The following is a 59,483-nucleotide window of genomic DNA, read 5'->3' as shown; positions in this document are numbered from 1 at the left end:
TCACTCAAGAACATCTAAATTTATGTGCAGCTCCGGTCGACCAGATTTTTGAGTGGTGTGAACATCATGGTGTGATTCATGTAATAAAGGAATTAGATGTTACACACATACCACATGGACTCCACCATTCTAGACTTTACCACCTTTTAAAGAAAAAACAATTAAATGAGAGTATTTTGGTACTTTCAAGCTTGAAAAGCATCTCTGCAGAATTTTTAAGATAAAAATCCCAATAATCAAAGCCTTTAAATACTTATATCATAGGACTTTTTCTAGTATTCCCATTCATAATAAAGCCCATCATATGATCCACAGCTGAATCATGAATGTCCTATCTCAATAAGTTGGGATCCTTTGGGACATTTGACTGGCCCTCCTACATGAAGTTCACCTTATTCAAAATTAAGGAGTTCTATCAATCAAGTGTCAGCCAGTCAGGCCAGCCGTTGCCCCTTGATTTCGATGGCCTGATGAAGGGGCATGCTATTGGTGGGGCAGACTCGCACGTTATTTTTGAACATTGTGGCACTAACTGCAGCTATTTGGACTGTCCAAATTGTGGGTTGTTTAATTTCTGTGGGTGAACATATCTCTAAAATGGCATTGACTAAGAAATCATAAACATCCAACTAATGGCTATCAAGTGGATTATAAAGAGAAAAATAAGTGGTTCAAATTAGAAGAGAAAAATCAGATAAATAAATTTTTTAGTATAAAATTTAGGTCACGCTCTATCCATGGTTAGTTTAGCAACTTGGGTGGTCCAAATCGCCATGCGACTATACCACGCGCACAGTTGAAAAGTCTCCACTATTTATTATTATTTTTCAGAAGTTGTGCAAGCTAGCCTGGATGTTCTGACGGAGGGTGTTAGAAAAATAAAGGATTTAAACAATAGGAAAAACTTATTTTATTCTTTATTTTTAAGTACGGGTTTCTCGCTTTGTTTTTAAACCAATGGTAAATAGGCGGGAAATGGGTAATAATGATTGCCCCAGGTAACTGCAGCAGCAGTACCGGTGCTTGATTTCACGCTGGCTTTTTTCGGCACAAAAACCGATGATGCTATGAAATATACGTGGGCCACAGTGATATATGTGGCTTATCCACACCGTCCATCCATTATCCCAACTGAAATTAGGATATTATTCAAAAAGGTGAGGAAGATCCAAAGCTCAAGTGGGCCACACCACAGGATTTAGGAAATTAAATACCTACCTTTAAAAACTTTTTTGGGCTACTGTTTCCTTTGGTGTGGGTCACTTGAGTGTTGGATCGGCCTCATTTTTTGGCTCATGCCTCTAAATGTTATGCTAGAATGGATAAATGGGACAGATACATCACAATAGGGTCTACAAATTTAAACCAGTCCATTTTGACCGGTTTTCCAAGCCAAAATACACGTGAATTTTCAAACATATGTAAAGAGTAATCATTTCATTTACCGTGTATTTATATTATATTTGAAAAATCAAATATGCCCTAAGATTATGATAGAAAGAGAAAGCATTTATAACCCGGTGGTCCATCACATGGCTGTACGTACGAGTTCATATGAATTTTGGATGAAAAAAAAAAAACAGAGGACTGACGTGCCCATTCCATAGTGGATATGGATTGCATACTGACACTCTGAGCTATGTGGGCTCTACCACCGTGTATGTGTTTTATCACGCTATCATTCTATTTTTTCACTTGTTTCAGTGCATGAGCTAAGACAAGTGGTGGACCATGTCTTAAGTGCACCACACCACAGGAAACAATGGTGATTGGAAACTTACAATAAAAAAATCTCTCTAAAGTCTACTAATGTTTACTTGTCATCTAATTTGTTGATTAGGTCACCAGTACCATGAAGGAAAAACACAAATATCAGCCTGATCTAAAATTTATGTGGCCCTCAAAGAAGTTTTTAATGGTGAGTTCCACGTGAGATTTGGATCTGACTCATTTTGGGCTCATGCCTTATAAGGGTGTCAACGACTGGGTCAGGGACGTGCTGAGTTCTGTCCAAAACTAGCCCGCATTGTCCAACTAAGTCCCAAGCCTAGCCTGGTTCCACGACAAGCCAAAAGAGTCTAGCCTAAGCTCGGCCTAACATGGTTATGCAGGCCTGGCCAGAGTCCAGCTTGAGCTCAAGCCAGAGAGATGTAGTTTTAGGTTGGTCTTCTTCTTCCTATATTTCAATTTCAAAAAATTCAGAAACCTTTTGAGAGAGAGTCTCTTCTTCTTCCTGTATTTCAATTTCAAAAATTTCAGAAACCCTTTGAGAGAGAGTGCGGCAGTTTCAGGTTATCTTCTTTCTACATTTCATATTTCAAAATATCTATAAACCCTTCAATAGGGAGTGTGCTAGAGTCAAGTTCATCTTCTTCCTACGTTTCAGATTTAAAAAAGTTCAGAAACCTTCCTACAGATAATGCGGCAAAAAGTCAGTTCATATTTTTTCTACATTTTATATTTTAGAAATTAAAAAAACCCTCAACTTCAGAAAAACCTCATATTATCAGTGCCATGCTAACAGACCACCAGTTAGAATCCATCCAAAGAAACAAAAACCCTAGCTATCTATGATGATCTAAATCACGTCACAGCAATGAGGTTCGATGATATATTCCTAAATGATACTCATCGAAAGATTTGTGGGTGGGCCCACTATTGGGGTGGGCAGACGTGCTTATGGACATCTAAGTCCAAGTGCAGCCCAATTATCATATAAGCTTGAATGCTAAGCCCGAGCCCAGCCCTTTAGCTCAATACTTTAACCAAGCCTAACCTGTGGCGTGACAAGCCTAAAAGCCAATGGGCCTGCCGCTCCATTGATACCCCTACGGAAAATGATCTCACAAAATAAATAAACCACATAGATAAGACACATATATCACAATGAGGCTCACAAAGCATGGACCAGCAGCGAGGTGGTTACTAGAAGGGTTGTTTTTTTTTTTTTTTTAAACACATGCACACACACCACCACACACTCACGCTGTAGTGGGCTTTCACCACCTATGGATACTTGAACCCTTGATCGGGTGTTGAAACTCCTGAGAGTCTACCACCCGAGCAAGAGCAAGGACCCTACTAGAAGGGTTAGTATGCAATCTGCATTCCATCTCCAGGACCTGACAATTGGCAAACTAGGGGGAGACGATTAGGTGAGGCCTGCTTAACAACTTAGCTGTGAGGTCCTATATGTGCCGCTCGCCTTGCTGTATGTGTTGTATGTGCACGCCACCCATCAGTTTTTCGAGCTTATTTTTCAAGCATAGCAGATCCAAATCAAGTGGACCATATAATAAAGATTAAATGTCTACTGTTGAAAACTTATTGGGGGTTATAAGATTTTTGGATCAAGTTAAAATTTGATTTTCCCATCATCTACTCCGGTGTGAAGTTATCAACATGTTGGATGGCAAATGAAAAGAAATTAAAGGCCGGTTCAATGACCATTATTTCCTGTGGTGTAGTCAACTAGAGATTTGAATTTGATTATTTTTTAGACTATGTTGTAAGATGAGCTAAAAAGGGGCACGGACGAACAGCATAAGTATACAACACATTACATCAAGCTAGGCCCCATGGTCAGATACATTACCCGGGCCTCACCTGATCAGCTCCCCAAACCAGACCAGGATAGGAAGAACGTGCAGTGCTCGGTCACGAACTCACCAGGCTTACTAGACGTTTCCATGGTCTAGCGGACTACCCATCCGACAATTAGGGAAAAAATAAAAAAAAACTAGCAAGTAGCGGCAAGTAGCTGCATGTGGTAGCTTATTTTTTACCCTCCGTGACGTCAGCACGTTCGGTGGGCTCCATCGCGATGTATGTATTGTAGAGATCATTGTAGAGATCCACACTGTCCATTCATTTGGAGAGATCATTTTAGGGCATCATCTAAAGAATAAGTCAGATCCAAAGCTCAAAGTGGACCCCACTATAGAAAACAGTGGGGACAGTGACAGGTAACGTTGAAAGCTTCCTCGGCCACCATGGTGTCTATTTGAGATCCAGTCTGTTTATAAGTTATAAAATAGACCATGGAATATGGGAAACCAAAAATATCCGCTTGATTGAAAATTTCTATGGTCCAAGAGGTTTTTAATGGTACGAGTTCAATCCCCACTGTTTTGGATCCGCCTCATTAGTTGGCTCATGCTATAAAATGATTTTTTCAAATGGATGGACGGTGTGGATACAATACATACATTATAATGGTCCCAAGGAATATGGTGACATCACTTCAATGGCGACGCCTGCTACCGGCGTATCTGGTGAAGAAGGAAGCGCATCAACCCTGAAACTATGTGTAATTATTCCCATTTCACCTGTATGAAAATTCATCTCACTTTTACTTTGAAAATCGGTTCAAAAAGCTAATTTAAGCTCGTGGACCTCTAGGTAATGTATATAATATATTCATTCTGTCCATTTTACTATAATATTTTCAGGCATGAGCTAAAAAATGAGGTAGATGTAGCACTCAAATGACCCGCACCAAAAGAAACAGTGGTCTTAAACGGTTTTTAGTGGTAAGTGTTAAATTCGCTTTTCCTGGTAGCGTAGTCCATTTAGCTTTTAGATATGCTTCATTTTTTCACTCATTTTATAAATTCATTAGGCATAATAAATGAACGGGTGGATAAGCAATCTGTATCATGCTGGGACCCACAAATATTTCATGGCGTACTCATTTTTTAGTAAAAAAAGCAAATTGTCGTATCAAACACGGGAAACAGTGAGGTAAATACGGGGAAAATAATCCTTATATATTTACACAGTATGTACCGGTAAATTGAAAAATCAAACAAACCCTAGAAAAAAAAGAAAAAAGAAAAAAGAGCTGCAGCTAGGTATGTATTCCTCTCAATTCTTTATTCATGTTGCCCCTGTCGATTACGGGAATTGAAGTCGCACAAAAGTGTACTATTTCAATTCCTAAAATGGAAAATTGTTGTTTTCAAGTCAGCTTTGAGGGGTGCAGATATCAATCCTCTGTTTATCCTTTCTTTCCTTGTGGAGAGGCTAATGGAGGCTTTCTATAAAAGACGGGGTTCTTTTCTGTCATGAATTTCCTCTCTCTCTCTCTCTCTCTCTCTCTCTCTCTCTCTCTCTCTCAATCTGCGTTTTCTTCATGTCGTAGGAAGGGAGGAGAGAAATGGCTGTAGCAGCTCCGGGGCAGCTGAATCTCGACGAATCGCCCTCGTGGGGATCTCGAAGCGTCGATTGTTTTGAGAAATTGGAGCAGATTGGGGAAGGAACTTACGGGTACGCAGAAGGGGGAAAAGGACGGAAAACCCCCTTTTCTTTTTTGTTGTGCTAGTCTTTTTTTTTTTTTTTGGCATTTTGAATTTGATTGTGAGGTCCTGTAGTGTTTGGGAAATTGACATTTGGACCCCTCTTTTTTCTTATGTCTACAGTCTACAGCCTCAATGTAGACGCATTGGGACAGCAGGGTGTAAAAGAGTCACTTTTTTGTTAGTTTGATAATGGAACCATATTTTCTTTTCTTGTTTTTCCTTTTTTCTTGTTTTAATTTTAAGACTGCTCAGTGAAGATTGTTTTGTGCATTCCTCAATGACAGAACCTAATGCAAGTCCATTCTGACTGGGGTGGTGCATTTTATTTGGTCATGCCAGCATTCCACAACACTGGGGACCACTGATAAGTCATCCACACCATCCATTTGGTGGGCCCCACCATGAGTAATGCTTCAGAGATCGCCCCATCTGGACAGTCATGCGGCCTGTAAATGGATGGTTTAAAGTAAGACATGTCCAGTGGTCCATATATAATGGTAAAATGTACACTCATCAGATGGCTGGTTTGTTTGATGGAGGTGACCTTTTTTCATGATCCATTCATAGCTGGTCGCACCAGAAGTATGATCTGGATCACTGGAAGGTGGGTGCACCAATGTGAATTCTGCCTGAACAAAAATTGCTTGAAGTTCAGACCTACATTGTATGTTACTTACATACTGTGTTGCTGCTGTCGTTTGAGAACAAACTGGCAATCAGTGGAGCCTAGGTTGCCCAGGGAGCTACCATCAAAATTCAACTTAAACCACCTGCTGGGAGGGCTGCACCAATCCCAGCCAGCTTCACAACGGTACCCCCACACCACAACAATTCGTCCCACTTGGAATAGAAAAGGATAGAATCATAGGACAGCCACGTAGCAACTTGTTCTAGTTTCCCTAATCAATGATTATGCTGAAAATCGTCTCGAGTATGGTGCCCAAGCCTGCCAATTTGTCTTAAAAAAATCCATCTGTTTCTTTCAAGTAAAAAACACCAAAGAACATCCATTTTTTTTTTTCCCTGAAAGACAACAGCTTTTTATTTAAGAAAAACGAGCACAAGGCTTCATTTACAAAAATTACATCCTTAAAATACTGATCCATCACTTGGATCAAAATTCTTTAAGCCCAAAATCCCCCCCTATCGCATACATTTTTCACCTTTTATATACAACTATTTTTTATTTTCTTGTTTTGAAAACGTCGATTGTTCCTCTTCCTCCAGATTGCCCACATAACCGCCATGACAACCAAACATCACCGTTTGACCTTGCTTTTCAAGTTCCCTTCCCCCAGCCATTTTGCTAGAACGTTAACAACTGTCCTTGACATTGCCCATTTTGTGTGGAAAAAAGGCTATAGACCTCTCCCACACCTTTCAAGCAAACAAGCAATGGATGAATAGGTGATCCACTGTCTCTGCCCTTTTGAAGCATAATGCGCAACAATCGGGGATCATCGATGATATTTTTTGAAGGTTATCTATGGTCAGAATCCTATTCCTACTTGCCAATCATGCGAATACCGACACTTTAGGGGGCGCCCGCTAGACCATACACAAGCTAGGCTCCCATTTCCTTCTTCGGTCATGAGTGGTGGCCATAACAGCCGTTACGGGCCCCGTAAAGGCCATTATGTAAAGGTAACGGTGGCAAGTGGCAACCACTATACGTTACAGGGTCGTAACGGCTGTAACAAAATAAAAAGCCCTGTAACGGCCGTTACAAGTTACAACCTCGTAACAGCCCGTTACAACCCCCTGTAGCGGCCCTATAATGGTTCATTATGGAGCTGATACATGTTTTTCATTTTTTTTTTCAATAAAAAAAAGAGACCGTAATGACCGTTATAACCTGTATCATAAAGGTAATGATGATAGCTGTTACGGCCACTGTTACTGTTACGGAATACCTTTCTTGAGTCACACAATGACATGATCGTGAATTAGTCATTTGTAAAATTCTCGATGCTTGTTAATGGATTTCCAAATAGGATTCTTTGGGAGCTCTAGAGAGCTTAGGCATGGGATCAATTCTCTCCATTTTTGAAGATTGTAGTGGCTGAGGCTTTGAAGCAAGATACTGAATAAGGTTGACATGGGGCCTTATGAGGGGTTTCATTGTGAATTAGTCATAATTCCAAGATTCCCATTTTGTAATTTGTGGATGACACTTTTGATCCTTTTCGGCGCGAGTAGCCAGTAGTGGGCTAATCTTAAATGCATCTTGTAATGTTTTGAGGCAACTTCTAGGCTGAAAGTAAGATTTCAAAAAGCGAGTTGTTGGGAGTGAGAGTAGGTGATGGATACTTGAGAACATGCTTGGGTCCTTATCTTGGGCTCTCGCTATGTGTTGGGAAGCCAACAAAAGCCTTTGGGGCCTGGTTATCGAAAGAGTGCGACATGGATTGTCGGCTTGGAAAGGAAAATACCTCTCGCAAGGTGATTGAATCATATGCTAATCAAAGCCCTTTGTCTATGCCTGTTTATTTTGTTTGATGGTGCAATTCTCAACTAGCGTCATCCACGAGTTGGAGAAGATTGAAAGGGATTTTCTGTGGCACAATGCAGACCACTTGTTTGAGTGGAGTGAGGTGTGCCACCTTAGGTCCCTCAATGTGATGATACTTGGGAAGTGGCTATGTTCGTTTGGGTGTGAAGAGGATGCTTTGCGGAGAAAAGTTACTTGGTTTAAGTACACTTGAGGGAGGATGGGTCGGGCATGTGCAAAGCTATCATGAGAATGGAAAGTTGGTTTGTTTGCAGTCTTTGTTTTGGGGTTGGAGATTAAGGCAAACCCCCATCTTGGGAAGTCGTGCAAAGAAGATCCCTAACTCTTTAGAACTTGGTGAGCTGTAAAAACATTATAATGTTTAAAGTATTTGAAAAGGTTGCACTCAGATAGTGTGGTGACCCACATTCAAGGCCTATCGGGTGCATCGTATTAAGTGAGATTAGGTGGGATTGAATTTTGGATCCCACATTTCGAACCCTAGGGGCCTGCTTGGTGCATCGTATTAAGCGGGATTAGGTGGGATGGAATTACTTTCCAAGCTTGTTTTTAGGATTTGAAATGTGGGTTCCGAAATTCCATCCCACCTAATCCCGCTTAATGTGATGCACCAAACAGGCCCTAACAACTCCGTTTTGAAAGTAATTCGACGGTGATGGATTAAGCCATTGGGTTCCGCACCCTATACTGCATTGTAATGATAGGGATTTTCCCAGTCCCACTTCGTATATTCCTATCCCTTGAATCCATCCATCAGATTCGAGAGAGAAAATCTCGCCTCAAGGAGAGTTCTTCCAGATTTATCGATTGGATCGGGGATGGAACGTGAAGGAGTCTGCTCTGTCCACAATCTTCATTGTACGGGACAACTTATAGCTGAAGCCCCATCTTACATATAGGTGGTGATAGTTGGAATGGAAGGCATGCACAAGTGGGTTTTGTTTCGAAAGTTGGTAATCTCCGCCGATATCTGCTGTGTCAATTGGTAGAGGGAGAACAAGGAGCAAGGGATTTATTTTTTGGGGACCTTCCAGGTATGTGGCGTCGTCTTTCCGACTACTCTATTCTCTGAGAGAGGCCTCATCCCTCACAGATTGTTTTCGACATCTTCATATGCAAGTGCTCCATATTCAATGGTGGTTGTATAAACATCTACCCAATGCTTTAAATATCATTATCGCGTAATGTATTGCACCCTTGGGATATGGATACATATTGCTTATCGCATGGGATGTATCGGTTGTATCGCGTAATGTATCGCTGTTGTTGGGAAACATGGGAACATCGGGAAATTGGTCAAATTTTTCAATGAAACTTTAGGGATTATTGAAAAATACATTAATACACACTTAAAAATCAAAACATTACCAAAAAAATTGCGCATAATAGGGGTTTCCTTTGTATGGGGTCCTAATATATACGCAATATATATGCTTTCCAACTAAACCGATGCAAGTGTATTCAAAGTCTATTCATATAATTTAAAAACGTAAGAAGACATGTATGGAAACACAAGTAATACATTCAAAAGCAAAAGAAGAATCACTAGATCATGTTACATACATGTTTAATTTTGTGTTTGGATACAAAGATTGCAACTGATTTGTGAGAAATTGAGAAATTTTATTTTTTCTCAAATTTTCGCAACTTGACCCATCTCTCCTAAATCTCGAAATTGAAGTTCCAAATCTATGATTTTTCATGATAAATATGAAAAATCTTAGATTTGAAACCATTCGACACTAGTTTAACGTGATTTACAACAAAAACATGGATCGAAAATCGAAAATGCTCACTGGATCGAATTGGTGGGATATATCGGCGCTAATATCATCGATATTTAAAACATTGCATCTACCTTCCTGCAATAGTTAGTAGGATGATTTGTTGATTCGTATATTCTTGTATACTTTTCTTTTCCAAGTAGTGCTGGCCTGCCCATTAGCTGTCGATGAAGAGGACCACACCGTAGAACAAAGTGCCAAGGATGTGATTTTGTTTTCTGGCTTTAATGGTTCTTGCAGGTGCCATTGTTTCATGTAAAGCGTTGTAATTCACATCTTACAGTCAATATAAAGCCTTCATTTAGGGTGTGAAAATTCTGTAGCGGAGCACATGGTGGGCATGTTCAGATCAAGACATGTACATCTTCATGGCCCACACTGTCACAATCTGCTCCGATGTTAGCGCAAAGGTGGTGTTTAGATGAAGTTGAGAATTGTGTTGATTGTGGGTCATCTTGGACTATATGACTGTATGAACAGGTTGGGTGGGAAGTAAACATCATGGGGGGCCCTAGGAAGGTCAACCGTGGCCATCAGTAGCATCTCCGCATCCTGTGTTGTGGTCCACTTCAGCCATGGATTGGTGTGGATACTATCCATAGCTCACAGACGCACCAACAACAAAGAGCCTGGCCTGAGCTGGGCGTTGGCGGGAGTATTCTCAGCTCCGCATCATGCCAACAGGCCCTAATCCATGTATACATCTCACTCAATCCAAAGATGGCTCACAAGACCATGCCAATAGTTTCCAAACACACCTTTGGTTCGTACATTGTGTATGCAATGCCACCACCAGCCAATCCAAATGTCGAATCCACCTTAATCCACTATTTCCAAGGGGTTCTGTTACATTCCAAACATGGAATGGGATGGTAACCCAACAATTTCATGGGGCTCTGTTACATGCCAAACATGGAATTGAATTTTAACCCAAAAAATTCAAATCCATGACAGTCCTTGACAGCACGTAATTATTACCTTAAAGCAATTCCATCCCACCTAATCCCGCTTAATGCGATGCACCAAACAGGCCCTTAGGAGAAGACTAAGGGAGGAAGAGCTATATGGGGCTTTTGGCTCCTCTAGAAGGGGCAGGGTTGAATCAGGAAGAGTGTGATGGGAGGGTGTGGAAACGGTTAAATAATGAAGATTCTCGGTCAAGTCCCATCTCCATTTGTGGTTGGAGCAGTTGGGGGAAGGGGAAAACCTGGCCCCAATGACATGATTATGGAAAATTAAAGTGCCACCCTGAGTTGCAATGTTTGGATGGCTTGTAGGCAGAAAAAGATATGTCGCTATTGACCACTTGTGTAAAAGGAAGAAGATCATTATTACTGGGTGTTGCATGTTCTTATGCCTGCAATTTCGGCTGGTGTTTCAAGCAGTTTGTGGTTGGGTGGGCTGCATCGCATCGGCGGCTTTGCTGCTGGAGCCTGGAGGAGAGGAAGGGGAGTCTTCTCATGGGTAGAGGAAGAAATCTGTGGAATTTTTGCTTTCTTACAATCATGTGGTCAATCCGGAAGGAGAGGAACACCAGGTTATTTAATGATAAAGTGGAGTTGATAGCCATGGTGATTCTTAGAGTTAGCCAGTTATGTAACTGTGTTCCAGCGGGTAAATTCCCTCAAGGAGTTAGATAGTTGTAATCTATCTAGCATTTGGCCTTCGTAGGGAAGTGTCTCTCTGCAATGTAAGTTAGAGGTAGGTGGGTGTGGTAACTACTGGTTGCATTCTTTGCCCTTCAGGGTTTCTTTAATATAATTCTTTCATTGATCAAAAAGGGAAAGGGACAAAGTGCAAGCTTAAGATTATTCTCAACTTATCCTTGGATCATGATGAGGATGAAAGTATATAAAAAATGAAGGAATATACAAGTATTTCTTAGCTGAAACTTGGTGTTATGGGCTACCCACCTTACATGGTAACTTATTTGAATGGTTGTTGTGCTAGGGTAAAGCCAAGGTCAGCCTGAGCATGGACTGCTTATTTTCTTGGCCTGAAATTGAGGCCCAAGTCCATCCCATGCCAACCATAAATGAGGCCAGATTTGGGCTTGGGCCAGGCCTTAATAGAAAATATTTGAACTCTAGGACTGGGTCTGATACCTGTTGGGTATGGAAATCTGGCTCGAGTGGCCTAGCCTTGTTGTCTCTGAAAATCAGGCCCATGCCGTCTGGCCTTGGGCCTGAAAAATAGACCCAAGCCTAGCCCATGAGCCTGGTGCACCATCCCAGCACATTGACAGCTCTAATTGTTGCTGCGAATTTCACTTAATTACTAATATAACCATGCTTGGGTGTTTCAAATTACTTAGCTATGGTCAGACAAATATTCAAAAAATGGCTTGTGTGGTGAATTTTGTAGGTCATTTTGGGTCATTGGTTAGCTCCCACAGGCCACAACAATAATCTGTGGTTTCTTGGAGCTTGTGCTTGTAGATTGTAATCTACTAATCTTTACTCTTTTTTTGGCCTTATGTTATTGTTTCGGAAATTGTAGTCAGGTATATATGGCTAGGGAAATCAGGACAGGGGAAATTGTGGCTTTGAAAAAGATACGAATGGACAACGAAAGGGAAGGGGTATGCTTTCTTTCTTTTCCTATATGTATTGATTTTTCAGTTACCAACTTATTGTGCCTATGCAATATTAAAAGAAAAAGTTAGGGACAGCGAAAGATCTTCTAGCTGCTGTTACATAATGCATTCTTTCTTTCCTTTTCTTTTGGGTAAAGGTTACATAATGTTTTCCTTACCCTTTTGATTATGTTATGCAGTTTCCAATAACTGCCATACGTGAAATTAAAATCCTAAAGAAGCTGCATCATGAAAATGTAATTCAGTTGAAAGAGATCGTAACTTCTCCAGGTTCCATTCGATTTTTCACATCTGCTTTCTCTTTCTTTGCGTAAACAGGCAGGTGATCTCATGTACATCTTGTCATTGTCTTTCAGGTCCCGAAAAAGATGAGCATGGGAGGCCAGGTTTGTAGTTCAATGTGGCATGGAGTTAACCAATAAAAAGAATGTTGCATGCAGTTGAATTCACCTAGATTACTGACATAGTCCTATATTGCTCATCTACCTATAATTATTTTTTTGTAAACAATCATTTCAGATGTCCGCCTTTACCATTAATTGCCTCATCACAACATAAATTTTACTCTTGTTTCATGCAAAGAGAGGTTTCTGATGTTTGCAACATTTGCATGGGGACTACAGATGGTAACAAGTACAAAGGCAGCATCTACATGGTTTTCGAATACATGGACCATGATTTGACAGGTCTTGCAGATCGACCTGGAATGCGGTTTACAGTTCCGCAGATCAAGGTAATATTACTGTATACTTAAAAAAATCATTCTTTTGCATTGAGTTAATTCTTGACTGGTTGTTGACTTGCTGCATAACCTTTTTCCTAAACAGTGCTATATGAGGCAGCTGTTGACAGGCCTTCACTACTGCCATGTCAATCAAGTACTTCATCGAGATATCAAAGGTTATCATCAAATATTGAGTTACAGCAGTTACTGGATTTGAATCCTGTTTTCACAGCTGATATGGTATCTCTGCTAATTTATTTATGCAGGTTCTAATCTTTTAATTGATAATGAGGGAAATTTAAAGCTTGCAGATTTTGGCCTTGCACGCTCATTCTCCAATGACCACAATGCAAATCTTACAAATCGTGTTATCACTCTGTGGTATAGGTAACTCGTTATACTTCACTTTTGTAATAGTTAAGACTGCAGATTGCCAACTAGGTGATCTTCATTTATCTTTCAAAGAATGTGCATAGTTTTTCCCTTTTAATGGGTTCAGGGTCATAATGGCCTGGACAGACCTCCAGAATTGCTGCTAGGAACCACAAAGTATGGTCCAGCTGTTGACATGTGGTCTGTTGGTTGTATTTTTGCGGAGCTTCTGCATGGGAAGCCAATCTTGCCTGGAAAAAATGAGGTGGGGTACTTTGTCCTTGCATATTAAGTGCAGCATTTAAGAAAACTGTAAGACTGGTTCCTCTTGACTCAATTATTATTACAAAAAGAACAAAGAAAAAAAGGATTGTGGGTTGATGCTAGATCAGTATAATTGCTTTATAACTTCATCTTTCTTCTTCTGCCATTAGATCCTCAGGTTTACTAGGTATGTTTAATATCTACGCATGTATGAATGTATGTATGCATGTGTGTAGGTAGGTAGTAGGTACATATGTACATATGTATGTATGAAAGATCACAGTTTTCTAAGTAGAAAACAAGAAAAAAGCAGGCTAAAGTGTTGCTCACGAATGAGCCAAAGCCAAGATACAAGGCAAAAAAAAGAAGAAAAAAGAGTAGGACAAGAAACAAAGTGAGCCAAAGTGCCAAGTGACCCTCTCATCGCACACGCACAAGCCAAAGCCAAGACACAAGGCAAAACATAAAAATAAAAATGAAAATTCAGAAGGAAACAAAAGGCAGGGAAAAAAAAAATCAAGAGAACAGGGACTTGAAAAAACAGTAAGAGCTCTAACTTTGACCCCTGAAGTCCCCAACTCATTCCCCTGATGGATTCACCATTGAGCATCCACAAATTTTGGACAGATCTGCAACTGAGCATCCACAGAATTCCTGCCTCAGTAACGATCATGGACATGATTTCCTTTTTAAGTGTACCACCTGGTATGCATTTTTCCTCAAATACTTTTCTGTCTCTCTTTCCACAATCCCCATAGAACCCCAAACTATATAATATTCCATAAAAGCTCCTTTCTGCCCTTGAGCAGCCCACAGTGCCATTCCAAGAGCAAGTCAAGGATGGACCTGCTGAAAGTTTCAAAGAGCAAGAAATAAAACCAACATTTCTCTCACCTGTGCAATGAATTAACAAATGATCAACTGACTCATCATTTCTGCACATATATACATGTTGGGTTCGGTCTGGCATCAAGATCTTATTAGCCGAAGCAATCCAGGTGCTTTGATTCCTGGGGGGCACTAGAGCCTCCCTTACCACAATGCAGGGGGGAGATGTACAATAACTTGCTATTAACTTCAAAATAAAAGATTTACATGTGAATCTTCCACTCGGCAGCCATTTCTATGCTTTTTTGGTTGTCCTTTCTAACATCAGTGAACACATCTCTCAACTTGCCTAAGAGATTCGAGAATAGAGATGCTTCATCATCCAAGTTCCTTATTAGCTTGATGTTCCACTGCAACACCCCCAACCATCTCAATAATATATTTGATTTTTTTATCCTTCGCAACCACATGAGAAATGAGCATGGTGGGATCTTGCCAACAGCAACTCATCAACCAAGCATCATTCCAGAAATGATTTCGATCCTGCTTGCCCACCAAAGGGCAGATTCCCTTGTTAAATTCTATGCTCACTTTATTTGTGATGTACCTGCTTTTGTTACAAGGGTTTGGTCCAATCTTATTAATAGCCTTCCACGCCTCAGAACCATTTGATCTAATACAGGCACCCAGAACCTTCCTGATACACCATATTTTCCCACAATGGCATTCCTCCAAAGTGCATCTGCCTCCTCCCCAAACCTTCGCCACCATTTGTTTGAAAGAGCACAATTTCTTTCCCTAGCATTGCCATTCCTAGGGCTCTCATCTCACAGATTTCTGCACCTGTTTCCAAGTCATGAGATGGAACTTGTCACCCAAATCACTCCTTCCCGTTGAAATTTCTTTGAGGTTACTCAACTTTTGATGCCACACTGCAATAGGGATCTTGAAGAGTAAGAGGAAATACCTTGGGAGGTTAGACAATGCACCCTTAATGAGGGTCATTCCTCCCCCTAAAGAAAGAAACCTACCTCTTCAGCTATTTAAATTTTATTTTATTTTTTTGCTTTGTTCTGGGTTTTCCAATTCCCTCGGCAATGGGGTCCCAAAACAAAGCAAGTTTCAGTTTGCCCCTAATAGGTACATGCAAAGAAGGCTCATATATTTCCAGCCATATGAGTTGCCAAAGTGTTCATTGGACGTAACACTTGCCATGGCATTCTTTCAAGATTCACTCGAAGACCAGATATACGGCTTCAAAATATCAATTTTGAAAATGATCCCCTCTTCTCCCACCAGCAAGAGATTGAGGAAGAACATTATCACATGTCTTCTCTATATCAATTTCGAAAATGATCCCCTCTTCTCCCCTATTAGTTCTATATTTAATGAGCTCATTTGCAACTAATATTTCATCCACAATCCATCTATTTGACAAATGGTCTGTGAAACTGAGATATAACAAAAACTGGTCCTTCCCTCATTCTTATGGAAGGTCTTCATTGGATGCAACACTTGCCATGGTACTCTTTCAAGATTAATGGTGCAATCCAATTATCAAGTCAATGAGATTTGGACACCCAAATTATAGAGAAATGAACATATATACGCTCACAAAGAATATTACAGTAGAGAGAGGGAGGGAGGGAGGGATTCTATACACCGCCGATAAAACCTCCATTTAAAATTTCACGGCACAGACAATGGATACCGTACAAGAACCAATCATTTGTCTTCAGTCACAACTTTATCCCTGATCTATAACATCGTAATTCCCCTTGCAGATCCAAGGCCGGAAGAAATGCAAAACCTTTATTTGGGTAACCCATCCACCATCTCCAACTTCGACTCCTGTCACATAACTACGTCGGCTTTCCTCCTGTGTGTGTTTTAATGTATGATCGTTATTTTGGATTTTGTTAATATATTTTCGTTATTTTGGATTCTTCCGGTCTTGTGTGGATATATCAGACCTACATTTCTAGTAGCTGTAGTAGTTTATTTGGTTGAAACGGCATTATTATCTTCATGTTTTATGCAAAACGTTATATGCACAGTGACAATTTGCCTGTGTTTAAGGGAGTTTTGGCTGCTTCCTTATGTGCTGAATGGAACATTGTGATCTTTGGGTGATTTTATAGCCTCTCTGTAGTCACACTTTGGGGTTTGGCCCGGCATTGGTGGCCTGTTCTTGTTGCTTGCTGTTTTCTGGCCAAAGCTGAGTGACAATAGGGTCCCTTCTGCATCAGGCTGTCTTGCTGTATTTTATTTATTTTATTTGTGCCAGAGTCTTCCTAATATATGCCAGTAAAAAAATACAGCAATTGAATATCACTATAGAAAATTCTTGTGCCAAGAAATGGTTGAAGTTGAAACTTGAGAACGAGATATCATTTTCACTATACTGATGATAATCGCCACATTGTTTATGTCGTCAATACAGGCTAATCATTCATTCTGTTAGGATCTCATTCACATAAACTTACTGTACAACAGCAGTCAGCCAGTTAAGTACAATATTCGTGATTCTACCAAGCAAGCTGACACAGTAACTAAATTGTTTTTGTTATGTTAGTATGCTAATCATTCATTATGTTAGTACCTCATTCATGCAAATGTAAAGCATCCGTCAACAACTATGACTGCATTTTTAATTTATTTCTGAAGATGAATTTATCAAAGACATTTTAAAAGTATGATCAAATATGAGTAAAAGTAGGTCCCTCCTCTAGAAATAGGGAAAAGAAGAGAATATATGTTTCCTCTTCCTCTAGAATCCTTTACTTATGATCCCTTGATTAAAAAAGATAAATCTTTGTTTACAAAGAGTTAATTACCAGAACAAATCAAATAACCAAAAGATATCTAAAAGATACTAAGAGATGCACATCAATATAATCTTCAGCTGGAACACACAAGACTGTGTACTCCATTGGCATGGTGCTCTGTAAATACAAACAGAGCTGTGTACTCTACACTTCCAATACGGATTCTCTTATCTGCAAGCTAATTTTGATTCGGTACTATTTTTTTTCATTATATTTTGTCCTTTCTTCTTTACCTCATTTGGTTTAATAATGATATCTGGAGGCCATCTTGACATGTGCTGAATTTATTATTTGATTTCGTCAGTTGATAACTCTGGCATTTTGATTTAAAGCTTGATTTGTTATCGTCCTTTGGTTGACTTTGATATGTATCTGTTGTCCCAACATCTATACTAATAATAACATGGATGCTATCTTTCAAATTAGAAGTTTGATACTAATGCGTTTTTCCGTGCTTATTGTAGCCGGAGCAACTGAATAAAATTTTTGAGCTGTGTGGAGCTCCTGATGAGGTTAACTGGCCTGGGGTTTCCAAGATTCCCTGGTACAACAATTTCAAGCCAACAAGGCCAATGAAGAGACGTGTCAGGGAGGTTTACAAACAGTAAGTAATCCTATTTCTGAGTGTTCTGCCCCTGTGTCATGGACCTGTTTGTCATCTTCATTCTTGCAATGTTTTAATTCTGTGCAATGTTTTAATAAACATCACTATAACTGTTATAATGGGAAAGGCCACTCTATATCATGTGATATAATGAAAAGTCTTGCTAAATGACAATTATTATTTGCAAGTAGTGGTCATTATTTCTCAATAGCAGCCGCTATAAATTGGAAGTTGGAACAAGGTCTGTGGTTTTCCTTTTTGCAATGCTTTTATGCTTCATAGTTCTATGTAATTCCACTTGTCATGCTTTAAAGATGACATGTGAAGGAAGTTATCTGCTCCCTTTTTTGTCTGATTTGTGAGATATAACTATTCTTTTGCTGAACAGCTTTGACCGTCATGCTTTGGAGTTACTGGAGAGGATGCTAACTCTTGATCCATCTCAGGTATCACTTGTAGATGTACTTAGTTTCAGTGATTAGGTTTGTCTGATTAATCTAAACTTTTAGATATCTGCTGGAGGTTCAAATTTCATACTGTATTTGCTCTGATGCCTACTCAGCATGAACTAGCTTCTCCTGATATAGCATGGTTACATGATTTTCCAATGTTCAGGAATGCATATGCTAATCAGCATTCGCTTAAATCTCTTTAGTTAATGTTCTTGCTTGCATTGTCTCCCAATCTATCTAGTCTATAAGGAGATGAGATGTTTGACTTGAAACCTTGCCTCTATGCTAATATAGTTGTATATTATCTATTGTAATGTGCACAGAACCTCTTAAAACTGCATGAAGCTTACACGTCACTTGCATACCCAACATTCGCTACATGTAAGCAATTTTACACATATTATCTTTTATTTATATATATATATATATATATAACCTGAAGGAGATGAGAGTAAACATGCCTTTCACACAAAATTTGTGGGCCGCATGTAATAAATCATTAAAATAAAGCTTCTCCTTCTTCTTCTTCTTCTTCTTTTTTTTTTTTAAATTTTATTTTAAAGATATTAAATTAAAGCTTTTAAGCAAGCCCTACCTTAAAATTGACTTTTATGATTTGGGTACTCATACACCCCTCCATCCACACACCCATACACACCTTATATAAATGCCAAGTTCTTAAATGACACTCGTTTCCCCAAGATAAGTTTAAAAAAAGACGGTTTTAAAAGTGGTGCATGCTTTCTAAGTGAATAGGCATTATTATGTACTGTAATAAACCCCATATATGGTAGGTTTGTCTAGAACTTTTTAATGGAGAAAAAATTAGTTCTTTGTTGCATGTTTTTATTGTCTTATTTGGCTAAAACTGACTTAACCAGAGAATTGCAAAGAAGACAATGAACTTGGCATATAAGCTGAGATTTGAAAACAGCTAGCAACCATCTGTAAAACCTGCTTAGTACTTATTTCTCAAGAAAGACACAGTAACTTGTAGTAGTGATGGTGTTATTATCTCACAGTAAAAGAAAAGCATGTCATTATTCTTCTGTATAGATGCAGGCCGTAACGGTAACAGTGGCCGTTACGGCCACCACCGCTACCTTTACAATACGGGCCATAACGGCTGTTACGGCCCCGTAACGGCCGTTATGGTCTCTCTTTTTTATTTTTTTAAAAATTTTTATTGAAAAAACCCCTGAAAAACCTGTATCTGCCCCGTAATGTTGATTAAAAAGTATGAAAAACATGTATATGTCTTATAATAGACCATTACGGGACTATTATGGCCTTTATAGGGGATGTAACGTGCCGTTAACGGCAATTATGGGTCAATTTTTTCCATAACGGCCGTTACGACCCCGTAACGTGTAATGGTTGCCACCGCCGTTACCTTTATGTAACGGCCTTTACGGCCTTTACAGCACACCATGGATGCAGCACCTTTTTAGAATTACAAAACAAATTATATTTTATCTATTTGTTTTACATGTGACGAACATGGCTCAACTGTATCACTGACTAGGTTGAGTAATTTAGATTTTTAGCTCGTTGAATGTTGCAATTATGGAAATTTCAGCTGGAATCATATAATTCATTCTCATTTTGTCAATATGTTGCTTATGTCCAAACTACGTACTTGGTAATGCCTAATAGTTTCTTCTCTCTCTCTCTATTGATAATTTGGCATAACTATATCTAATATCCAATAAAAACAAATACCAAGTAGTATCCCTATTATTCCCTCAACTTCAGGGTTGTGATTTAAATGTGCATGTTTGAAGAATCTCTGGTGACAACCTCAAGTTTTTCCAAGGTACTTAATTGTTTTTTTATTCTAAATATTTACAAGCTGGATTCCTAGCCTGGTGCTATTCACTTCAAATTGTAGGGAACTAGTAGGTGTAGAGTTCATAACCTTGCTGAATTTAGAGTTCAAGATGGGGGCCTTCCTTAACTTGACCAAAGATCCAAGCGTCCAAGTTGATCTGAGTGTCACTTTGTGGCCTTGAAAACATCATGAACATCCTCCTCCTTGGCCATCCTTAAATTCTTGGGAAAATTTCACCGTCTTTGCACAGCTTGGCCTGTTTGTCCAATTTCAAGTCTCTGACTTGTTGGATTCTGATTTTCTTTTACTTTTTAACGTTTGGATCTATTTATAATCCCATGCAATTGGACGATGGTTGATCATCCTACTGTTTGGCAGTTGCAATATTAGTGCATGTGTAGAATATAAACTCCAAAAATGTTGTCTGATCTTACTTTCAAAATACGTATTATCTGTGGGAGCTGCTTGCTTGTGTTAAATTATTTTTCCCCATTTTCTTCTATATAGAGAATATGTGCCAAGGATGCGCTCGATGCAGAGTATTTCTGGACTGACCCTTTACCCTGCGATCCCAAGAGGTTTGACTTCTCTAATCTTAGTGTCCACTGGCTCATCAAAAATCCTCCAAGGGCCAGTTTGAATGTAGCCAGAATTGCGGATCACAGGGTTGCATTTTTGTAGCAGGATTATCTGTACCATACTGCAAAATGCTGATGGTAGGATGCACCGGGCACTCCCATCTACGAAACATGCCGAAAAATGAGGATGGGATGAAAAAAAGTGGAACATCTGCTTTGTCCCACGCTTATTTTGGGAGGCACCATCTGCAGAAAAAAAGCTATATTTTCATCCTGGTCCTAAATCTTTGTAATTTGCTCTACTTGTAGATGGTTTACTTGGTTCTAATTCCTAATTCCCAATATTAATATTTCTCACTTCTAATGCCGGATTGCAAAACCGATTGGATCCAATGACACAGCTTGCCCAAATACGAATCCTCACATGAGTTCCAGACAAAGAAAAAGCGTCAACAACAGCGACAACATGAAGAAAATGCAAAGCGGCAGAAATTGCAGCATCCACAGCAGCACTCGCGCCTCCCTCCTGTCCAACAGACTGGACAAGCGCATCCTCAGCTCAGGCCAGGGCCCAACCAGCCCATCCACAATGTGCAGCCTCCGATGGTCGCTGGGCCGAGCCACCACTACGGAAAGCCCCGAGGGCCTTCTGGGGGGGCAAACAGATACCCGCAGGGCGGAAACCCAAGTGGGGGTTACAACCCAAACCGTGGGGGTCAAGGTGGTGGTTACAGTGGTGGGCCATATCCACCACAAGGGCGTGGGCCTCCGTATGCTAACAGTGGGATGCCTGGTACGGGTCCTAGAGGTGGCGGCAGCAGTTATGGAGTTGGTGCTCCAAATTATCCCCAAGCAGGTCCGTATGGTGGGCCACCAGGAGCTGGACGAGGCACGAACATGATGGGTGGTAATCGCAATCCACAATACGGTTGGCAGCAGTGACTGGTAATATTTGGGCGGATGAGGAGATGTCACAATTGCTCTTCGTGCCACCACGACAGAGAAACCTCAAAGCTGCTACGGATGGGCATATGTACTCACGTTGATATCTTATTTTGGAAATATCAGCATTCATGGGTCATCATTCATCGTCGTGGTCATCATCACTGTTTTCATCATGGTATAGGGGTCTCTGGGATGAGCTTAGTGTGAGTTCTGTATTATTGACTCTGCAAACTAAGAGGGAATGTATTGAATATGAACTTTGTTAGTGGGGCCCACGGTTGCGTCCGAGCCATTGATCTGATGACTCGATATAGAAGGGATCATGCACTTAAAAATCTTCTGAATTGGAAGTTCCCAGCAGTCCAATCTTTGGTATGTGGACTGTGGTGTCTTCATAACAGTATATGTGGATGCCAAGGGTGGTCGATGAGAATATTATTAGCATGGTCCATCCATGATGGGATCCACTAGCTCAATGGTCTGGATCACTGATCCATGGTCCCTGAGTTTTATTTGTTGAGTCATGCAAATTAATGTGTTTGGTTTGCACATGATCATGTTACTGACTCAAAAGAGTCTTATCTACTTATCTGGACTTCGCACACACACACCCCCACACACTCACGCCGTAGTGGGATTTCACCACCTATGGGTGCTCAAACCCTTAACCCGGTGTTGAAACTCCTGAGAGTCTACCACCGGAGCAAGAGTAAGGACCCTACTTATCTGGACTTGGCCCACTTTGGCCCACCTCTGATTATGCCGTGGAAAAATGCCTTCGTTGTTATCTTATGCCTCTGTTAATCGGGCCTGTTTGGTACGTATTGAGAGCCCATTTGCCTGGCCTGTTTAGAGTGTCTACGGCATCTTTGTCATATATCGTGAATGTTGGGGCACACTAGATGAACAGCCCAGATCTTGCCCAAGCAGGTGGCTGGGCTACTGGCTACGCTGGCGCCTTTTAATTTATTATTATTTTTTTATACTTATTTTATTTTATTTTTTTTATTTATACCCTTAACAGCCATGGGCGTGTCTGGGACTTGGGTTTTACTTTGCGGTCTTGGCTTGAACGGACTTATGCGGGAATGTCAAAAGTAGAGCTGTACATGAACCGAGTTACCTTGGTTAGCTTGCTTGACTTGACTTGAAAAAGCTCGTTTCGACCCGGTTTGAAACTGAGTTCGAGCTGAGTCTAGCTGATTTTTTGAGTTTGAAAAAATTTCGTAGAGCTGTACATGAACCGAGATAGCTTGGTTAGCTCGCTCGACTCGACTTGAAAAAGCTTGATTCGACTCGGTTTGAAACTGAGTTTGAGCTGATTCTAGCTGATTTTTTGAGTTTGAAAAAATTTTGAACCAAGTTCGAGCTTGCTCGAGCTCGACTCAACTTGGATCGAACCTCAACTCGAATTGGCTCGGTGACCAGTTATTTTGATATTCATGTTGCTTGCCTGAGTGTTTGATGAAATGACTTGATAAAGTGCTGTTTCGGGTGCATATATTCTCGGTGGGATCAGCTATTGTCGAGGAATGAATGAATACGAAACAAATCACTACGAAATAAAAAAATAATAATAATAAAAATAAAAAGTTTTATAATAGGAATGAATACGAAACAAATCACTACAAAATAAAAAAATAAAAAAATAAAAAATAAAAACTTCACATTATAAAACTGCCCTCAAATCATGATTTTGATGTTGCCCGTACAATTTTTGATGAAATCCTCGTATATTGCTGTTATTGTTTTGCATTTGTGAAAAATTGAAGGTGCGCTTTGTGTTTGAGAAAATGTCTCATAGGGTCGAAATCAGCTCGAGCTGGCCTGAGCTGCTGACTGAACTGAGCCGAGCTGGGCAGTTGGGCTCGAGGACTAAGCCGGGTTCGAGCTGGGGTTACTTACTGGCCGAGTCAGCTCGACTTGGTTCAACTCCTGTACAGCTCTCAAAAGCTGTAAGGCCCCATTGGAGGCTGTCTATGAATGTGCATCTGAGGTCTTGAAGTCATTTTGATCCAAACAGCAGTTGATGCTGTGCGTTTGGATGCACTTTTGCAAACGGCCCTTAATTGTTGCCTACACATCTCACTAGCGCCTGCACCAGTGTGGCGCCAAGATATGAAGTGTTCATCAGGTGGGCCCCGCTTGTTATGTGCTGTGACGAAAAAAGAATCAACGGTTCACAAGAGTAGCTATTAATTTCTTAACACAGCACACTGCATGGAATGAGGGATTATATGAACATATGAACATTTCGCATGAAAATTGGAGAATCCTCGTCAATTTCCAAAGCTGGTCCCATGATTTGGTTATCCAGACTCTTCAATAGGGGAAAAAAAAAACACCAAATATTGGACGGCTTCGACCTTCCAAATATCGGGAGTTGTTGGGTCTGGCAGCCACGTGGATCCCATCAGTTGAACGGCACGGATCAATGAAGAGGCCAACCACAGTTGTACAGATTCAAGGCCATGGAGACCCCACACCTCCTAGGGCTAATAATTCCTCGTATTTGGACAGATCCGAGAATGTAGTACAAAGATTTTGATAGGGAAGGAAGACCCCAAAAGGATTTCTCCACTAGCTAGCAGTGAATCCTTTTCTTTTCCCAATTACACTGGAAAGTGGGGCCCACTTCCCATGCGGTGCTTTCACTTTTTACACGCAAAGAATAAGTCTACCATGAGCTAAGAAAAGGTTTTCTCCCATACATCCGGACGAACTGTAATTCATCATCAGATAAACGCTATGAAATTGGATTCTCCTTTGTCGGACGGCCTTGACCTTTCTATAATCAAGGAAAATCGGAGATTTTGTTGGGACATCCCCGGAAACGGATCCCTGACACCAGCCAATGGCTGGTGGTCGGTGCTCTGTGGGCCCCACCATGATGTATGTGTTTCATCCATGCCGTCCATCTATTTTTACAGTATGAGACCAAAAACGAGGTATATCACAATCTTAAGTGGACCACATTACAGGAAACAGTGTTGAATGAGCGTCGACCATTAAAAAACATTTTGGGGCCATAAAAGTTTTGGATCAAGCTGATTTTTGTTTTTTCCCTTCATCTGGGCCTGTATGACCTAATCAACATATTGGATGTCAAATAAACAGTACAGTGGGCCTTAGGAGGATTTTGATGGTGGATATCCAATCACTAATGTTTTCATGTGGTGTGATCCACCTGAGATTTATATATGTCTCATTTTTTGGATCAAACCATAAAATGAGCTGTAAAAATGGATGAACGGAATGGATGAAACACATACATCATTATGGCCCCACAGAGCACCGTCCACCAGCCACGGGGCTGGTGTCAGGGGGAGTAGCCAATCCGTTCCCGACATCCCCATCTAAGGTGGGCTCTGTTATATAAATGGTTTCGTCGTGAAAAGAATCCAAAATACGTCTGAGAAGTATTGAAACAAACGTAGCTAACAATGAAAGAGCTTACTGGTGCAGGAAGATGAGCACATCCAAGAATTCAATGAATAGACTGGATAGGTTTAGGTCCGTCCGTATTGACCGCGACTTGGCTGCGACTCCGGAACCTGCCACGTGGGTGAGACCCCGACCGTAAGAGCCCACCTAGATGTCCAGAATCTATATCCACACCGTCCATATGTTTTTTCAGCTTATTTTAGGTCTTCGTTCTCAAACTGAAGCATATAAAAATTTCAGGTGAACCACACCATAGTATCCAGTGGTTATTGACCATTAAAAACTTTTTATGGGCCAAAAATGTTTTGGATCAACCTGATATTTGTTTTCTCTTTTCATCCAGGTCTGTGTGACCTTATCAACAGGTTGGATGGTCAATAAATATTATGGTGGAAGTTAAAAGTTTTTAATGGTGGCCATTCAATATCCCCTGTTTCCTGTAGCGCGGTTCACCTTAAATTTGTTTTTGCTTATTTTTGAAAATGTATCTCCAAATAATTTGGAAAAACAGATGGACAGCGTTGTACAGAACCGAAGGGGAAGGCGACGTCGTTACTCGATAGCTTTTGCACGTCCCAGCATTTTGCATTTGGTACTAATCCAAACCATCCATTTGCTGGTTCATACCATCACGCGAAAGTTAGGCCCGTTCAGGCATTCACTCCTCAGGCGGGCCAAAATCCACCTCTAGAATTTAGCTGGTTTTTGTTTTTGTATTTGTTTTTTTTATAGTATCTGGCCAACTCAGTTCAAGATGGTGGGGGAGACACACCTCCTGGATGATAACATATTTAAATAGGATTAGTTTTTTAGTCTTTGAATGGTATACTAAAAAATAATGCATCGACTTTAATTAAAATTTCTCCGTTTGAATACTATGCATGTTGTGTTGAATATGGCAACAATATTTAACTTAAAGGTATAGCAGTTGGATGTAAAATTTACCTTTTTTATAAGAATCTTGATAAATAAATTTACATGACTCACTTTGAAAATTTCATTGAAAAAAATAAAAAGAATTTAATTTTTTAACTAAACAAATTTTTACTATTTAAAACAAGTGCCAATATATTAATATAAGTAGTTTAATTCCTTCATTCTGAATTTAAGGTTTCATAAATATGAAATAGACCACTATGCATATGTTCACGGCTATAATAATGATGGCTTAATTATTTTGTTATTAAGTGTGGATGACATACTATTTTTATAGATATCAATATAATACTACTGATTCATTAAAAAATTGTTCGGTTAAAAAATTTAATGTGAAAATTTTTGTACCATTCATTGGAGGATATAAAGCCAGTAAGATAATTATTTTCTTTTTGGTTAATTTACCACGGCGCTATCAAGAACTGATTTGTGTTTTTGAAATGGTAATGGGCTATTATTATCATTATTATTTTGAAAATGGCCACGCAGTAAATATACCGGTCTCGCCAAATCCGTTCTCCTGTTTTTTGGGCGCAGCTGTGTCCCGGTGGATATTATTAATATTAGGTCATAATGACTTTGGCCACGTCTTGTTCGCGTGTCACATCAGCACTTCATCCTCCCACGCAGTTCCCGTGCTGGGACGTTGCTTCGGTGGATCGAGGATCCACCAATGTTCGGTGGATCCCTGACTATGGAGCCAACAATAATGTATTTTTATTATATCCACGCCTTCCATGCGTTTCTTGAGATCATTTTAGGGCATAATTACAGAAACAACAGCATCCGTATCTCAGGTGGACCACAACGCAAGAAGCAGTGGTGATTGGCCATTAAACAATTAAACACTTCTTGCGGGCCACAAAAGTTTTGGATGAGTATAATATTTGTGTTGTCACTTCGTACAGTCAGTTTTGACCTTACCAACAGGTTTGATGGAAAATAAAAATTTCCGTAGCCCCCAAGAAGTTTTTAATGGTAAGCGTTCAATCAACACTGTTTCCTATGGTGTGGTCCAATGGAGATTTGGATCTAAGAATTTTTGACAAAATGCCTAACATGAGCTAGAGAGGAATGGATGGACGGAGTGGATATAATAAAAATAAGTCATAGTGGGCCCCACAGTCAGGGATCACCGAAGCATCAGTACCCCGTGCCGTATCGGTATGTTACCGTTTTCTAGTTACCTCTGTAACTACCACTCTGTTGACTTCCCTTCTCCAATGTCTCTCAAAATGTCTCCCCAACATTTCACTGATCTTTCGTGAAGAAAACGCCAAATTTCCAAAACCCTAACCCTAGTTTCAGAACCCTAGATCGGCAATGAATTCGAATTCCGCAAGATTGCTGCTCAGGAACCTCGTCCTCCACCGTCAAAACCGCATCAGCATCTGGTCCCACCAATCCAACGGCTACTCTTCCGTCTCCTTGATAAAGTCCCCCGAAACCCTAGGATCCAGAGAACCGAGGGATCTTTACTTCGCGATTTCCCCATGGAAGCGGATGCTGAGCTCAGCTTCTGCACCGCAGGCGGAATCGACGGCTGCGAAGGAGACACGGGAGGAAGTGAGGGAGATCTCGGTTTCGGATGGCGGGAAGGGAGATATTGGGAAGCGGCCGCCGGAAGCAGTCACAATTTCAAGCTATTGGGGCGTGGGCCCGCAAAAGGTGACAAGAGAGGACGGATCAGCTTGGCCCTGGAATTGCTTCATGGTAACTGAGGAATAGAGGAAAATTATTTATGTTTCTGATTAATTAATTAACGAGAAATGTTCGTATACAATGCTTTATTTCCCACCAAGATATAGCTGGTGTTGAACATCCTAGCCATGAAAAAGGTGGGCCACACCATAAGGGCCTGTTTGGCCGGACGGATCCCATGGGATTAGGAGGGATGGGATGGTAAAATCCCGGGATATGCCAAACGAGCCAAACAGACCCGGTGAACTTGTCCCGGGATATAGCAAACCCATGGAAACCACCATCATTACCTTAAAATCCATCCCATCCCTCCTAATCCCATTCAATTGTGCCTGGGGCGTGTTTGGACGGACGGATTGGAAGGGATTGGAAGGTAAAATCCCGGGATATGCCAAACGTGCCAAACAGGCTTGGTGAACTTGTCCCGGGATATAGCAATCCCATGGATCTTAAACCAATCCACTGACACCACCATCTTTACCTTAAAATCCATCCCATCCCTCCTAATCCCATGGGATCCGTCCGGCCAAACAGGCCCTAAAGATCTCCTGGGTGAAACTTGGCCAATCCACTAATTAGTTTGGCCCAACTGTTGATTCTGGCCCCGCTTTATGGGCGGACAATAGTGGTTCTCACTCACGCTGATCTTTATGATGCGGCACCCCGTTTCCATGACCTGGATGTTCTTGACATGTGACATGAGTTGCAGGAAAGAAAGTGGTACTTCTGAAAGTTTAATTGGCATACTACGTTGTATGGATAGGTTAATTAATCAATTGGATGCATGGATAAACAGTTCATGATCTTGACTGTTCATCAGGTGGATCCCATAATGGATGGACCACCATCTGCAAATTGGATGGAATGGGCAATCCTAACCATCTGATGTTGACCTTTTCATGCCCAGTGCTGATTGTTGCCAATATCCTTATCTAGCGCACTGCATCAGGTTGGACTCATGGGAACGTGGCATGGTTATCCATACCAACCCATTCATCTGGTGAGGATCTCCAAGGATTTGACCAAGGTAGAAAATTCACTGATCAAACAACCTTAACTGTTTGATGGTGAAATGGTTGGTAGAAATGATATTGGCATCAATCAACTTCCAACTAGAAAAGGTCCAATCAGATTGTTAGCATTGTCTGATTGTATGATCTGTGGATGGTAGTCCATCCGCATGGAACCCTCCTAGTGAGCGTCCTGGTGATGGACTATTGTGCCACTTTGCTTAGTTTGAATGCAGTGCACCAGATAAGGAACTTGGTGTTCTGTGTGCATGTCCCCAGGTAATAAATTATCAATTAGTTATCACTAAGGGCTCATGTTGATCTGTGTATTGGTCAATCTAGGATTGGACAATATATGCATTTTAAACTAACTTTTTGCACCAATACAGTTTTAAAATGCATGTCTTGGCCAATCCTGATTGACCAATACAAGGATCCGAGCTATAGGTGGCAACGTGCCGGGTGCCCGACCCTGTAGGGACAGGGTTTGTGTCCCTAAACTCGGCCCAAGGACTGGGCATGGGCTTGAAATCTAGGCCTGGTGTCAGGCCAGGGCTACTGATGAATGGCCTGGCCTGGCCTGGCCTGGCCCAATCATCAAGTAGGCCACCGATTAAAAAATAAGAAAAAGAAGAATGGGCTGTTTAAAGACACTTGTGAGTTGTTCCTGTTCACCACACATTTGGTTTAAAGGCACTCGTTGGGTCTGGGCCATGTTTCAGCGATTCGAACTATTTAGATGATGGGGCTCATTGTAACTGAAGGAGACCCAAAAAGAATAATAATAATAATAAATAAATAAATGAATCTTAGATCGGACTATTTTAAACATTTGATCATTCCTTATAGGCCAGTGCTAGGGCCTTTCAGCTGGATTAGGGCTAGGGCTAGGGCCAGCACCTGTCAGATGGATTAGGGCCAGGGCTGGACTAGGGCCAACCCTGGCCTGGCCCATTCCCACCCCTAATCTGAATGGATCCTGAGGGGCTATATTATGAAATGGTCTTTTACTCAGTTGATTTTAACCTGCTATTTGAAGACCATTGATCAAACTATTAGGATATTTAGTAGCATGACTTTGGGTTTATAGCCAACCTATTGTGGAGCCCATTGGATGAATGGTCTATTACAGGTCATACTGTGCATAAAGTAGTCTCATGATATCATTTCCTTAAATATTATTATCATTAGAGGAGTGATCACCTTCAACCGCTGCTGGTTAACCTATCCTACAACCCATTTTTACAAGCACTTTGCCATTAATAGTATCTAACATATTTTAGGGTAAAAGTGGAAGCAGAAATGGGTTGTATGACATGCAACCAGTGGTAGTGTGATCAGTTCTCTTAACTACTAATTGGGTCATCTTGTGTTCTTCCTTCTTTATCTTTGGTGATTCATTGTGAGAAAATTTTCAGACATTCAGTTCATTCGTCTTTGGTCGTATACCAGTTCCCAATCAAATAATGATTTCATTTTTGTTTTAAATGCTCAAAACTTGTCTTAAGATATATATATATATATATATATATATTAAAAACGAATGATCAGCATGATATTCTATCATTTTTTCTTTTAATCTCCCAGTTATCGTTCTTTTCTTAAATTCGATATGATAATTTTCTTGGACAGTTATCATTTTTATTTATTTTTTATTTTTTTTGTGAGTTCTGACAAATCTGTATTTCTGCTTTTTTTATCTATATTATCGCTGCTGCTGCTGCTGTTGTTTACTTTGTTTAAAAGATAATTGTTTTTTTTCTTAATCCTTCCTTTTTGTAATTCCTCTTAAAAGAATTTCCTTATCATCAAGCATGTCCCCTTGGTGATCAATTCTTGACATAAGTATTTCCTTTATTTTTGTACAGTTGGTTTAAAATTGGAGACAAAACACAAATATTGTTAAACTTTGTACTGACAGTTATGTTTGGAACTGGAAGAGGATTAACTTACACATGCATGCATACATATAAATGGCCGAAATTGGCATTTGGGTTTGAAAATTGGCTGCAAAATTAACTGATCTTGGGTTTTCTGTTGGGCATTTTTGTTTTCTTTTTTGTTGTTTTGTAGCCATGGGATGCTTATAAAGCTGATCTGGCAATTGATCTGACGAAGCACCATGTCCCAAAGACATTTCTGGACAAGTTCGCTTATAGGACGGTAAAGCTTCTTAGGATTCCAACAGACATATTTTTTCAGGTGGGTTTTTTCTTTATCCTTTTTACAGTTATGGTTATTGTTGTTTGATGAGATAGTTCAAATTGATCCCGATCAAGTCATTGTAATGCTTACGCATAGGGCAAGTTATTACACCAGTCTGATCCTTGTATAAGATTGTATCATGGATAAGAAAACATTTCAGGATATGTGCATGGCTTCCATCAGGATTCAGCCTTGTTACTGGCTCTTCATTGATAAATTTGACATTTTTGGATTGAGGATATGTTCTATCAGATAATTTATCGCCCTTTTTGGGAAACATCGGGGAAATGGTTGAATTTTTCAATAAAACTTCAGAAATTGTTAAAAAAGGCCTTAATACACACTTTTAAATCATAACATCTCAAAAAAGAAGTGCACATAATAGGTTTCCTTTGTATAGGGTTCTAAGCTATGCTTTGTCTGACTGAACTAATGCAATTATATTCAAATTGAATGCATAACATTTAGAGTGTATGTGATGATCATTTCATCAAACACTCCTAAGGCCTGTTTGGTTTTCCAATTACAATGGTAAATGACTATAAATGGGTAATGATTATTTACTCTTGTAATTGTGTGGTGAACTCACTTACATTTGACTACAATGATGATTTTGCTGCTTACATTTTGACTACAATGATGATTTTGTTACATTGTTTGTTTCGCCAAGAAATCATTGTAAAAAAAGTAGTTTTATAATGTGAAAATGTAATGATTAGAATTTACTTTAACTACTACTTTACAAGTGTATTTGACTCATGATTTACGAGCCATAATTCCTGTTTAAACAAAACTTGGAAATGATAATGATGGCTCATTTACTTTGCATTTCATAGGAAATTGGAAAACCAAACAGGCCCTAAGGACGTTTGTCAATTAGGTACATGAAATTGTTGTTTTTTTTTTTTTTTTGGAACATTTCTTGTACCTAATTTCATGTAATTAGGTACATGAAATTGTTTGATCAAAATGTTTCCATTTTACACTTAATTGCAATATTGGGTTCTACAATTTAATTGACACACTGAGCTATTGGATCAGGCCATCCGCCGTAACTGGTTCTCATTTTTAGTGTGCCTATGTTTGTTCCATTGAATAACAAATTTCTTTTCAATCATTAGAACTTGCTCAAACCGAAAGGTGCTTAACAACTGGCACTGCAGACTAGTGGACTTTTTGTCTAGGTTGTGGTACTCATACTGCCTCTCTGCATGGCACTGAAAGGTCTTGAATCAATGAGGTGTATTTAGAATGAATGTGCCATTTTTTAACTGGAGAATGTCGATTGCGCCATCTTTGGAACTCAAAACGCCACGGTTGTTGCAAAGATAAATGAGGACCAGTGCAATAATCTTTTAACTAGCAAACTAAGAAGGTAGATCTCTCCGTATAATGAAACCATCTCTAGAAATTGTCAAAATGGCTATGAGTTTGAGAGTAATTATGGTTTTTCTTCTCATCATGTTCGTATTCTGAGAGAGGATGAACATATGGACATGTCTTACACACTTAACAGCATAACACCATCTTTTTCTATCCTGTTGTTTCTCCTACAATGACATTTGATGAGACTTCTCTCAAAGAGAAACCTTTCAACCAAGAGTTTAATAATGCTGAGGGACCATCCACCTTTAAATGTGGCTGGATAGTTTAAGAGGAATATAAGATGAGATAATCATCTGTCTTTGGTTCATGAATTTATACCAAGTCAAGAGATATGATTTACTACACTGAACTAGCACTTGATCATCCAACCTCGTCAAAAGAACAGGTCTTCATGTTAGGAGGAGCGTCATAGTTTTGTGAAGAATGTTGCTGCACTTATACTCATCAATCTAATAGAATGCTTATTCTTATTTGATTTGACTCCTCTAACAAATCATGTGATGCGGGATACATGATTTAATGCCAGCATGCAATGTGAAGATTATGAAAGAGTCCATAAAGTAATTCAATTAACAAAAGATGCTAACCAATCAATTGATTAAGAGTAAACAATAGGAAATAAATCTGATTTAACCTAAATCACATGCCCACATGCTAAGAAATCACATAAATCAATTAAAACTAGGGCCGATGGAAGGATAAAACTTCCAATTTAGCACAGGCACGTTCCACACTCAATGGACAGATTTGTAGGTTTTATGATTAGGGTTAGGAAGGGGAAAATCTGAAATTAGGAAAATTAGGATTTATGGGAATTGGAGATTTTGGAATTAAAGTTTTTAGAAATTGGGAAAAAGAGGAAATTGAAGATCTAAGGTTTAGGAGGTTGTAATGAGAAGAAAAAGAGGAAGACAAGAGAAGAAGAATAATACCTTTTGAAGAAGAAAGAGGAAGGATGTAAGACGAAGAAGACCTTAGAGAATCCACCACCGAACAAGCTTCTACCCTTCCACAATTTAATTGGAAGGGAGGATTTATTTATTTATTTATTTATTTTTTATATTTTTTTTAAACTCTAGAAAATAAGGAGGAAAATTTCTTCACACAAGAGAGCTCCACTCTTTTTTTTTTTTCTTCGTAATAACACCATTAGGGTTGGAACTCCACCCCCCGTGCTTTTATAATTAAAAATTCGGAATTAAATCTAGCATAATTACAACTATGCCAAGTGGCCCATCATCCAAAATAAGAAAACTAAAACATATAGTATCAATCTCAATCATCAAATAACTCCTAAAAATAACAAAAACCATAAAGAAAGCAAGATTAGAGTCCAAGGGGCCCAGATCTAAAAGATCTAGTGGCCTGATGGATTGATCGATAAGATCCAACGGTCGGATCGACACGAAATATAAATCTTATGACTAAAATAGTCTCCTAAGCAGCCCACATGCATCATCCCAAAGTGGAGTCTTCCTGATGCACGTCCAATGCACGTGGAGTCTTTAAAATGGCCTGTCGGGCCCCATCTGGAACTCGTCTCCCATCCACAAAGAAAGTTGCGCTGATGTGAGTGGTCGTCTCTGTCTTTGGTATATCCGAGTAGGTCTTCCGATGTCCCGATCAATTCCCCTCGGCTGAGGAGATTTCCTCTGGCGAAATAAAGCTGCAGTGATGCTCGAGGAGATCCGGGTATCGTCGCTGAAACTTTGACTCTGTGATCCACATACTGTCTGATTTTAGTATGCCCTTCAACTTGGCAAGGTACTCCTGGTAACTGCCATGTCGTGTGGAAACCACTTCTTCATCTAAGATATCCTTCATCTCCTCTCTTCTCATAGATATGGATGGTATGGATGGTAAAGGTTGAGAAGAGGGGTCAGGTAATGGCCGTGGGTTTTGGGACAGGTCAGGGGTATCATCATCAAAGTTCATGTGAGGGTTAGGGGAATGTCCATGAAACAGTACAAGATCTTCCACATTAAATGTGAAACTGATACCCATGTTAGGTGGAAGATCTATCAAGTAAGCATTTAAACCCAGTCTTTTCAAGATTTTATATGGTCCAGCGCTATGGGCTTGTAATTTTTTTTATGGTTCTCTGCGGAAACCTTTTTGGACATATTTTAATCATGACTTCATCACCCATAACAAACTCTTTAAACCTATGGTGTGAGTCAACAATCATTTTGTATGTTTCACTACTTATATTGATTCTTTTTTTAATCTCCACATGCAAGTTATGCTTATGTTGTGTAGATGCATATGCAAACTCTGAAGGCCTATAGATCACAGACATGGGTATGCAATTTATAGGGGTCCTAGGCTCATTTACTTGTGTTTCCAAATCCGCTTCCTCTCCAGGACTCATTTGATCGTGATGAAGGTTTGTTAGAGTCAATGCGTGAATGTCTCGCACGGGTGTAAACTCATCTGGTATGGCCCCTGGAATAATAGCGCTGGACTCCTCCAATATCGAACTCACCTTAAATGGTAACTCTACACTACCCTCAGGTGTAACCTCAAGTGGCATCTCCATAATAACCTTAGGTGTGACTTCACTTACCACGTGGGCATACAACGTCAAATCAATTTTAGTCTCTCTTTCAGACTCTTTGGCATTAACTATAGGAAGAGACTCAAGCTGGAGTTTCGTCACATCTTCAGGACCACATGTCTTGACGTCCTCCTTTTTGAGGATATTTTTGGGCGGGAGAAACTTCAAGACAATCCTTTTGCCTCCATACAGAAATGAACACGTATTCGAGCAACTGAATAGTGTTGTGTCTATGTCATACAACCAAGGCCTGCCCAAAATGATGTGGCCTATATCCATAGGCAAAACATCACATCATAACATGTCCATATAGGAACAAAATTGGATGAGAATGAGACAACGCTAAGAAACCGGAATTGAAGATGCATCAACCCATGAGACTCGATAGGGCTGAGGGTGAGGAACGACTAGCATACCTAAGCGGTTCACGGTGCGAGCAGATACCACATTAATGCAACTGCCATTATCAATGATCACCTTGCAGTTTTTGCTACAACATTTGGCATAAGTGTGGAAAATTGAATCCCTACACCAATCATCACTTTCTACAATTTGGCTTAAGGCGCGGCTAATAATTGCAAGTGGCACAGTCTCAACTTGATCCCTGACTTGTGATTGGACATCTTCTCGAATGTCGGGGTTTGCCCCAAGGGAGGCTTCAAGCCCATTGACACGTGCATTGATCACGGTCAATTGAGTTGTGGTGGTCGTATTGTGCGCTTCAATAGCCGTCAGACGGTTGTTGATAGCGTTAAGAGCCTCGTCAATTTGCTATAGATTCATGGTGGGATGTAGGCCAAAACCACGTCCTGAACGAGTGGGCATACATGTGGACACTCTAAAGGAAACCCTAGGTCTTAGGACAATGTGATGACAATGATAGTACTCACCTAGAGATCACTCTAAACACACTAACCAGAAAATTCAGCAAGTTGCTATTCTCAAATCTTACGTTGAAAATTCAGCAAGATAGTAATCTTGGGGTGCCAAACTGAAAATTCAGCACGGATGTAATCCGAATATTGCAAGTTAAAAATTCAGTATTGTGACAACCTGAAATTACTATGCTGAAATTTCAGCAATGGTATAAGTGGGGATGCAAACTGAAAATTCAGCAATAAGATACTCCAACAAAAATTCGGCAATATGATCCTATATGCAATGCATACTCTACTAACCTTAGATGTGACTCTAACCTAGATGCAACACAAAAATCTTATGCTAAACCTATGGTCTCTGATACCAAGTTTGATGCAGGACACATGATTTGATGCTAGCATTAAATCATGCGTCCTGCATCATCATGGACCCCATATCTTTAGTCTTTGGTTTGTTTCTTTTTAAGGCAGACTACAATCCATTGGAAGGCTACTCTCTCTCTCTTTGGAGAAGTAACATATATTATATTGAAGAAGGTAACGATACATGATGATGGTGATAAAAAAGAGGGAAGAAATTCATTTACAAATAGGGAAGATTTCCAATACAAAAGAGGGATGTAATAGATATTATATTGTGTTGGTTCTTTGCTTCCTTGTACCTGAATAATTGTGTTTTCCTCTAGCAATGTTGTGTTTTGTCCATAAGAAGGTTTTCATTTATTGTTTATCACACACGCAAAGTTTTCCATATCTTTATCGCGTAATGTATCTGTTCCCAAGGATGCGATATGTAACACGATACCGATATTTCAAACATTGCTTACCTGTGCAATACTTCCCGTTAACCTCACAGCACATGGTTGGCCATTAAGAAGAAGACTCTTGAATAACATTCAGTTGTGACTCATGATATCTAAGGAGTTAAATCCCATGGATTTGAAACCCCCAGTTACTTTATGGTGCCAAACATATCTGGGGATTTGAAATCCCCCCAAATCCATGGTGCCAAACGACCCCTAAATAATTCCAAGCAATCCAAATACAAGCTCCCAAAAGGAAGGTTTGGATTCTAGTGCATTCCAATTACAAGCTGCTAAACACCACTGAGGATTTGGAGTCACCTTGATTCCAGTGTAAGTGAGATTTGGATTTCAATGCATTCCAAATACAAGCTCTCAACGAGCCCTAAGAAAACACATTTCTCAGGATTAAGATGGTCAAGACCGCAGACAATGTTGTGTCGAGCTATTGACTATGTGAAATGGGCCAGGCTTTTATAGGTAGGTTTTGAAAATTTGCCTGAGTTTTTTTTTTTTTTAAATTTATTATTATTATTTTTTTATTATGCCTGGGATTCATCTTATCTTTAACATTCATATTGCTTTACATCTTGCGGCAGGTTTGAGGCATTACATGTATGTTTATGAATGGGTGCATGTAGTTGTGGTTTGTCTCTCTTTTTTTACTTGTAAAGGTAACATTGATCATTTTACTTCTTCATAACATCAAGCACTACCACCAGGTGTTACATTAGCAGTGTCAAATTTGTAATTCAGATTTTCTTGGTAAAACATGTTTTTCAATTTTCCTGTCTCCATTATAGGTATGTACAGTTCTCATAGAATCACTGGAAATATTTTGATCTATTATGTTATACTCATTTTCTCTTCTCAACCTACCTGGAGGATGATCATCCTTGTCGCATTATATGGGTGCTGTTGCTATGATGCTGATTCTTGATGACTGAATTGTTGTGGTGCAGAGGAGATATGGATGTCGTGCAATGATGCTCGAAACAGTAGCTGCTGTTCCGGGAATGGTGGGAGGAATGTTACTGCACCTCAAGTCTCTCCGCAAGTTCCAACAAAGTGGTGGTTGGATCAAGGCCTTGCTAGAAGAAGCAGAGAACGAGAGGATGCACCTGATGACTATGGTGGAGATAGTGCAGCCAAGATGGTATGAGAGGTTGCTGGTTCTCACTGTCCAGGGAGTCTTCTTCAACGCCTTCTTCGTTCTCTATCTGCTATCTCCTAAGCTGGCTCATAGGATTGTTGGTTATCTTGAGGAGGAAGCCATACATTCATACACTGAGTTCTTGAAGGATATTGACAGCGGAGCGATAGAAAATATTCCAGCTCCTGCTATTGCTATAGACTATTGGAGGCTACCGAAGGATGCGACGTTGAAGGATGTTGTGATTGTGATAAGAGCTGATGAAGCACACCATCGAGATGTCAACCACTTCGCTTCTGTGAGTATCAGCTGTTTCCTGTTCGCATACTTTCCTTTTTTTCTTTTTTCCATTTCTTTTTTCTTTTTCCTTTTTTTTTTTCCTTCTATTTTTGTTGAAGGGATGCCACTTGTGCATAGCATATTTTTAGGGACGTATTCTACGTTCTTCAAACAACCATAACACTGAAATTTTTTCTCACATTGGCAGCACTCTCTCCTTTTTTAAAAAATAAAAATAAAAATTATTTGATAGCAGGACAGCAGACCTCTCATCATAGTTGTGAATGCTCATTCTGTTATGGTTGCTGCTCCAGCTGCTGATTTGGCAGAGTGATTTTTTAGGGATTGTATTTTATCCATGTGCACAAAATCTTGCAAGTGCCTTGGACGAGCAATGACTCTCGAAATGATTCTCAAGAATAACTTCCAATGTTTTATGAAATTGTTGGAGTGCCCTATATATTGACCATATTGGAATTTCCGAAAGCTAAATGGAAAAAAGTGAAAAGGATGTTTTCAAAAGACTGTATGTGGGGTTGAGCCCATAGTTTAGTGGTAGACAATGTGTGTTTCAACATTGAGGTCTTGTGTTCGATCCTGGTTACCTACCAAAAAAGAAAGCAAGAAAAAAGAAAAAAGTATTGGTGACGATGACGACGACGACGACGACGACATAGTGGTGACGTCGCGAGGTCGTGACGGTCACACAACTATGTCGATGACCAGAAAGAACAAACGTGTTGACGTTGTATCGAAGGATAATCTGGCTCTCGCCAGATTAAAAGGGAAGGGACTCCTATTAGAAGTGTGTGAGGCACTTAGTAAGGATGAGAGGGAGTGGAACCTGGTCGAACCAAGAAGACGGAATCGGAACACGGTGGGCAATAGTCGCAGTACATACGCATCATATCCCACTCTCTACATTAAAGGATATCCTCATGGTTGGGTTCCTATCAATCTAGAGAAAATTTTTGGGCGGGCGGGAGCTGTTATGGATCTAGTCATGCCTAGAGACAGAGAGAGCGGTGCTTATCGTGGCTTCGCTCTAATTCGCATGAGTAGCGAAGCTGAACTGGCCAGGGCGGTGGCCATGCTGCATAGAGTCAGCTACGATGGAAAAAAAATGCTGGTTCAAAGGGCTCATTTCGGTCCAAAAACTTTACCCGCCTCAACTAACTTGAAGCGGCCCTCCCCACGAACTTCCAAACCCTTAGATCATCAAAACATCCCCCCAGGTCTGGTTAATCCGCCTCATGTTCGCTCGGAGGATCATTCTTTCAGAGATGTTTTGTTACATGGCCCAAATGGAATTGCCTTAGATGATCGGATGCCGGATGCGATCCCGAAGGCCCCGATGAACTCTGACGGTAATGACGTCTCAGACGAGCTATTGGATTACACTGTCACAATGGATCAGGAGATTTTCGACAAAAATCAAACAGAATTGGCTAAATCTATGGTGATCTTAACAAGAGAGGGTCCATTGATATCGGCAGTCAAGGAATGGATTAGAGATTGTACAGGCTTCCAATACGGAAACTCTGATATTAAGCCCTTTGGTTATAATGCTCTTTGGGTTAGAGTTTGTCCAGGCCTCAATCTAGATATGTTAACAATGGTTGGACAATTGCATGCCTCTGGTCCGGTCATAAAAATCATGGCGTGGATGAATTTTCCATCTTTGGTAAAGAAAACATCTGGATTCTCATCTGGGACATCCCAATGGAGTGTTGGGATGACGATTTCCTCATTAAAGCAGCATCTCGCCGGGGATTTATTCTAGAAATCGACACTAAGACTCAGCTGGGGGTGGAACTTGGTGTTATCAGGGCTCGGGTGAGAAGAAAGAAAGGTTCCGCTTTCCCGACCCACGTTCGCGTCAAGGTGGACAACCGGACCATCCTGCTTCCAGTTCAGAAGGAACATCCAGAATCGATTCAACCCAGATGGGGAGATGTGTGGAGTTCTAGGGAAACGGCGAGTCCTCTCCCCGTGCAGACGCAGGAGAGATCGAGGGAAGGAGTACAGGCCCCATTCTCCACCGGACTACCGGTGCATCGGGCTGCCAGTTCACCTGTAGCTATCATCAATCAAGACAACGTACAACTTTTCCAGGGGGTACGTGGCAACTTCTCCTCTGCTCCCGCGTCACGCCTGCCAGACGATATCTCTGGTTACGGTGGGAAGACTTCGATGATGCTGGAGATCGCAACACGTGTCTCGGAGTCAGAAGCTCCTGCTTGGATGGAGGAGCCTTCTCCTCATCGGACGTCGATCGTGCAGACACGTGGCCTCTCGTATCATCAGAATCCGAGAGCTATTAATGACGACGCTGCGTCTGCTGCAGGATCTTGACGTGTGTCGCCCAATTTCACTGTCGACGGTTGCAGGACCATCCACATGGACGAGCGGACGTGTTCTCCAAGGTTGACGTCCCTAATCGATTTAGGGTTTGTCGAAGTGGGTCCGTTCTCGACCCGAATTCGGCTCTCCTAGCAAATGAGGCTCGATTAAAGTACGCGAACCCGTCCCTATCAATCCTAACCCTAATCTTTATCCACACCAGACCCTCAGACCCGATCTTCCTCAAGCCACTACCTGCACCCAAACTCATTCTCTCGTCCTAATGCCCTCTTCCCGTAATCTTCCTCGTTCGGCTTTGGGCGATGACACCTCAAGAGGAGATATGTCAGAAAACCTGCTATTCGAATCCTATTCCGCATCATCCGTCCCTTCATCTCCAGCTAACTCCGCGTCCCAGAGCAGGGATTGAGCAGATCTGGGCCCCCTAACCTTGTTTCAAGAGGAGATTTCCAGCGATGTGATAATCGTAGAACCTCTACAGATGTGCGTAGAGTTTCCACATCAGCAACAGGAAGACAACTTGGCGGGGTCAGCTGAAGGCAAAAGTAGAGATGAAATTTTTGAAGAAATCCGAAACAAAAAATGGATCAGAGATGCAATGGGTTGCGTGGGTCGTTTGTTGGGCCTCTCGTTCGGTACAGAACAGAAGATTATTCTGGCCTCTTCCAATTCATCGAGAACAGGGGCAGACCCCTCCCTTCGACTAAGACCCCTGCCAAACAAGTAACCCGGTCTGTTAGCAACAGAGAGCTTCTCAGGCTTCAACCTTCTCCAGCTTCAGCCTCTATGTCTACTGCTAGACGTGGACGGAAGGGTACTTGGGGCAGCTCAGTTCCCCAATGATCATTCTCTCTTGGAACGTTAGGGGTGTCGGCTCCAAGTAGAAGCGGAGTTTGATCAAACGATCTATCAGGAGAAAGAATCCGGATGTCATTTGCCTTCAGGAAACTAAAGTTCCATTGTTTTCTGAAAGTCTTCTGGGCACGCTTTGGGGAGCTCAGGACGAGAAGTTCGTGTCTTTAGATGCCGTTGGTTCCTCGGGCGGCATCCTTATTGCTTGGAAGTCCTCCAAGTGGGACTTGCAGAGCTCGTTGACGGGGACCTTTTCGCAAGCGGTCATTCTCCAAGATAAGTTCTCCAATCTCCGTTGTATAATTATCTCTGTTTACGGTCCTAATGATGACTCTTTAAGGCTTAAATTTTGGGACGAGTTGACTGCCATTAGACAGTCCTTTTCAGGCCCGTTTTGTTTCGTGGGTAACTTCAACGTGATTCGTTTTGTGGAGGAGCATTCTCGTAAAAGGAGAACAAGCCATGCTATGCAATCCTTCTTCGATTGGATTCAGGATCAGGAGCTCGTGGATCTTCCTCTGGCAGGTGCCAAATTTACATGGTCTAGCGGACGAAAATCTCAGATTCAGTCGAGACTAGACAGGTTTCTCTTATCCACGGATTGGATTGAGGAATTCCCCTCAGTTAATCAGATTGCCCTTCCTAAAACGACATCTAATCACTACCATATCCTTCTCTCGGTGGTTGATGTAAATTGGGGTCCCAAACCATTCAAATTCAACTCCGCTTGGCTCGGCATTGACGGATTCAAGCAGAAAATAGTGGAGTGGTGGCCCTCTCCCAAGGTGGATGGCTTCGCTGGTCATAGGTTGATTTGCAAACTCAGATTCCTTGAGGAGAAGATTAAAGAATGGAAGGAAGAAGAATATCGGAAGAAAGAGTTCGAGACAGAAGCTTTATTTGCAGAATTGCAACAGATCGACTCTACTATTGAAGGCAAAGACCTCCCAATGGATGTTCTATCCAGACGCATTTAGATCATTTAATACTTGTCATCCAGAACCCTTGAAGATGAACTATCTTGGAAGCTAAAATCAAGGGCTAGGTGGATTTCGGAAGGTGACAAAAACACTAAATGTTTTCACAGCTTAGCCAACATGAGGGCTCGGGCAAAAGACATCCTTAGCATCACTATAGACGGTAGACAGGTTGACGATAGAGATGAGATATCTGAAATAGCAGTGGCTCACTTCAGATCCGTTCTTTCCTCCGAGGGATGATCCAGATCTCGATTGGACGGGATCCCTTTCAGTCACTTTTGAGGTCGGATGCGGATCTTCTGGAGGCTCTGTTCTCGGAAGAGGAAGCAAAAGCGGCTATAGACGCGATGGAAGGTGACAAATCTCCAGGGCCTGATGGGTTTCCCATCACCTTCTTTCAAACATTCTGGGACAGTGTTCGTCCAGATGTCATGAATTTCCTAAATGAATTCCACTCCAGGGGTAAGTTATCTAAGGGTATTAGTGCCTCATTCATTGCCCTCATCCCCAAAGTAGTTGGCACAAACTCGTTTTCAGATTTCAGGCTCATTAGTTTGATTGGCAGTCCGTACAAAATTCTGGCCACTAGATTATCGACGGTAATGGGGAAGCTGAACTCGAAGTATTAGAATGCCTTTATAAGGGGCAGACAGATAATTGACGGCGCTCTGATAGCTAATGAAGTTCTTCACACTTGTCACAGGTCGGGGAAGAAAAGCATATTTTGCAAGCTTGACATTGAGAAGGCTTATGACCATGTGGACTGGGGGTTCTTACACTACATGCTTCTCCGTATGGGTTTCGGAGAAAAATGGAGGAAGTGGATTAAGACATGTGTCGAATCGGCTCATTTTTCGGTCCTTCTCAATGGTGTTCCGAAAGGCTTCTTCCCCAGTACGAGGGGTCTTCGTCAAGGTGATCCTCTCTCTCCTCTTCTCTTTCTTATGATTGGTGAGGCCCTCTCTCAAATGCTGCTTGAGGGTCAAAGCGTTGGGTTCTTCCGTGGGATTTCAATGGCAGGTGTTCTTATGCCAATATCCCATATTCAATTCGCTGACGACACTCTCATCATGGTTGAAGCGGATACTGAAGCCATCAACAATCTCCACACGACTCTTAGATGCTTCGAGACAGTTTCAGGACTGAAAATGTTTTTGGGTTTAATATATTGGATCAGGACCTATCCACATTCGCTGATTCCCTGGGCTGCATGTTTGCTCTGCTTTCGATGTCGTTTGTTGGGTTGCCGCTCGCTATTGGTTGCCCCCCGATATCGATGTGGGATAAGGTAGTGGACAAATTTCAAAAGATACTGGCCAGTTGGAAATGTAGGTACTTGTCCATGGGGGGCAAGCTCACCCTTATAAAAGCTGCCTTATCCAACATCCCTATTTATTTCATGTCTCTTCTTAAATGCCCGCCTTCAGTTCTGCTTCGGATCAATAAGTTGAGAAGAGATTTTTTATGGTGCGGCAAGGATAATCAGAAGAAATTTCATCTCCTGGATTGGCAAGAAGTTTGCAGCGATTTCCAGGATGGTGGTGCGAGTATCAAAAAGCTGAAGGTCATGAATAGGGCCCTCTTGGGTAAATGGTCTTGGAGGTTGTGATCGGAACCGGATGCCTTATGGTGTAGTGTTGTCAAAGGAAAATACGGGTCTTCCCTGGGGGGGATGGTGGACAAAGGATTCTTCAATTTACAGAGCTTCACACATTTGGAGAGGTATTCTTCGTTCCAAAAAAGCTGTTGTTGAGAACATTGGTTTTGATTTGGGGAACAGCTCTGCGATTCGTTTCTGGGAAGACCAGCAGGGGGAGATGAGACTGAAGGATAGATTCCCATCTATTTACCACCTCGCCGTTAACAAGGAAAGTCCTGTCGCCAGCTTCTATTCTCACTTCGTTTCAGGCATTGTTTGGGACATTATTTGTTGCAGAAATCTTCACGATTGAGAGGTTAGTGATTATGCCGATTTACTCGATTGTCTTTCTAGTATGTCCCCGATCCAGGCGGAGCTTGGTAGAATCACCTGGACGAGGGATAAATCATCCCGCTTCTCGGTTAAGTATCTGTACGCTGTTCTTGACCCCATTTCCTCCCCTGCATCCCTGGCCTCTCCTTTTATTTGGAAATATCCTGCCCTATATATTGACCATATTGGAATTTCTGAAAGCTAAATGGAAAAAAGTGAAAAGTATGTTTTCAAAAGGCTGTATGTGTGGTTGAGCCCATAGCTTAGTGGTAGACAATGTGTATTTCAACATTGAGGTCTTGTGTTCGATCCTGGTTACCTACCAAAAAAGAAAGCAAGAAAAAAAGAAAAGAATAAGAAAAGAAAAGGATCATGTGAATTCAGGCCCTGGCCTGGGCGTGGCTCTTGGGTCCACTGTATTTATTTTTCAGGGCTAAGATCAGGTCCAGCTCAGCCAAGGGGCATATAGATGACCTAGAGCTTGGATAGGCTGCCCTAGCCAAGAATCAAGAATTTTGAGATTGTGATCTGAGAATATCAACTTTTGATAGTTTATTCCTGTAATCTGGACTGCTGCAACTAGTTTAAAGCAAAATAGTGAACATGTCAAATCAGCTAGTATTTGGTTTTGTTCATCTCGTTACACCATGCATGGCTTTTTGTCATATCTTGGAACATACATATGCTTATTATATCTTTTAATCTTTTGAGTAAAATGTAGGTGGATGTTCATATCTGACATTACCGGTATATTAGTTCTGTGCATATTCTTGGATCTATGTTCTCGCATTTCACTGATGCCTATTGATGTCTTTTGCGATGATCAGGACATTCAATTTCAGGGGAAGGAATTGAGGGAAGCTCCAGCTCCTATTGGGTACCATTGATTTGTTTCTTTTTTCATGTAAATGTATGGTAGCGTTGCTCTTCTGAACATGAAAAAGAATAAGTGTTATGTTTGCATTAATGGGTCTCAGATATATTTGATTCGAACGAGAGGAATATCTCACCCTGTGAGAGAACCAACAAATGGATGGATAGTAATGTCCGGTTACACAGTAAGAGAATGTGAAATTACTCCTTTTAGTAGTAGAGACTCTACACACCAGTATCTACTGTGTTCAAAGACATTGTTTTTGTATAATATCATCTCCTTGGGTTGGTAACTTTGTCTACTCTCCCAAAAGAAGAAGAAAAGAAAGTATGGATATGCTTGATGAATTGCTCCAGCGACACCATAGTTTATTTGTTATCTTAAATTAACAAAAAAAAAGGATGACTTGAGCTTAATTCAAGGGCATGTCTGCCTTGCGGTAATACATCTTGATTTTGATTAGAGCTGGGCATTGAGTCGAGTCGGACCGAGTTAGGACTGACCTAACTTGACTTGGTTTTGAAATAGACTTGACCCGAACTCGACCCGACTTGGTACCGAGTCCTGCATGCCTGAACCAATCCGAGTCTGGGTCTGGCCTGGACTAACCCGGACCGAGTCTGACCCAGTCACAGGAGTCGAGTCGGGTCGAGTCAGCAACGAGTCGGGTCAGGTGCAGCCGGTATCTGCAGGCTGAAATCACAGCTTAGAACATAGGTGCATTTGCTGGAATTGCAGCCTCTCTATCAGCTACACGGCATCTCAGATCTGAAACATCAAATTTTTTTTTTTTAATGTATGAGTCAGGTTTCAGATTGAGTCCAGTCAGTACCGAGTCGGATTTCGGGTCGAGTTACTGGGTGACCCCAACTTGACTTGGTTTGAGTTTGGACTGGACTAACTCGGTTCGGATCGACTCACCCACTTGGTTTGGGTCGAGTCGGGTCTGAACGAGTCGGACAAGTCAAGTCTACTAAGTTGAGTTGTCCCGTCCCTACCTCTTATTTCGTTCATTGAAAAAAATAAATGATGGAACCTCCGTATCAAAGGTGCCATCAGGTAGTGAAATTGATTCATTTCACTTCAAACTATTCTGCAAGACAACAGAGAAAAGAAATTGGATGGAGCTGTTTGGATATATAGAAAACTGTCACCCCGGTGGCATGATTATTACATTGGTCTACCGTAGCAGTTCTGTAGCATAAGAAATCAGAAATAAGGTGGATATTGTTGAATAAAATTGAGATCTCCACTTGTTTCCAAATAAGATCATTGATTTTGGAACTGTGAATATGAAAATTAAATTTATTTTACATTATAATTACAATTTTGGTTTCCACGCCTTGCACTCTCTGTGTCCAAACATGCTTGATTGCGCAGAGGCATGGCCGAATATTTCGGGATCTACATCCATCTAAATTTCAACAATGCACACAGGCGCTGACATGAAACTTTAGATTGTTTTCCCTCAGAAAAAGTTATACTTCAGTTGATCAGATATTCAAATGATTTGAGAGAGAGAGGCAAGGGCACTGCGCAGCTTGTGGTGCCGTACCATCTTTCTCATCGATATGCTAAATTGCTTGTAGTATAGGACATCTTTACCATCAAAACAGTAGGTTCCAGAATGAAGATAACCTTTCACAAAATCAGGCTGGCCTGCTAATCAGCTGAGCCGCACCGTTTGAGTCAAAGACAACCATTGGTCTGACAAAACATACAGGTTTGGCCCACCTGGGAAGTTGATCAGCCTGATTTTAGTGAAGGGTGATCTTCATGGTGCGGCTACCTTCTTCATGGCACAGGTGTCCTACACAATTCTCATGTTAGCGGAAAAGATACCACCGCACCAAGTTGCTGTCCTTCTCTAGTGATCAGTTACTCACGTACTAAAGTAAGGGTGCTTACATTCACACCGTTCAGCCATTTTGACAGCTCATTTTAGGGTATTTTCCCAAAAAATGAAACAGGTCCAAATCTTAGGTGGACCATCCCCACCATTACAAACTTCTTAGAGGCACTGGAATGTTTATTTTCCATCCAACCAGTTGATAAGGTCACAAAGACCTGGATGAAGAAACCATACAAATATAAGCTTGATCCAAAACTTTTGTGGCCCACAAGAAATTTTTAACAGTGATTACCACTGTTTCCTGTATTATGGTCCACCTGAGATTTGGATCAGCTTCATTTTTGGGATCATGCCCTAAAATAAGTTTTTACAATGGATGGACGGCATGGATATAAGGCACATACGTCAAGGCAGGGCCTACGGTCAAGGATTGTTAGGATCCCAAGGGTTTAAGAGCATAATTTTAAAGATTCCATCGTTCCTACACTCCGTGTTCAAGTCATGGATGGGAGGGCTATCTGTATAGCTAAGTGGAAAAGACTACTGTAAAAGAGGCCACAGCCTTTATGAAGAAGCAGACATGGCTCTGTACCTATTTTATATTTGGAATCGAATTGGTTACTGTTATTGTTGAGGCGGAAAATTAAAAAATGAATCACTTAAAGATAAGCTTAAGGCCTGTTACGACGTCGCTATCTTTAAGGCCACCCTACTGGTGATTAAACCAATTTGTAAGAGGGTTACAAGAAATCCGCCTCCAGGATACAATAAGCCTCTTCTTCAAGACCGGAGAAATGTGAGTTTCGGCCTGCAAAACCGAAAAACCGCACTCCGAATACACTTTTACAGCGTACAGCTCGGACTTTTGTGCTATTATAATTTACTGCTTGAAAATTATTTACAGTTTAGCGCCTGAAAACTGTATCTTTCCAAAAAACCTTCCAAAGACGAAAATAGTGAAGAAGAAGATAGAGAGGAGATTGTTGAAATTGTAAATTCGGATTGACCCAAAGATGGGTCTATATAGAATCACAAGAGATGCTTAAAACCCTTTTCATGAAAAGACATCATCTTCTATGGTGTCTTTTCATCAACAGTGTCTTTCCAACAATGGCGTCTCACCATTTCAAATTCAAAAGATGCTCCATTTACCAAGTTGCATCACCATTCACACCAACAATCACTCCCAAAATAAAAATTCCTTTTCTTCTTATTTTGAAAAAACCCAACAAGTACTCCCCTTGCCACCAGCCAATGGCTGCTAGTCGGTGCTCTGTGGGCCTCACCATGATGTATGTGTTTCATCCATGCTATCCATCTATTTTTCTAGATCACTTTATGGTATGAGACAAAAAATTAGGTATATCCCAATCTCAAGTGGACTACATTAGGGTCGGGGTCGCACCCGCATTGCTCGTTCCTGGAGTCGCAAGTCGTCCTATTGTGTAGACGGAGACGGAAGGCGACGTTGTTACTCGATAACTTTTGCACGTTCCAACATGCTACATGTGGGACTAATCCAAACCATCCATTTGGTGGGTCATACCATCACTCAAAAGTTAGGCCCGTTTAGGCATTCACTCTTCAAGTGGGCCAAAATCCACCTCTAGAATCTGAACATTTCGTCGATGTTATGCTGAAATAATAAAGAAGTTCAGATAATTTTTTTTTTAAAATAAATAGTTTCTCTAACCAACTCAGTTCCAGATGTTGCGGCGGTGGAGACACGCCTCTTAAATGATAACGTATTTAAATATACACCTCTTAGATGATAACGTATTTAAATAGAAGTCTTTCTGTCTTTCAATGGGATACTAAAAAATTATATATTGACTTTAATTAAAATTTCTCTCCGTTTTTTTTTTTAAATTTTTTATTTTTAAAGAAAAATTAAAATTAACATAAAAAATTATTAAAATAAAATTTCTCTCCGGTTGTCTGTTTGAGTACTATTGATATTGTGTTGAGTATGATAACAGTATTTGATTTAGAGATTAGCAGTTGGATGTAAAAACTACATTTTTGCAGAAGGGCTTGTTTGGATTGACTGTCCGGATTGTATAGTATTGTATTAAAGGTGGGTTTTTCCATTATACAATGTTTGAATTGGAGTTCGCGTCTGTAGGTTACCATGCGCACGAATACATCGGCTACTCAAATCAAAGGGCGGTAATTTGTTTTCAGATGGCATTGCATCGTGCAGTGCAGTCTATTCATTGCTCTCTTTTCTCGTGCGACAACATAACTATCTCTTTAAAGGTTTTTCTATTTATGGAGAATAGAAATTTCCTACACCAGCATCGCCATAAATCATCTCCCTTCTATTGCACGTGGCATTCAGCTGCTCTGTTTCTTCGTTGAAGGTCTGAGGTTCATTATACAGTTGATACTCTTTTCGAACTCTTGGATCGGAAGAAGTAGGGATTTTGTTTACCAGATCGGACGCCTGAAAGCCAATCGTCCAGGTACGTATTGAAAAAGCCGAGCTATAAGTCCTGGGGGGGGGGGGGGGGGGGTAAAAAGGAAAATGCCAAATTAAAAAATAAATACGGAATTTAAAGAAAGATAGCACAATTCAAATAATAATGAAGTTCAAGTAAATAACAACTTCGAATATACTAGTCTTGAGAGGTTGATACAAACCTAGTTCTAAGGACAACCTAACACAAAAAACCAAAGGCTTATGGCAGGACAACTATACTAGAACGTTTATAAGTATAAAAAATCCAAACCAATAAAGAGGCAAAAGAAATAGCAAATAAAATAAACTAAGTTATTACAGCATTCCTACAAGTGCATAAAATAAATTAAAACATTCACACACATAAGCACATTCAATCATCCACCACAACACCAAGAACTATAGGGGTTCGGTTGTGTGTACACTAACCATTAGAAAACAGCCACATAACTACTCTACTCCTAATATCCACTCCCAATATCCACTCCCTCGGGATATTAGCGTTCACTATGAAAAAGGTTTTCAAAGGTTCACTTTAAAACCTTCACAATCGTATCTTTGATTGGGCTTACACAATTCTAAAAACCCCACAATCTGAGATTTTCTGGATCACCTCAGACAGAACCAAATAGAGGGCACCACCTCAAAAACCAAAAAGATATACAAAATATAAATGTACTTATCTAGAAATTCTCCTTTGAAGAAGCCCGGTAGAACTGATCTGATGTAGACGAAGATGTTCAATGTCCAGTCTCACAGATGAAAAGGTTCTAGTTCTAAATGATTTTTAATTAAATCAACCTAGGCTATCTTAATTTGATTTTGATCTCAAGAAAGGGGAAAACTCAAATCCCCTTTCAAAGTAAGATTGGAATAAAGATCTTAAAATCAAATAACAAAAGTTAATTAAAGAGAATATTAAATGAGCACAATATAGCTTAAAAATATTACCAACTTATCTTTCAGAGTGGTGTCTAGATCTTGCTTTGATAAATGAATAAACTTTGAAATTCGTGTTCTATTTATAGATGAAATTACTGTTCACTCGATTGGTCTAAGGGTCGGTTCGACTGGTCGAAGGACTAAGAAAATTTCAAATTTTCTGGCGCAATAAGATAAGATCGTTACTTGATTGGTCGAGTGGCTTGCTCGACTGGTCGAGTGGGACCCAGAAATGTTGCTGGACTTTGAGTCGAGCCTGTATGACTGGTCGAGCACTGTTCACTCGACTAGTCGAGCAGTCTCCAGGACTGGTCGAGAACCCAATAGAAAGTTTCGAAAATTAGCAACAAACCTTGGACTGGTCGAGAAAACTCTTAGACTAGTCGAGCCAGTACTTGGACTAGTCGAACAAGGTCTAACACTAGTCGAGAAAAAGACCTGTAAACATATGAAATGACCCACAAAGAATATACAATGAATATGACACTATCTAGGGTCAATCTAGGGTCATCCAAACCTATTTGTGCGTAGGAACAAATGAAACATAATTCACTTCCAAATCTTGATATCTTGCGATTTTTGAAGCTTGAGTTAGATCTCTTGAACTTGATCTTGAGTTACGCTTGAGTTCTTGAATTTGATCTTGAAAACATGAACTTTAATACGCTTCACTTCAACTTGAAGATGTAAGTTCGATGCAGAAAACTTGTCACGCCCCAAACTGGAAAATCGGGCTCACAAAATTCCAGATTGCCGAATCCGGAGCTGACAGCCTCCGTAGAACCCCATTCTCGACTCCCAGCTCTCATTCGCCAGGTTACGATCCTGGGATGCTATGAGGAAGATTTTCAACATCAGTTTGATTCGTAATAAGCATAACCAAAGGCATAACCCACAAACAACAACCAAAAACTCCATCACATTTTCACTATGATCAAAAACTTTAAAAGTACAATGAGCATAAAGGGAAATACAATGATAATAAACAAAAAGCTACAAGATGATCTACAAAGCGCTCCTGCCTTAGCGCTGCTGTGCTCTAACGTCACCTACACGCAACGGTCATGCATAAGCTTATGGAAAGCTTAGAGGGTGGTGTAAGTGTGTGCGCAAGGTAGTAGTTATGCAGTATCAGAGTAATGCGGAATATGCTGATGAATCCATGAATTTTATGAGCCGTACCAAGGCTATACAATGCGAGACATGGATGATGTCGGCCATACCAAGGCCATGCGGTGTGGAATGCAACTCAAGCATGCGAATCCTCATCTAAGTCCACATATCAATACGGCTCAACTTTGGAATATCACCGGAGTCTAGTACACTCCAAGCCAGATTGCCGCCCCATCGCGTGCAATAAGGTGAGTGGAAAAGACCTCACTATCCGCTTACCAATATCGGGCTCGACTCGTCAATAGCGGACTCATTCCTCGAGCTGATCAGACTCAGCCTAGCTTTGCCCTCTCCTCTCGGGAGGGTAAGGCCACACTCCCTTCCAACCGACCACGACATAGTGGAAAGTGCAACCGTCTAGTAATCCGCACTCGGCGCTCATGCACCCACTCGGTCTAGACGTTGGAGCAACCTCTTGGTACCATAAGGGTTTAGGGACTTTCATCCAGGGATATCTATAGCACCCCATGTAGAGCAAGATTTTCGGTATCCAATCCTGCCAACCACGATACGCCTGTGGAGGCTACGACCCTGATGTCGTTAGGGCGTACGGTAACCATGTCACACAATGCGAATGCATGAATCACACTATCCAGTCATGCAGAAATTTTGTGTGTGTCGTGCGCTCATATAGGGCAACACCACCTATCTAGGAGCCCTTAAACAATCTGTCCGAAGGCATATGCTATGATCAGTCACTTCTCATATCAAGCATACATATGATGCGTATGATCATGAGTTATGGAGCTATATTACACATGTTATAAAGTAATGCACTATCCTTACAACGCAGATGGCTTAGACTGCCTACACACAATAAGTACGGGCCAAATAATGGGCCTCAGGGAGAGTTGTAATGTGGACATTTAACCAACATTATATTTGCAATGTGGACGTCAAACCATCATTGCTCCCAAGGCATAGTCCGTCGTAAACATCATCACATAAACTATGTGGGATCACACATTGCAATGGACCTTAGGTATATCCCATTGGGCCTTAAATACATCAAATGGGCTATATCATATGGGCCTTATATTCATCAAGTGGGCCACATCAATGGGCCGCACCAATGGGCCTTATGTACATTGCAATGGGCCATAACCCATGGGCCTTATATATATATATATATATAAGTGGGCCTCAACCACGGGCCACAAATATATTAAGATGGCCTCAACTAATGGGCTTATACAAATCTCCAAAATGGTTGGATGGTTTGGATGAAACTCACGCATCATGGTAGGTCCCATAGGAATGGAAGGCATAGATTAATCACATACTCCATGGTGGAGGTCCATACTGATGAAAGGTGTGGACACAATACATACATAAGTGGGTCCTAAGTGGGACTCACCAAAATGTTTGTTTTCCACCCGACCTAGGCCTAACATAATGTTTATTTTCCATCCAAACTGTTCATAGGGTCACATGGGCCTAGGGCCCACTGTAATATTTATTTGCAATCCAATCTATTTATAAGGTCATGTGGACCTTGGGGGTCCACTGTAATATTTATTTGCCACCCAACCTATTTTTAAGGTCACACGGTTAGGGTGGGGGACCCATCGTAATATTTATTTACCATTCAACCTGTTTATAAGGTCACGTGGACCTAGAGGTGGGCCTGGGGCCCACTGTAATGTTTATTTCCCATCCAAATTGTTCATGAGGTCACGTGGACCCGAGTGAAAGGAAAAACACAAATTTCATCTTAACCTAAACTTCTGTGGCCCATAAAAAGGGGGGTTTCAATGGCAGAGGTTCAATCCCACTGTTTTCTGCAGTGTGGGCCACCTGATCTGTGGATGGAGCTGAAATTTGGAGGGGGCCCACTACTGGGAGTGGCCCACCTCGTGAACGGTGTGGATGCAAAATATACATCATGGTGGGGCCCACGGCTGGGCCTGTGGGCTGCTGCCCGTCCGCCCATCCGCTGGTGCGCAGGTAGCGCCTGCTGCCTTCTAACAGCAGGAGCGCAGCTGTTGCATCTATTTTTTTTAAAAATTTATCTTTTGTTTTCCCACGGTTTTTCACATGTGGGGCCCACGTATGAGAATCCACTCCATCCAATGGCCCTCCATGGCTCAAGACAAGTAAAACAAGCCCAATATTGAGCATATTTCGGCGTATAAAAATATCAGGAAAGATTTTAACGGTGAAAACCACCATTTGCTATGGTATGGCCCGCTAGAACCTCGGATTGACTCTGTTTTTCGGTTCAACGCCTGAAATGAGGTTGAGAAGGGAATGGACGGCGTGGATTGAATACATACATCAAGGTGGGGCCTATATGAGTGGGCCACCCATAAGCTTGGAAACAAGCCGATATTTATGTTTTCCAAACCACGTCCAGCGTCCCTGGACGCTGGACGTTACACGTAATAAATACATTAGAGGTGGGCCCTGCTTAGGTGGGCCACCTCATGGAGGATGGTGTGGATACAACATACACAAAGTGGTCCCCACTTGTAGATGATTTGGATAGAATATATGCCTCATGGTGGGGTCCATTCAAGTGGGCCACACAACCATATCATGATCTTATAAAAGAAAATGAAATAGAGAGGGAGAGAGAGGGATAGAGAATGGGACACGCGTGATGGAGGGACCCCGACACTATGGGCCCTCCATTGCACTAAATCATACATCAAGTGGGTCCCATTACACATGGGCCCATTAAATCAAAATCCAACGGTGGAGATCCCTTCTCCACTAAAATAGACGGTCTAGATGACCCTAGGTATACAAGAAAAATAAACATCATAATGGGGTCCATGGAGAATGGCCCTATCATGGAATGATCATGATGATCAAAGTGGGCCATCGGCCACATCTTAGGGTCCCAAGTGAGATCCAAACCATTGGTCGGCTGGCCTTACTTGGCCCATCTTAAAAACATTAAAACTACTCTATCAAAGCACCCATCGCTTGATCTTCTTGCTCCATTGGCTTCCTTAGCTCCTTAGCTTCGATTCCAACGGAGGAGATGAGGTTTAGATGGTTGAGATGAGAGATGAAGGGGTAGGAAAGTGGGCCACCTTTGTTGCTTGGGAAAGCTTGGAGAGGCTGATATGTATGGTGCTCTCTTGCTTGGGAAAGTGAATTGAAAAAATGAAGGGGAGAGAGAATTGTAAAGGGAGAGAGAGTGATGGGTGATGGAGTGATGGATGTGGTGAGTGATGGGTGTAAGGGACTTTTTGACTTTTGCGGCTAATGGTGTAAGAAAAGTATGGGCTTTGTAAGAACTTTTTGACTTTTGTGGTTGCTTGGGAATGGGTGAAAGGTGATGTGTACTTGACATGTTGAGATTGATGGATTGATGGATTGATGTGACAAATCATAGAGATTCTCTCGAAATTCGCACCCGCGGCGTTTTCCTCCCACCGAACGCTAGCCCACATCTCCTAACCAAGGTATCGCCTTGGCGTGCGAGTCGCGGCATCGGAACCGCGGCGACGGCACGGTCGCTATGGTACAAGTCCTGGGTTGAATCGACTCGGGTTGACGGCGTGTGAATCAGGGTCGCGCGCAAATACCGATTAAGGGTCAAAGGTTGTCGAAATTCGACCGGAAAGATTGCAAAAGTATATGGAATGGTACGGTCTAGGATACGGGGCTTACACAACTTCAAAATGTATGAACCTGATTACTTCAACTCAAATCATGATATAAATACTAAATGGTTTGACACAATAAAATTTGACAATAATACGGGTGCTAGATTTTCACAATAACATTTACATGTATTTCTTCCTTCCATATCATACTTGGATACGCAACTATGCTGAAACCATGACCCGGTTTATGTTATCAGTGGATTCTATGTCCGGAGTGCAAGTAGTCCCTTCGCGATGAGGTGTATACAGTCGGTGTATACACCCAAATCTGTGAAATCTCTATTATCTTTCCAGGTATCCCTATTTTGCCGATTGAGGCCACTGTCGGATAAATCTCAGGACGTCGAATCATAGGGTTTATACAATCTCCACCTGTCAGTGTGGAAGATTGGATATGACAGTTGCATGTGGCTGTTTAAAGGTATGTTATAGTGTGTGGGTGGTAGAGTTTCTTTTGAGATTTAAGGGCTTTGTATGTTTACTACCGTGATGTTTTTCTTCTTCTTCTAAACCATATGCTTTTGGGAAGTTCTGTGCTTTCATAAGCTTGTGCATCATCTGGGTTGCTCAATGGTAGAGGTATTACTCATCTCTCCATTGTTTCTTAATTTGTCATTCTATCTTTTTGTCGAAATTGATTCGAAAGGGCTTTTGTTAGGATGACCCTTCTTTTAGAATATGTTTTCCCTATTCACTATTGTGTGGATTTTTTTTGAAAGCATGTGTACTATGATGGACATACCATCAGAGCTCTGATTTTAACGGCCACTTCCTTAATCATCTGTTTTAATAGCTGAATCATTTCCTAACCCCTAAAACTCATCATGCGTCGATGCAGACAATAAATGTCTTTATGCTCTTTGTGAAAAATATTCATCTCTCCACAATCTCCATTTCGGACAACAGGTGAGTGAAGTTTTGCTTGTAATATTCCCATGATTATCATAGTGTATGATGTTCATTGACAGCTTTTCAAAAAATATTTTAAGTATATGTATATCAGTAAGTTTAAAATATACTTGTAGACATAGTTTCATGCTTTAAATAATCGATGATGATCGGTGTGTGCTAACAGAGTAACATGTTTTTCATGCTTGAATAAATAACTGTAAACAGAGATTCATGCTTGAATAAATAACTGTAAACATAGATTCATGCTTGTAATATCTCGATGATGATGGATGTGTAAACCAACAAGTTTAAAAGAAACTTGTTAACAGATGCATCACTTAATTGACTTATTTTCTGAAATGAATGTTATGGTATCATTTCCTATTGCTATACATATAAAATATATCATTGATTGTAATTCCAATTCAGATAACTTTCTACTCCAATAATCCCATGGTTTCCGATAGTGCGGAACATAACGATGAAAGGTCCTCTGCTAGTGAATGGACTGAGAATGAAATAGCTGCTGCATTAACAGTCATTGTAGCATCTGCATGTGTAATGGGAGCCGTTGAATATTATCGTCGTTATTGTATTAAGACAAAGCCCAAGGATTGTCGCATTAAAAGGGATAGATTTATCAATGAAATAATAAGATAGAGCGATGTTGATTGTCTTGAGTAACTGAGAATGGGCAGGGACAATTTCTTCGAATTATGTTCATTGTTGAGAGATCGGAAACTCCTCTCCGATACCAGGACATGTAGTATGGAAGAGCATGTTGTAATGTTTCTACATACTATTGGACACAATGTACATAATCGTGTGATTGGTCATCGATTTACAAGATCTGGTAAGACTGTAAGCAGACACTTTACTAGTGTGTCGGATTCTATAATCGGACTATATCCAGAATATGTGAAGTTTATTGGATTACACACACCCAAAAAAATATCTGACAACCATTTGTGAAGTCCATACTTTTAGGTAATATTATACAAATGTTGGATGTCATTGATAAAATTTTGTAATGAAAAAGGAATGAACTGATCATGTGCACACTTTTAATTGTAGGATTGCATCGGGGCCCTAGATGGTACGCATATCCCGGTTTATTTGCCAAAAGAATCAAGCTCAACTTTTAGAAATAAGAAAGGATTTCTGTCATAGAATATTCTGGCTATATGTACTTTTGATATGAAATTTGTATACGTGCTTGCTGGTTGGAATGGCTCCGCATCCGATACTCGTGTCTTACAAAATGTACTAACCTGTCTCCCCACTGTTTTCTTATTCCTCATGGTAATCATATATAAGGGGTGATTGTTTACATTATAAGAGTTTATGTCTGAAACATATCTTACAATGTATAGGAAAATATTATGTTGTTGATGTTGGATATGCATATTCACCTGGGTTTATGATACCCTATAGAGGTGTGCGATATCACTTGAATGAGTTTTGTACTGGAAGGAAGCCTGCCAATAAAAAAGAACTTTTCAATTATCGCTACGCCTAATTGCGAAATGTTATAGAGCATTCTTTTGGTTTTTTAAAAGGTCGCTTTCCTATTCTACATACTCCTCCTCAGTTCAAGTTTATAACTCAAGTGAAAATTGTTATAGCTTGTTCTGTCATTCATAATTTCATCTGTGCTAGTGGTAAAGATGGACTGGCTGAGGTAGTAGAGGACAGTGGAGACAGTACAGAGGACGTTTCGCCATCCCCTGTAGAGGTCACTACCGTGGTGGAAGGACGAGCGTTATCTCGGGTGACGGACCGCGCATGGTATGAGTGGGCAAGGAAGAGAGACAAGATTGCTGAGAGAATATGAAATGACAGTCTTCCACGCACAAGACAACGTATTTAGTTTTCTTGGTTTATATATTGATCTGCTTAGTTTAAAGTAGGAATATTTTAACAAAATTTAATAATGTTGAGGAGACTATTATTATTAATAGCATTTAATCTCATCATGTGCTGTTATGAATCATTACTTCGGTGCATCATCTAGCTATAGCTATCATGTTTCTATTAAAATTTTATGCGGTGTAGGTGATATGAATTTCTTAAGGAGCACATTGAAGGACTCAAGGAAAAAAAAATGTGGAATCGATTCCTTCAAAGAGGAGTGGTCCTTCAATCCAAAGCCCAAGTTTACCCACAGAAAATCTTGCAACTCCCAAAAAAAAAAAGTTACGCCCTGGTGCAAAGGGCCATCACCAAAGAGTCTTTTTAACTCGAAAAAAAGGTTAGCCAACAGTAGCAAAATTACTATAATATAGTGGTCTGACAGCATGGATAATTCCTTGGTTGATGCCTTAGTAGAACAAGTAAATCTTGGACTGAAGAGTGTTATCGAATTTAAACCCGAGGCATAGCAGACAACAATCAAGGAGATCCATGACAGTTGTGACATATTGTTAGAAAATCGTCATATATCAAATCGTCAACGGACGTTGAAGAGGCTCTACTGGGCAATTAAGGACATGCTTAATGCCTCTGGTTTTGGTTGAGACACAAACGAGAAGATGGTTATTGCTACTGACGATGTTTGGGAAGGCTATATCGCGGTAAATTTGGTCAAGATTTGTACAAATATTTGCATTTCTAATCATATTTCTGGTTTTTAAGATTTTACGTTAAATATATTATCTTTCTGTGTGCAGTCACACCCTTATGCTGAACGGGTGTGCGGAAAGCACATTGACAGATATGACGACTTGGCGTTTATCTTCGACAATGAGTGTGCACACGGTTCCTTTGCAAGTACGGCTTACTCTTCTCCAATTTCAGGGAAGCAGCGTGGCCGTAATGAACTGAATTCAGATGACAGTTCTGAGGAGGAGACTTTCGAGACTGTACGTCCCTCATCCGATGATGAGGATGATTATGGGTCTGCTTCCCGCACTTGCGGTGGTGAGGGATCCATACATCGGGCTAAGCGATATAACAAAAGCCCAATGGAGATGACATCAGGATCTCGTCACAGCCGGTCAAATGCGAGTGAGATAAGCCGTCAAAAGAAGGGTAAGCCGAGTGAACAGATAGGTGACAGGATGGGGGAAATGGCTGAAGCTGTGAAGACCCTGATGATTATTATGGCGCAGGGAAAGAGTATGACACGTCTACAGAGGCTGCTTGGGATTATGGAGGACGTGGATGGTCTTAGCCATGAGGACCAGATTTGGGCTGCAAGGGTTTTGCAGTCCGATTTTGTAACGCCCTAAATTTCGAGGGTCGAGCAAAGCTCGAATCCCGAGATTCCGAACATCACTTATGTCCTATGGAAGATAATATTCTGATTTCTTTCATGTTGATCAATTAAGCATCCATGGAATTATACTAAATAGCATATCATACTCCAGATTTAATGTAATTAAACAAATGTATAAATCCAAAACATATATATATATACACACATACATACATGTTTCACGAAGTTTCTTCCAGAGTAGGGGTCTGCAGCTGGGTTCAATATATACATGTATAATTCAAAAATAAACAAAATGTGGTAATGTGAATGTAGCAT

General features: G+C 40.8%; 2 protein-coding genes across 4 annotated transcripts; both read left to right on the top strand.

Moving 5' to 3' along the window:
• The first annotated feature begins 4,715 nt into the window (after positions 1-4,715).
• Positions 4,716-21,919, top strand: LOC131233558 (cyclin-dependent kinase C-2-like). Of its 3 annotated transcripts, none has more exons than XM_058230324.1 (13): positions 4,716-4,853; positions 5,144-5,268; positions 12,096-12,177; positions 12,372-12,462; positions 12,549-12,578; positions 12,816-12,925; positions 13,020-13,092; positions 13,183-13,303; positions 13,436-13,553; positions 17,673-17,812; positions 18,201-18,258; positions 20,603-20,673; positions 21,075-21,919. In XM_058230324.1, exons 2-13 carry the CDS (start codon positions 5,159-5,161, stop codon positions 21,613-21,615), a joined length of 1,545 nt encoding a protein of 514 aa, XP_058086307.1. In that variant the 5' UTR covers positions 4,716-4,853; positions 5,144-5,158; the 3' UTR covers positions 21,616-21,919. The 3 variants fall into 3 exon arrangements, with proteins under 3 accessions (XP_058086307.1, XP_058086313.1, XP_058086322.1); XM_058230330.1 differs by lacking the exon at positions 4,716-4,853 and adding an exon at positions 4,905-4,923; XM_058230339.1 differs by lacking the exon at positions 4,716-4,853 and adding an exon at positions 4,948-5,053.
• Positions 21,920-27,197: 5,278 nt separating this feature from the next.
• Positions 27,198-45,304, top strand: LOC131233551 (ubiquinol oxidase, mitochondrial-like). Its single transcript, XM_058230310.1, has 4 exons — positions 27,198-27,711; positions 30,783-30,911; positions 37,501-37,989; positions 44,966-45,304. The coding sequence occupies exons 1-4, from the start codon at positions 27,322-27,324 to the stop codon at positions 45,023-45,025; spliced, it is 1,068 nt and encodes a 355-aa protein (XP_058086293.1). The 5' UTR covers positions 27,198-27,321; the 3' UTR covers positions 45,026-45,304.
• Positions 45,305-59,483: the final 14,179 nt, after the last annotated feature.

This window comes from Magnolia sinica, chromosome 2 (assembly GCF_029962835.1).
Source record: "Magnolia sinica isolate HGM2019 chromosome 2, MsV1, whole genome shotgun sequence".
NCBI classification, from domain to species: domain Eukaryota; kingdom Viridiplantae; phylum Streptophyta; class Magnoliopsida; order Magnoliales; family Magnoliaceae; genus Magnolia; species Magnolia sinica.
The sequence above is the reverse complement of the archived record's forward strand: the minus strand, read 5'-3'. Positions and strand labels throughout refer to the sequence as shown.

Coding starts and splice junctions, on each gene's coding strand:
- LOC131233558 (XM_058230324.1), top strand. CDS start 5,159: ATGGCTGTAGCAGCTCCGGGGCAGCTGAATCTCGACGAATCGCCCTCG. Junction 5,269..12,095: donor ATTGGGGAAGGAACTTACGG/GTACGCAGAAGG, acceptor CGGAAATTGTAG/TCAGGTATATATGGCTAGGG. Junction 13,554..17,672: donor TCTTGCCTGGAAAAAATGAG/GTGGGGTACTTT, acceptor TGCTTATTGTAG/CCGGAGCAACTGAATAAAAT.
- LOC131233551 (XM_058230310.1), top strand. CDS start 27,322: ATGAATTCGAATTCCGCAAGATTGCTGCTCAGGAACCTCGTCCTCCAC. Junction 27,712..30,782: donor GGCCCTGGAATTGCTTCATG/GTAACTGAGGAA, acceptor GTTGTTTTGTAG/CCATGGGATGCTTATAAAGC. Junction 30,912..37,500: donor CAACAGACATATTTTTTCAG/GTGGGTTTTTTC, acceptor GTTGTGGTGCAG/AGGAGATATGGATGTCGTGC.